Source organism: Peromyscus californicus, unplaced genomic scaffold, assembly GCF_007827085.1.
Source record: "Peromyscus californicus insignis strain IS unplaced genomic scaffold, ASM782708v3 Scaffold_9__1_contigs__length_137607984, whole genome shotgun sequence".
In the NCBI taxonomy this organism is placed as follows: Eukaryota; Metazoa; Chordata; class Mammalia; order Rodentia; family Cricetidae; genus Peromyscus; species Peromyscus californicus.
This window is the reverse complement of record NW_026294617.1, coordinates 32,913,013-32,973,960: the sequence shown is the minus strand read 5'-3', so window position 1 is coordinate 32,973,960 and position 60,948 is coordinate 32,913,013. Positions and strand designations below refer to the sequence as shown.

Here is a 60,948-nt window from a genome sequence, read left to right as displayed (position 1 = left end):
ATATAGATAGATAAAGGTAGGCTGCAGAGTTGCCCCTGCCCCTGATAAAGCAGGGGCTGCGGAAGATAGAAAATAGGAACAAGGAAGTGTCCCACAGCTAGTACTTATGAGCTTCTCTTGAGGAGCCGTAGAGACTGTGGCTTAGGTTAATGACTAACAGAAACCATCCAGTCCCAGCAGTCAGGCCAGCTCAAATTCTCATTTTCTTTTAACCTTAATGTTGGGAAATACATTCATGAGTTTCTGTACGCATCATAGCTAAAACAAATAATGCTTTAGCTATTTAGTTAAAGCTAAAAGTTTTATAATGACTTCATGTAACTAAAAACCAAGAACTGGATGGTTAAGATAATTGGACAGGACTCTAAAAGATGAAAAATTGAACAAGTAACCTGTTTTCCTGGCAATTATAAAAACCACTGCCTATGTAAACGGTTATGCCTAAAAGGCTCCTGTTCTGTGAGAAGTATAAAAGAAGAATGTTTATCTGAATGTTTATCTGTGTGGGTTTCCAAGAAAATGCATAAGGATGTGGTTAAGAACTATAATAGGGCTGACCTGTTCTGGAAAAATGTTTTTACCATGATTACATAGTAACTGTGTAACTTTACACAGTTATGGGAAAAAACCCTCCTCTTTGTCATGAACTTGATGTGGGAAATACAAAAAGAGTGTCTGAAAAATAAAGAGGAAGAAGCTTTTATCCCTCAGAAAAGAAGTCCGTGTGTCATCATCATCCTCATGTCCCCTCCGTGTCCCCCTCCCCAACTCTCTGACCTGCAGGGCACAAAGTGCTCTCTGCCCTCCACCAAGTATAAAATTCTATCCTTCCAGGGATGGCCAGCTCTTGGATTCCTTTGTGCACCGTGGGATATTTGTACACTGTGTGAAAGTGTACTGTTGTGATGGGTGTAACAAAAAGCTGAACTTCCAGTAGCTAGGCAGGAGGTATGGGCGGGACTTCTGGGCAGGAGAGAAAGGAGGAGGAGGTGGAATTCAGGCACCTCAGAGAGACCTGAGACACAGAGGAAGCAAGATGGGTGGTACGTGACAGAACATGGATGAATAGAAATGGGCTAATTTAACTTATAAGAGCTGTTTAAAAACAAGCCTAAGCTAAGGCCAAGCTTTCATAATTAATAAGTCTCCATGTCATTATTTGTGAGCTGGCAGCCCAAAGAAAAATCTGACTACATTCCTTCTTGTCTCTTCTTGCCTGCCTGCTATATGAGGCAGTCCTCAGCCCTTCACACGAACCCATTCTTGCACCCATTATGAAGCCACTTTGTAAGCCTCCACAGACCCTCCACCAGGCTCTGGCTCTACATCTTCTGGACTTAACTCGACCCCTCTCTCTTCAGGTTACAGAAAAGGAGGCATATGTCCTTGGGTTCCTGGGTCACTGACTAGGACCTTCCTTTATGCCCATTGCATATTTATCAAAAACTTAATATACTGTCCAAGGATGGGCACCTTGCCTGTGTGCTGTGGCCACAGCCGAACTTCTTATACTCAAATAAAAAAGGTTAACCTTTTGGTTACCCGCCACTGCCTTCTTTTTTCACCACCTGTCCCATCTCCTAAAGTACAAGGGTCTCCAAACACTACCCCCTTCCAGAGTTCTCTCTCTTCAGGTAGCAATGGTAGAGGATGCTACACTTACCTTTCAGCCATGCCCATGTCTCAACATTTCAAACTGACTCAAGTTGCTGATTTGACTCTCTTCAGGTGTATTTGGATCATGTGTTTCTGCTGGCTTCTGCCACCCGCCACATTTGACTCCAAATTCTAGAATCCACCTCTTCAGTCGCTCCTTCCCTCCACCTGCTTTATCCATCCATCTCTCCTCCCCTGCTCGCTAAGTGTCCTCTCTCCACCTCCTAGAGTCTGCTACACCCTCTGGGGTCCCACCCTGTGGGCACCCCTCTAGTAACTAAGACATTTACTTCTCTCTCTGTTGGAACCCTCCTGTTTCCTTGGCTCCTACACCTAGGGTCTGCCTCCTAAGTCCTGCAACCTCTTTAAGCCCATCTGGGCCTCAGCACTATCTCTCAGCTTCATCCTGGAATTCTCAGATTCTCAGTGCCTTGTAGTTGGTTTTTCTCTCTCTTTGGGGACACACCACCCACCTCCAAAATAAATACACAGAGACTTATTCTTATTTATGAATGTCCAGCCTTAGCTTAGCTTGTTTCTAGCCAACTTTTCTAACTTAAATCATCCCATTTCTCTTAAGTTTTGCCTCTGGGCTTTTTACCTTTCTTTATTCTATATATCTTTCTTTCCTTCTTACTCAGTGGCTGACTGTGTGGCTTCATGGCATTGGGGGTCCTGGCAGGATGGATGGCTCAGTGCCTCAAAATTATCCAGTGCCCAGGCCCAAGCCTGTTCTTGGTTCATGTTTGGTGGCATGTAGGGCTGGTCCCTAGTGTCCTCCTCTCCTTCTCCTTTTCTCGCTCCTCTCTCAAGCCTAGATTTCTCCTATTTATTCTCTCTGCATTCCAGCCTTGCCTATCCCTCTCCTGCCTAGCTATCGGCCATTCAGCTCTTTATATACCAATCAGGTATTTTAGACAGGCAAAGTAACACAGCTTCACAGAGTTAAACAAATGAAACATAAAAGAATGCAATACCTAGTTAAGCAGCAGAGCTGGCTAAGAGGCAGGGGATGCTCTCCAACCCTGAAGCTGCTTTTATATAGTGTCCTGGGGGAGGTGACTACAGATACCAAAATCCAACCCTGTGCAGATTAGCACATATTTGCATAGCAATTGTTTCAGAGCCTAATACTGTTTTTTTTTTTTTTTTTTTTTTGAATGCTGAATGCCATTTATTGAAGGAGGGAAAAGGTCTTAAATACAGGCTTACAGCACAATGGGAGAACCCCGGAGGGCAGAAGTTCGCTACTGATGTTTTAAAATCTTACATCTAAGCTGTTAATGCTAGCTCTCCACCAGTCTTGGAGGAGCTGACTGGAAGGAGGTACTACACAGAGCCCTACATGCCACCAAACATGAACCAAGAACAGGCTTGGGCCTGGGCACTGGATAATTTTGAGGCACTGAGCCATCCATCCTGCCAGGACCCCCAGTGCCATGAAAGTGTGAACCCCAGCCTAGTCACACTGCTGGATGGAGCCACCTTTGGAGCTGAGAGGGGATAGAAGCCCTGTAGAGAGCCACATGTCAAGGAGCAAAATCTGAACCTGCAGAGAGGCCTTGGGCTTCTCAAGAAGTAGGAGGCTCTTCCAGGAGAGGGGCCCTCTGGGCTCCGAACCAGCCTGATGATGACTGAGCCCACAGCAGTGGAGAGACACATTCCCAGGGGAAATCCTGAAAACTACTATAAGCCCAGGCCTATACAAGGAAGAAACCTGGAAAGAAAAGTCACCCAAGACATAGATAATGTCCACTAGGGCATCCTTCAATCTATTTCCTGGAAGGAGCCAGAGAAACTTGGTGAGAGCCTCCTGCTGACCCTGGGGACTTAGGACAGGGACTGTGCCCGCGTGCCCAGGACCCTGAAGTGTATTTTGTCCTCTTGACTGTTCAGAGGTTTCTCTTCTTACAATTAATGTGTTAAGGAATTCTTTCTTAAATCTATGTAGACTTCTTACATTCTGATGGAAAGCGAACATAATTAAAATCTTTCCTCTCCACAAAATAAACAGGAGTATCTACATAAAGTATTAAAAAAATACAAACCGGTACCATCATTCCTGATTGGATAATAAATAAAATGTCTTTGAAGGTGAAAAAAAAAGAATGCAACACATCTGTGCATCATTAAACAAATATTCCACAACATTAATGAATGTAACACATCTTAAATTAATATTCCACAGCAATGGCTTCCTGGGTTTCTCTCTTGCCTCTCAGCTCCCACTTGGAGCTTCTAGGAACACCCTCCAGTGAAGGTTGTTTTATGACCCTTCCTCTCTTCCTCCAAGGACTCAGATTTTATGAGAGCCTCACTCTGTTACTACAGTGTGGCCTCAGTACATTTTGATGGCCTCAGTTGGCAAGCTCAATTTTCAGTGGCAGCTTCTGCCACTGCACAAACAAATGATCTGAAAATCTTTCATATCCAAACTTGTTTTCTCCTCCTCTATTTCTTCCTATCAACACCTGCCCAGGGTAGCCCTTACATATAGATGTTTATTGTCCAAGAGATCCCCCCTCTAACCAACAGAGCCCACTCTAATAGGGTCAGAAAATTGTTCTATGCAAGGCTTTCAAAGGCTGATTCAGGTCCCTGTAACTCCCTTATCCATCTCTCCTTCACCGGGGTTTACCCCCATGACTGTTTTCTCTATTTTTGTATGATAATTCCTGTACTGAAAACAAAAATCATAAAAACAAGGTTTAAAAAACAATTTTAATAGGATATTAAAGCTGCACCTCTATGTACTCATACAAGAATGTACCTCATAGGTACATAGTACATGGTAGCCAAACTTTGTAATGTAAGAGTCACCTAGGTGGTATTGGTTTAAAAAAACATGAAGGAGTAATGGAAAAAAATGAAACTTGGCATTGTGTGACAGAATTGAAGTTCCTAAAGAGAGCCCAGGAGGGCTATTGGTGAAAAATTCAGTAAGTTCTGAGGGTCTAAGAAAGTGTATAAAGGTCTGAGGATACAAAAGCTTAAGAAAGTTCTGAAGGTATAAGAAAGTGTTTCAAAGTAATGGAAAATGTTTCAGATTTCTTTCTCCCTGTATGCTATTATTATATTAAGATTTCAAAGGTTTAGGAAACCCATACTTAATGGTTCAACCAGAATACTCACATGGTGGGCTCTTGAGACTGCTCACAAGCAGGTTACCAAAAGGAGACCCTTGTCCCTATCACACCTAAATCAACTTCTAAAACACCCATCCCCTATGTTTGCTTTCTCTTTGATTGAACTAGAGATTATGGTCGGCATTGGCCAGAGACTTATGGAGGCTGCCCTTATTGGCCCTGGGAGACATAATGCATATTCAAGAAGGTGTTCTACCTTTTATGCAAATGACCAATCTTCTATATTCTGATTAATGATCCATGGCACCCCAGATGGAAGATGAAGATCATTGATAAAGTTTACTATAGAGTTCATTACAGCAGCCCATCGGGCACAATCAAAATACAGAGTGCACACTCCATTTTCTCAACCCTTTGATATAGGCTTGGTAGAAGAAGTGGTCCAAAGCTCCTCAAAGATCCTTACATCCCTAATATCACACATTTTAAATGATACCTATCCTACCTCACTGTCACACAATCTCTTGTTTCATACCTTAACCTCTGTAGGCAGGGTTTTTTGTCAGGACTGTTGGCTTTAGCCTTTTTACTGACCATGACCAATGACAACTTGTAACCAACCCCTCTTAAATAATAACAAACATCCATAACCCATCTTTTGGGAATGTGAGCATTGTTGCCTCTAGACAGCTTCCTGTCATCTGAGGGTGCTGGATCCTTTGGGGGACCCTGAGAAAGTTAGGATAATAGTCAAGTCCTGGCTAAAGTAGTCTGTGAGGCTGGACCATCTCCAGCAGCCTTGAAGCTGTTCTGGACGCAGAACTCTGAGGAAACTGCAACAGGGATACTCTCAGATGTTGGATCACCTGGGTCATTTGTTTTTATTGGTGTCTGGTCCCCTTGCTCTGAAAATACACAAACTTTCAAAGTTAATGTATATGTTTGCATTAATACAAGTATAGACTGTGTGTTGTACACAAGTTAGCCAAAGATGACTTTTGTTTTATGTTTGAATAAGTAAAATATATTTTATGTGTCTTATAGTTCTTGGTTAATTTCTTTATGTCTGTAGCCAGGATTTTCAGGGGGTCTTCCTCAATCAAACCTGATCTTCTTCAACCCTGAATGAATCCACAGTCTTTCATTTTCTGTAGGAACAAAAGCACAAACTCTTCCCCAAATCAACACACCTTTTGACTTCCATTTTGAAGTTATAACACTTTTAAAATATATAGTTTTGTTTAATTTAGCAGTTTCTGCAGCCCGATGTCTCTCAGCAGCTATTGTTTCTTCACCAGCAATCAAAAGATTTAAAGACAACACAGTAATATACAGGATCCAGAATCCCCGTGTATTTTCCATGTTTACGTGGCCTTTTTTCCTTTACATTACTTACTCCCTTTTTAAAGACTTTATTATTTTTAAACTATTTTCTTTCTATGTCTATATCCTTTCTCCTTTCCTTCTCAAGTTTATTTACATTTTTTAAAAAACAAACTGTAACCTGTTTAGAGGTTTGTTTCATCTGAATCTGTCTTTATTGAGCATCTGTAGTGTTCTATGAGTGCATGAGATGCACTTGTATCTTAAACTTGTATGTCAACTGCTGGTGTGGCTCAGCTTAGTGCATGGCACCAGCACATGGCAGCTGGCAGCTGGCTCCATCCTGCAGTCAGTTAATGGGAAATGCGTTTCAGTACTGTGGCTGGCATGAGATTGTAAGACCAGGAGCTACATTAGGCTCCATTTTTGTGTGTTTGGAAGCTTTTATTAAGCTTTTTAAGGTTTTATGTGGCTATACATGGCTGGACTTTGGGTGCCATTTGTAGGTGGGGATTTTTGTCAGGACCAGTGGCTCCCAAATAAACACACAGAGACTTATTATTAATTGTAAATGCTTGGCCAATAGCTTAGGCTTGTTATTAACTAGCTCTTACATCTTAAATGAACCCATATTTCTTATCTATGCTCTACCACATCATGGTACCTTTTTTCAGTACTACATGTTTATCTTGGTTCACTCTGTCTCTCATTGCAACTCCACCCTTCTTTATCCGCAAGTCCTGCCTAACCTCTTCCTGCCTAGCTATTGGCCATTAACTCTTTATTAAACCAATGAGAGAAATATATCTTCACAGTGTACAAAAAGAGTCAAACTCACTTGTGGCCTCACCCATTGTCTTTCTAGACTCTCTCACCTCACCTCTCATTAATTGCTCTAAGCCAAATACCACTACCACCCCTTATTGCTCCCATATCTCTCTTCGGTATCACAGACAGCTCTAGCTCATCAGGGACACTCTTTGTGGGTACACTGGATTCTGCAGACTACAAAAATACCTTAACCCTTAATACTACCACCCAGCCCCTGTGCCCAAACATTCACAATGCCTTCTTTCTCTGAAGCACTCAAGTTTATTATATGCCCTGGTGTTCCTTTTTCCAAAACTAGCAGTGGTACCTGGTGAAGAACCCTTACTGATCCCACCACAGGGTTTATAGAGTCACGGCAAGACAAAGGTGTGGTTCAGGTCATACCCTCTCTAGCAGTCCTGAGTATGAACACTGGTGTTGCCACTGGAGCAGCAGGACTACTTCCCCAGCTATTTACCCTTGGCTTTCCTCTCAGTAAATCCAGATCTCCAATGGGTGACACAGACCATCTTTACTCTCCAGGGCCAAACAGACTCGCTGGCTACTGTAGTCCTACAGAATTAGATTTACTAACAACAGAGAGATGTGGTCTTTGCCCCTTTCTCAGAGGAATGTTGCTTCTATGTCAACCAGTCAGGTAGAGTAAAAGACAAGATCTGACAACTCCAGATCTACAAAAATGTAAGAAACAGCTGGATGCCTCTGGTCAGGGGCTCATTGACAGTCCACTATGGATATGGATACCAATACTTTTCTTAACCCCCTTTCTCCTGTTTCTCTTAATCTTACTAGTCTAAATTTATAAGTCGCCCTATTTTATAAACTTGCCCCGATTTCTTCAACAACAGATTCAAAAGATTTCTAACCAGACTTTTCATTAGCTATTACGGGATTGCCAGCCCCTAACTGCAGAGCCAGAGGCCAGTGACTCCTGATTATACCCTGACAGTGAAGATCAAATTTGCCCAAAGGACTTCTATGCCCCAATTCAACAGGAAGTAGTCTAATGATAACATCACCCCCTTTCCTGCAACCTGATTGTTTATCAATAAACAAAAAGGGGGAAACATAAGCCCCTTGAGCCACACAAGTGGCCAGGCCCCTCCCCTGAGGACCTCCAATTGCCAGGTTCTACCTACGGAACACTAACTGCCCTAACGGCTGGACCTTTCCCCTGCCCTAAAGAGTAAAAAGCTTGCTCTGGACTTGAAATCCCACCAATTCTCACCCTGGAAAGCTTCACCCTGAAAAGATCTCCCCACCCCACAAGAAACTCTATATAAACCCTGCCTTCTGTTCAGCAACTTGCCCAAGCAGAGGCAGCCACCCTCCCGGCTTTTCCCTCCCAATAAATCTCGTGTGATGCTTGTTGTGCGGTGTGACTTTGTGGTATTTCTTGGCTCCCAACTGCTGGGATACCTTTCCATTTGAGCTGTACCGCTTACATTGACACCAACTGTACTTTACATGAACTCAAGAGGCAGTTTAAGTATTATGGATTAAGTTTAGTCACTTTCCTGTCTCTCTTGCTTCTTAGCTTTGTTCAAATTACTCACTACCACTAAGCTATACTATTAGTAGGCAATTTCCTCAAGTTTTTGGCCTTTTCTGGAATGTTCTTAGTCATCTTTTAAGACTTTAACAACTTTTAACAGTCTTCTTGGACCCTCAAAGGTAGTAAGGGTTATCTCCCTGCAATTTGTTCAAGGGTAAGTAAACATCATATTTCTCTCACCCATTCTGTGCCTCCCATTTTGGCTCCTCCAACTGAGCAGACTGACTAGCTATTACTTGAGAAGCTTGTAAAACAAACAGAACCAGCTCCCAGTGATTACTACAAGTATTCTAAAATACGTTATCTAAACTTTTATGTAAACCTTTGCATGCCCAATGCACTCAGCATGCTAGAGGAACATTGAAAAGATAAACTCAATACACTTTCTGCTCCTGGGGCCCAGAGGATAGATGTATATACCTCACAGTAGAATCACACACACAATATATATATATATATATATATATATATATATATATATATATATATATACACACACACACACACACACACACACACACACACACACACACACACAGATTACTCATTCAGTAACTTTCTTAAGGGCCAACACATATAAGACTGATACAATCTTGAATGTGGGCTTGAAAAGGATAAATGATAACTTGGTATTGGTCTGTGCTTGAAGAGACTTGTCTATTCCAAGTGTTGGTCATCATGTGAATTTTCTATAAGATTTTATTTAAGGGCCTGGGCAATCAGTACTCTAAATGGAGTTTCAAATAAATTCAGACAAAAATATTCAATATATTAGTCCTAGAAATTAGAAAAACTAAGCAGCCCATCTACTTAGCATATAATAAAACATGCCAACGACATTTGTCATATCCATAAATTTATTTTAAAAAATGTCAAAAACTAACCATACGGGATTATTCAATATACTTAAAAAGTTTGTTCCCCATGTCAAAGGAAAATACATTTGCAACATCTTCCAGACACCGTCTTTATAAAAGTAGAACTTCTAGATGTTGAGATGTACTACAGTAGAATCTATGGTTTACATTCTCTTTACCCCCCCTACCCCTAATGTGGCAGACGCTGTTCAGGATGATGGTGGGTCACATTCCTCCACCACAGGTCTGTGGTGCACACTGCACTTACTGACAGAGTGAATCTCCTCTATTGCTGCTGCACAGTTATTTCAGATGAGTGTTTGAGTAGAAATACATCCCATGATTGTAAACATTCACCAAGAGCTTCCAGGGTACAAGGAGCAATAGTGGTGGCTGGGGGATCACTTGTGGCCATACTGCTGAGATCAGGAAAAATGCTTTGCAAAATTGTCCTAAGCCTCTCTTACTTGTATATCTGTAAGAAGGTAGTTCTGGGTATATACTTTTGGTTGAAAACACCTGAAAGTCATTCTGAAGACTACAATAAGTTTTTACTTTCCTGGAATATATTGAGTTAAATTCAGCAGTATGTATGATTATTAATAACATATTAAAAGTAACAGTGGGTCTCAAGTTCCCCTTTGTGGATATATATGGAGTATTGCATTCCAGCTGATGCTAATTGGAGCCCACACATGCATCTGTAGAATAGCAAGTGCCCCAGGGCCACATGCAACCCATAAGTCTGAGTGAGGCACAACTATCACTTCTGTCCATGGAGGCAATACGAGCAGATTTAAGGCTGTATTCGGCTATGAAGAGTTCTGTCTCCTCTTTAATAGTCTATGTAGATCACACATGTAATTCAAAACTCTGTAGGATAGGAGGTGAAAAGTCCCCACATATACTTTAAAATACTATTCTCCATACAATTCATTGTCAATATATTTACATATATAGGAGTGGGGATATTGATAACTTACAACCACTTTAAAAATGCAACCTGAACAATTCTAAACTCTGTCCCAGTATCCCTACTGGCCAATTTCATATGTCAGATTGCTCACTGCAGTTCTTGGGCAAATTTCATGTTGTTCCCAAGAAGAATAAACATGTTTAAAATTCACTGCCATCCACTTTGGGATAGACCTGGTTGCAAGGAAAATGGTGTTCCAGGTGTGGAAGGATAGCTAGGGAATCCGTCTGGTTGGGCTGGGTAGCTCTCCAGAGCAGATGCCGAATGGACCTGCAGGAAAAGGCACACATAGTTAGCAGAGCCCCAGTTCATCACGCCTGGACCAGCTCCCACCCACATACAACCAGACAAAAAAGGACGAGTGGACAAAAATACTATTTTAAAAAATGTGGGAATCAGAGCCAGGCGGATCTTTGTGAGTTCGAGGCCAGCCTGGGCTACCAAGTGAGTTCCAGGAAAGGCGCAAAGCTACACAGAGAAACCCTGTCTCGAAAAAAAAAATTAGGAGGTGGGTTTTGATGTTTTGTAGCAATAAGTTGCCTTACTGTTCATTATAGCTTAAGTATAAGACAAACTAAACTGTAATTGTCTTGACGTTTCATTTTATTAAGTCTCCAAATTGAGATTTAAAAACAGAACAAAACCTATAAATGGGAAAAACAATTCATGCATTTGGCTCCCACTATCTTTGTTACTTCTGAAAGGAGGTGAGTAAAACTTGTGAATTTGGGGAAAGCTAACTGTTAGTCACACCAGACTCCTGACAGCCTGTGCACACTGAGCTGTCAAGACGGCTCACCCCTTCCCGTCTTACTCCAGACACTGCATACCTGCTGTAACAGAGCCGACTGCGCGGCTGCGCTGTGCTGCAACTCTTGCAGGGATGACTGCGAAGGAGTCTGGGAAAACCCAGGGATACCTGGGAGGGACAGAAGGCCTGGAAACACAGAGCTACCCGCAGCTTGGAGTCCAGATGACAAACTAAAAACAATCAGTAGAAAAACAGGTCAAACTGCAGACAGAAGAGGGAAAAGCTGCTTCCGTATTTGTTAGGGAGCAGCTTAAAGACGGTAAAAGCAAGTAAACAAATCAGCCGACACCTCTGTGAGCCACTCACGGTCGTAAAACTCACTCAGAGCGGTAACACTTGAAGCAAACCAAGTAACCACTCTACGGGACATGGCTGAGGAGTCATGGAACATTCTGGGCACTGGTCTTCTATCCTCCCACCCATCCGTGACCTGACTCCGTCTGCAACCCAGTCACGTACCCTGCTTGGGCCACCAGGGCGGAGTTGAAGTTGGAACTGAAGGCCGAAGCAAAGCCGGGGAGGACGGGCGCAGGTGATGGGGCCGAGGCGGCCACCGGCAGTGGGGTGACCGCTACTGTGGAGGGCGCCTGCAGCCCCGGGAACGAGGGCAGCGCGGGGGCACCACTTGGGGCACTGGAGACAGGGAAGCCAGGGTAGGAGGGGTTGGAGGCGGGCAGCGGGCCCTGGGTGACGGCGAAGAGGGAGGGCACGGCAGTGGACAGGTTGAGTGGGAAGGCTGCAGGTGAGGCATTGGAGGTGGGCAGCACTGGGCGCATGGTCGCCGAGCTGGGGTGTGCAGCTGCAGATGTGGTGGTGGACGGTCCCGCGAGGGACACAGCGGGATTGAGGGAGGGACTGCCCGGTAGAGGAAAACTGTTGGTCAACGAAGTGAATGGGGGAAGGGCAGTGAACACAGGAGCAATGGGCGTGGAGGACGCGTGTGGAGGAAGGGACATAGAACCAGCCAGGGGGTTGTTCAGGCTGGAGAGCCCGGACAGTGCAGGGTTAAGGCAAGTGGACACACTGATGGGCACTGAGGTCGTGGGGTATCCGCGGCCCAGAGCACCTGACAGGCTCAAGGTACTGCGAGCAGGAGTCCCGGGATGAGCAGGGCCTTTGAAGGCCGAGGGAGGGGGGCTCGTGGGCTCACTTTTGATCATAACGGGCACAGTTGCTGCAGCAGGGGTGGATGAGATGCCACCTGCATGGGGACCGTGCAGAAGCGAGCCTGAGGAGCCACAGCTGACTGGCACTGCTGTGGAGGAGGGGGTAGCCAACGGAGACTGCGCAGGCAGAACTGGGGCTGCAGAAGTGGCGCTGGCCACAGGGGACTGCAGGCCTGGGAACATGGCCATCCCTGGGGTGGAAGACCTCTGTGCGGCAGCAACAGCCGCAGAGGCATAGCACTTGTTAGTGGCTGAGGCAGGAGAATCCGAGTTTTGATTGGGAAGAGAGGATAATGAAGCCAGCCCACTTGTGACCGCGGACGACAAGGCAGAGGAATTGATTAAGTGTGTGTCGTTTGACGTGAGGAAGCCTTTTAAGGCAGACAGAAGAGGGCTGTTTACACCATGTGGACCTGCAGCACTGGCAATCACGGAAGGAGCTGGGGTGGCTATGCCATGGGATGCCGGCGGGAAGGGCAACGGCAGGCCCGCAAAGACCGATGACAGGGAAGCCGTGCTTGGGTTACTGGCTGACCCAGCGGTGGAGCTGGCCGAGGAGTGGCTGGTGAAGGGGCCACAAGTGGAAGCAAATGTCTCACTGGAAGCCAGTGTGACCCTTGGTGTCGAGTTGGCCTGAGGGGTGGGGGTGGGGGTGGCAGAGGGACCTGGCAGTGGCACTAGGCCAGAAAAAATGGAAGGGACAGGAGCAGGTGTAGTGCTGTGGGCGGAGGTAACAGGTGTCACGGGCACCGAGGGAGTCCGGATCACAGTCGGGTTCGGTGTGGATGGCTGAGGCATTGGGAACACCGGAAGGGCAGTGTTGGGAGCACTCATTCCGGCCCCAGTGGCAGCTGCTGACGCGGATGGATGGTTTACTGCCTTGACTGGGGACACAGCGGGGACAGGAGTCGCAGCCGGAGTCGAAGGATTAGAACCATGAGGGGAGAAGAGTTGACTTGCTGGAGTGGGAAATGCTGGGGAGAGAAGAGGCAGGGTTTACGTTGTGCTGGAAGGTCCAGTTTAAGAGAAACAGAACCACATACCAGAGAGACCCAACGGCAGACATGAGTAGTTCTTTTCATGTCTGAACCGCTAGGTGCCCTAGCCTAGCCTCGCTTTGGAGCTCCTGTGATCGGGATGACAGCCATGCCCTGCCTGTGCCAGCCCATCAGCGAGGAAGCCTGGAGGAGCTCGAAATCATTCCTCTTCTACTTTTCTGCTTTATAAAAGTTGGAAGCACTTGGAAGTGATGAGGCACTGGCTTCACCCTGGAACCCTCCTCACTTGTGGAAAGCCCCTTCTCTAGAGGTCTGAACACACGCACGGTCTCCCACCTCAGGACCTGCGGGGCCCACAGTCTGTGTTTGCACACACTGACCAAGGTACAGCAGCCCCATGCCTCACTCGGCCTGTCCTGGGGGCTCCCTCAAGTGTAACGCTGTCTAATTCATCCTCGACCTCAGGCCTCTGTGTTTTAGAAAGTTTGTGTCAGGGATCGATACAGGATCACCTTAGAGGACAGCTCCCAAACCACCGAAGAAACTGTTCTCAATATTATTTTGTGTTGGCTACACCATCCTTATTCGGATAAACCCTATGGATAATTAAAAGAAGGATTTGGGGGTGATTTGTTCAACTCTGTGATGAACAAAGATGAACTCAGGATGAGTTCAACTCTGTGTCCGAGGCAACACAGACCGCTCCTCCCTCCATAGTTTAACACTTTTCAGAGAGTAAGACAGGATCCATGTGGAAAGCAGACTCTTGACCTAAAGATGCTCACATGGTCAGTGTGGCGAGGGCCTGGTGGGGGGAGGCACTCAAAGGGAACACCAGAACCAAGCCACTGCTCACAACTTCAAGTGCAGAGAGGCTGCACAACCCTTGACACGTTTTCAGAAAAGAAACTCCATAAGAAAATTAACAAACAATAGTATGAGAACTACAAATTCAGGGCGACACCATATCCATCTTTCTCATTTAGGGGTATTTTTTTTTTTCCTGGTGTAGGGGCTTAAACTCAAAGCCTTGCACATGCTAAGCACATATACTACCAGATCCATGTTGTAAGCAGTGATTTAATTTCATGAAAATAAGACTTATTTTAGAGTCACCATGAAAATGGATCTGTACTGTACTTTCTGTATGTGTTTTGTAAGAACTAGAATCATCAGGAAAGAAATACGGGCCTAAGTCTGAGTTTGTAAATAACACATCAACAAATACATTGGTCCACAGTGGCCAGCAAGCATATGAAAATTCAGTCTTTTCACTGATATGCTGAGGACCACATACTTAATAACAAAGCTTGAATAAAAAGCAAGCAGGCCTTCCTAGAGTTCTCGGGGCCACTCCCACTGGAATTCTCTTAAACCACAAAGCAAAGGCTCTGTGCCATTAGCATTTCCTGTAGTAAGCTACAGAGCAAAACCTCAATTACATGTCAAATCATACATTCCTGTCATCTAATGTGGCTACTCACCAGCACACACTATCTATCACACCTCATGCTAGGTCACTTATGCCCACAACCCCATTTGTCCTCACATCAATCCTGAGACCAACACTCCCATTTTATATATTGGTAAACTGAGGTTTGGTGTGGCAAAGCCAGCAGCACTTAAAGATCATATAGTTAAGCAGCTTCATTATGGAGAGCATATGTTGGCTCAATCCCCCAACATAGCAAAAACCACAGCACAACAAATAATATCACGAGGCTATCAAGTGATGGGGACCATGGTCTTATAACTATAGAGGTAGTCTTTATTACTATTTAGTACTTTTTATAAGGGGGGATGTTTTTTAAATTATAAAACTAAATGTAAAGGTTTTAAAATTATTTCCAGCCAGGCGGTGGTGGTGCATGCCTTTAATCCCAACACTCAGGAGGCAAAGCCAGTGGACCTGTGAGTTCGAGGCCAGCCTGGTCTACAGAGTGAGATCTAGGACAGGCACCAAAACTATACAGAGAAACCCTGTCTCGAAAAACCAAAAAACAACAACAAAAAAATCCATAAACTAAAATGATTTGTTTACAGAGCTACGTGGCTCCATAGCGACGGTAAGAAATACTGACATCTGTCCTGTTCCCTCTGCACACCCTCCTTTACATAGGAGCTGCTGCATCTTCTGGGCGCCTTCACAGGGAGGGAGTGTCCCCACCGAGACGCCCCACCTTGGCACAGTAATCAGGTTCCAGAGCTGCTCTTCGCCCCGAGAACTCTATTCCTCCCTCTGCAGAAAGCATCTCTTCCTGTGGCCCATCCATGACTGGGGATGAAGCTGCCACCAGGAGGCGCCACCGAGGCCACCTGTGTTCTGTCCCTCAGCTGCTCCAGAGCCCCTTATCATTTTCCACATTAGGACTTACTAGACTTATTATCTGTCACAAAGGGTTATCTTTGTGTGCACATGAAAATCACCTTTCCCATATCAGAATGCTAAGTGAATACGGATGTACATGGCACATGACCTTTACATTTCACAGAGTCTTGCAAACAGGACACAAAGTCATAAAATTAATTTAAATTCAGATAATATGTTCATTTCTTGAACGAAATCTATCATATCAAGTCACTCTTAGCAGGTACGCATTACTCTACACATAGGAGCCTCTCCGGAGACAGTCCACAGAGACAGTCCACAGATGCCACACTCAAGGTCCCAGCGAGGAAAGGCCAACAATCATGGCAGACAGCAATTGTCTTTGGGTCATTTTGGTACTTACTTTGACTCTGTGCAGGTTTTGACTGACTGGAGAGGTCTTCATTGTCTATATAAAAATAAATGATTTCAAGCTTTAATCAGATTATTCCCCATCATAATCACAGATAGATATCAAAAAAGGAAAATTAAGACATAAATAAATAGACACCATTGAGAACACTGAAGGAAAAATAGAGGACACAAGAAAGAATCATATCCATATGAATAAAACAGGTTGTTACTGTAGAGACATTTACAGATAAATTTATGTGCACTAGGTGACTTATTTTAAACAGTCTACTACAACAGGCTTTTACCTGTTCCTACTGGATTCGGAGTGTACGGAGGAGGGGGAGGGACACCTGGAGCTATCACATTGGCTAAGGGCACCAGACCTGCATTGTTGTAAGCACCTAAAACAAAAACAGAATAGAAAAAGACAGAGAACTTAGTATCACTGGCTTCCAGTTAAATCTGCGAATACAGGTGTGCAGTTTATTTTAAATTCTCATGTCACAGAGATGCACCTCACATGGAGACAGATGAAGTGAAGGCTGAGCAAGGGGAAGACAGCCCCAGCTGTACGCCCATTCCAGACAGCCTCTGAAAGATGAGGCGGGCTGAACCTGCCCCACCGAAGTCTAAGTACATATACTTGACCTTTTCTAAATGCATTGATGATAACTCTGAAAACTAGCTACCTAAGGAAAGGGCCTTTAAAGTCATTTATCAAAGTGAAAATCCCTAATAATAAAGTGATTAAAACAATCTGTAATTAACTTAATTAAACAAATTAGGAAAACACCCTAAAAATAAACTATATCACTGGGTGGCGGTGGTGCACACCTTTAATCCCAGCACTCAGGAGGCAGAGCCAGGTGAATCTCTGTGAGCTCGAGGCCAGCCTGGTCTACATATTGAGATCGAGGACAGGCACCAAAACTACACAGAGAAACCCTGTCTCAAAAAACCAAAAAACACCTATATCTTCAGCAGCTGGCCAGCAGCCAAATAAACTCTCAGAACTGAAGTGCTGCCCATTTCTCAAGGCTGTTCAGTCTCATGAACAGCAAGAAGAAACAGTGAAAACCAGAAAGTGCTTACTTGGTGCAATAGTTGCATGTGGCCGGCAAGGAGGTATCGGGTAGGGGACAGGTTTGTGTGGATTGTACGTTGAGGGAGGCTGGAAAGGGAAGCACAGTGGTTAGACATCACCAAGAAACATCTCCTGAAAAAGCAATACATGGTGCCTTTCAAAGCACCTCATCCTAAGAGGCTGAAGATGCCCCAGTTAACAAAGCTTCCAACTAAGGAAGTAGGTTCTTTTTTAATTCCAAAGATACAGCTTGCCAAGCATGCTGTGTTCTGTTTATTTTAGCAATCAATCATCCTTAATCATCTCCAACAAAGGTAGACCTGACTCTGAACAGTAGGTGCCTTTCTGGTTCAGCCTAGGCCAGTCCCAGGAATTCCTATCTTCACTATGAAAACATACAGAATCTTGGGCTGGAGAGATGGCTCAGAGGTTAAGAGCACTGACTGCTCTGCCAGAGGACCTGAGTTCAATTCCCAGCAACCACATAATGGCTCACAACCATCTGTAATGAGATCTGGTGCCCTCTTCTGGCCTGCAGACTTATAGGCAGGTAGAACATTGTATACATTAATAAATAAATAAATCTTTAAAAAAAAAAAGAAAACATACAGAATCTTTAAGGTTTGGTCTCTCCGACACCTAATGACCTCAAGGGCAATGTCCTCTTAACTTCATTGGAATCTTAGCACCAGGACCATCATTAGCACCTGGCCATTTGACAATTACTACACAATGAAACAGGAATTCAAGTTTTTGTCTTCTGAATCCTATAGATTCACAAGTACTTTCTTTTACAGTTGATGGCATTTACAGAATCTCAGGTATTCAAGGCTACACTAAACGCTGTGTTCTACCCAGAGTGAGAGAGCAAGCAGGTGTCACTGGGCAAAGGGAGACACTGGGGAACGGACCCTTTCCCCCTGGCCTCATAAACAGCCTCCGTGGACTCTCCTATCAGGTGAATGGGTGGAGAATGCAAGGCCCCTATGGGGGCCACTAGTAAGTACTTAAGCACCTCCTCCACTCAGGAGATCCCATTCTCCTGCTCCCTTGAAAAGACAAGCCCCGGCTGTCTCACTAACATTAACACTAATTAGCTGACAGAATCCCGTCTAAAATAAACACCACACTCCAAGCTTCATCTGAATAGATGAATGTGGCTAGATTATTTTAACTTTACAATAAAACTTACCCTCCAAAGAGCCTTGAACACTACTAAGTCTTTATACTACAGACCCTAGCTCTGGAATTTCTACTACATTTAAACTTTGTAACACATAAAAAACTTAAACTTTATACAGAAAGCTACACATATAGGAATTAACACTTGTTTCCTCTTTTATTTCAACACGTACTGGTTTGGATGGTCCAAGAATCCGTGCTGCTATTCCTTTGCCTTCATTGGTACATTCTTCACCGTCCTTTTTCAGAGGAGTTCCCTATTTAAAAACAATAAATGTAGCTGAGACCTTAGACAACAACAAACAGCTAGCTGCCTGACCTCTCTTAACTCTTACACACACACACACACACACACACACACACACACACACACACACACACACACACATACACACACACACACACACACCCCAACTTTAATTCCAGTGTCCATGATTCAGAAGCTGAAAGAAAAACCTGGCAATCAAGAAGACCCCATTAGAGACTGCTCTATAGACCAGAACAGAATAAGCTTATCCTGACCTATTCTATATAAGTCTGTCCTCTCAGGCTGTGTCTTTAGGTAGGACACACTGGGATGAAGCCCGGCTTCCAAGATGGCCCCACTACTCCTTGCCTCCCACCATCCATCTCAGAATAATTAGGGCTGACTGTGTCACTAACATGACATTAAAGAATGGCACTGACTCCCAAAGCCAAGTCCTCAGAGGCCTTCCTGCAGCTGCCCTGCCTCCCCTTTCCATGTACTGTAGAAACTGGCTACCATGTCATGAGGGTGCTCAAGTCCTTGCGGTGAGCAATAGAGACTCCTGACAACAAGCAACACTAACTTGCCAGGCATTTAAGTGAGCCTGGAAAGAAAAGAACATTTGTGTATGCCAGTCAAGCATCCGGATGAAACCCGAGCCAGAACTACAGAGCTAAACCACTCCCAGCTTCCTGAATCACGAAAACTACAGGAGTACAATGTGGTGGTTCATGCCTTTAATTCTAACAAATGAGAGGCAGTGGTGGATGATCTCTGTGAATTCCAGGCTAGACTGGTCAGCTAAAGCTACGAAGTGAGACCCTGTCTCAAAAGATCAAACCCAAAACACAAACAAATAAAAACTATTGGAAATAATAAATGTTTACTATTTAATCCATGAGGCTCCGAGGTTGTGACATAATCCATAGAAATGTAACAACTTTTTTTTTTTGGTTTTTTGAGACAGGGTTTCTCTGTGTAGTTTTGTTGCCTGTCCTGGGTCTTGCTCTGTAGACCAGGCTGGCCTCGAACTCAGAGAGAATCGCCTGGCTCTGCCTCTCAAGTGCTGGGATCAAAGGTGTGCGCCACCACCACCACCCCCTCCCCTGGCTTAAAGGTAACAACTTTTGAAAAGGTTATTTTCCAAGGGCTCTGAGGACCACCCTCTGGTATCCAAACAAGCTTCTTACAGGGCTTCATCATGCCGTTTCTGACATGGGTTCTCAGATACACAACTGTCAAAAATGCTGAGAACACTTAGAAAAGAAAAGGCAGTATCATCCTTTGGCGTGTTCTGAAGGTAACAGTCAATTAATGGCATTTACACATGAACTTTCAACTATCAATTAAGTTGAAGACATGAGACTGCCTCCCTTTGTAGAAGCATCATAAGCTGGCATGTTCTCGTATGCAGCACATAAATGTACAATCTGCTACAGGTACCCTTAGTCATAGGAAATTTCATGTAGGTAAAAGCATGCTTACAGGGAAAATCCCATTTATGCGGCTGGGTTTTCCTTTGGGATAAGGGTTTCCTGGGATGGTTCCACATGAAGATATCATGGCGTGAGGTGCTTTGCAGCCAGCTTTGAAAGCCTGTAATGCAAAAAAGAGGATAACAAAAAAGTGATTAACAAAAATCAAACTCATCAAGTCAGGTATTCCAGATAATAGGAAGTCTAGCTAAAGCCATGAATTAAGGAAATAGCATGGCATTCACACATTCACCCATCAATCACCACAGACCTACATGAAGAGTGTGTCCAAAGAGGTCAGAGTTATTACAGTCAAATTATTACCATGGTTACATTACCAGACCACCATCACAAGTGCTGTGAGCAACAGGTTCAAGAGAAGCCTATTATTTAGCAGCAGGGTATGGTGCACACCTTTAATCCCATTACCCAGAAGGCAGAACTAGGCAGATATCTATGCATGTGAGGCTAGCCTGGTCTACATAGTGAGTTCCTGTTCCATTTCTTTGAGACTGCTCTGAAAATGTTTACTGCTTAGCTGAAAAACACACACACAAATAATGCGGGTTGGGTGGTTCTGCTGTTAAAAAGCTCTTGCTGCTCTTGCAGAAGACCTGGTCCCAAGACACCCACACTGGGCAGCTCACATTGTTACTGCCACTCCAGGTGATCTGGCACCCTCTTCTGGCCTTCACAGGCATCCACACGCATATGCACATACCCACATGCCAAAGTAAAAATAAAACAAATCATTTTTAAAAGCTTAAAAAACAACCCTAGCCAGGTGGCAGTGACATACACCTTTAATCCCAGCACTCGGGAGGCAGAGGCAGGCGGATCTCTCTGAGTTCAAGGCCAGCCTGGTCTACAGAGCAAGAGCCAGGACAGGAACCAAAACTACACAGAGGAACCCTGTCTTGAAAAACCAAAAACCAAACAACCCTAAAGAGCCAGACTACTGAAAAGCGAGAATGACTTATCACAGTGTTCAGTTGTGAGACACAGGGGATGGATTTAGGTCTATGGTGTTGACATGGCACCCTCAGCTTCTAAAGTAGCATCTTAGACACACTGAACTGGTGCTCAGGGCTTTTTAAGGCCAAAACACTCCAGTGGATATAGACTGTATTATAGGAATAGCCAACTGCACTTAGATAATATGTGCAGTATACACAAAACAGTCATATTCATATCAAAGTACTTACAGGGATGCTGTTTGTATAATTATTTTTATAAATTCCTAACACACACAATCACATTAATTATATAATCCAGCCTCCAACCTTAAAACACCTCCAACACCTCAACCTTAAAAAAAATTTTTTTTCACCTCAATTTGGTCATAATAAACTACACTGGGCAAATGCCCTTACATATAAATTTGTGGATTTCTACTTATTTCCTTAGGACAAATTCTTAATAGTAGAACTTTTGGACTAAAACATAGGAACAATTTAAATTAATTCATTTACATTAACAGTGTTCCATTATACAGAACACATGGTCCCAGAACACACGACCCCAACATTGTGTCAAGAAATCCAGTGAGAATGCTGTTAAAGCAATGTGGGGTGAGGCTCATCTCCGCAAGGAAACAACTAGGAGGCAGAGCTGCCCAGGCGAACAGCAGGGCCCTCAGAGAGCACGCTGTACCTCCGTCAAGTAGGCTTCGACTTCTGTGGAGTGGCAACATGATCTTAGGAACTTACAAGTGTGAATGGCAAGTCAAGGTTCCAACCCTGTCCCTTTTAGAGATTTTTGTTACTGCTGTGGAGTTCTGTCTTAGTATTCATCTCCTATGAATTTGATTACTATAAGTCTGCTAACAAAACAAATGTGAAGTTATTGCTCCTAAGCATGTGAGGATCAAACGCTTGGCACCAGGGCAGAGCTCCACAGGGGAAAGATGCAGGTGCCCTGCAGGATGAACCACTGTTGGATTTTCACTCCTGCGTGACCTCAGCCCCCAACAGCTTCTTCTACAAAGCCCTATTGTGCGCCCTGGCTGGCAAGAATGTCTCTGTCTAAGCTAGTCCCCAACACTGCCACAGTGAGGCAAGTGCTTCACTACTCACAGACACCCAAATCCAGCACAGCATCTGCACAGCAGTTTTGAGGATTACCTGCTCCAGGACTCTTTTGCACCGTTTCTTCTCTGACATGTTGATCCTGAATAAATCTTCAATGGGACGAGAGTTCTGTGCATCCACAATGTTTCTGTCAAGGAAACACGACTTAGCTTCTGTTTGAGGATCCAGATACACACAAAGGTCAGAAATGTCTTTATGACATGCTTTGTGTTTATGGACATATCAATACATACCAGACTGTAGAATATATTCCCTATGAATATGCAACTTGCCCACCTTTAAACTTTGCTTAAGGATCCCTTTTCTTCTCTTCAATCTCATGCTTACATATGGTTCTCAAAAGTCAAGTGAAGAGCATTCTACAGCCTACATCACTCTATCACTTTTGTAATTGAAGGGTCTGAGGTACAGGTATCCTGCTTAATAAATCTCCTCCACTTTTATCATCTTGCCTTTTGAGTTACTCAGGAGAGGAAGGAGGCAAAGCAAATGCTGAAATGCAGGGTTGTGAAACAGCCCTTAGACTGTGAGCTATGACCACAGATGTGGGAGGCACCTATTCCTCTGTGAGCTAATGACCACATACATAGTCAGTACTATATTTTGGGAGGCCAGCTCCCACCTTTTACAGGGTTCTGATGAGGAGGAGAGAGGCATAAGGAATTAGTAGATACAAAAATAGCAGAGATGAGACAGACAGGAACACAGGATAGCTTCGGGAGGACCTGGATCCAAATCCATCAGCCCCTTCTGGCTCTTCAAAAGGGCTTCATTTTGGAAGTTCACAGTCAGTTTTGATAACATCCTTAAAGTTCCCCTGACTGTTGAAACCAAAGCCTAATTTGTCAGTGGCTCTAGAGTTGTTGTATCCAACTCCCTGGACCTTGGGATTCAGTGAGTGCTGTTGCTAGGGGGCTCTAACACTTGCTGCCAGTGGCTATAACACTCGGTGCTAGCAGGCTGTAACACTCGGAGCAATGTCACTCCGCCAAAGTCTCCTCTCCCACCAAGCCCTTTCAACCATTCCAGAACTGGCAGAAAAGTGCCCAGCAGTAGATGATAGCTTATCAGGGGATGTCCCTTACCTCACTGCAGCTCCTCTGAGTGCCACAATTCAAACAAGCATTGCTGAAACTTCACTCCCAGCTACAGCAGCACTTTATGGCAATCTTTCCCCGAGAACCTTGCCTCATGGCAAGGATGGAATTACCATATTGAGCTGCTGTAAAGCTCTTATAAAAAACTTCCTAGCCAGGCAGTGGTGGCACACGCCTTTAATCCCAGCACTTGGGAGGCAGAGGCAGGCAGATCTCAGCGATTTCAAGGCCAGCCTGGTCTACAAAAGTGAGATCCAGGACAGCCAAGACTGTTACACAGGGAAACTCTGTCTCAAAAAAAAAAACAAAAAACCAACTTCCTGCGCAGCTATTAGGAACCATCTTTCTTAAAGAAACCTGCATTGAAACCGAAGCAGTGTGGCTCCAGGTTCCGTGTCATTCCAGCTTTTCTGGAGAAACGTCAGCAGCTACGGTATTATTAGAGCTGACATTTCTTTGTTCCACACACCTCACCAAACTCAGGCAGTCATCAAACTTCATTTGGTAAATGAGGGTGCAATTTTCCCCCTTAGTTTTTTGAAGCTGCTTTTTAAGATTACCATGAGCTCTTTTAATAATGCCAATGTTTCTCTCTTGTATTTCAAGCACAATCAAGTTTTTAATTTGCTGTTAAGTTTTTTCCTTCTGGTGTTCAAAATACTTTCCCTTGCTTTCTAAATGGTTTCAAAGTGGCTTGTTGACAAATGGCATTAACATTTTAATTGCTTCCGGGCTTTGATCGCCTACTTCTCCTTCCCAAGAGGTAAACTAAACTTTCTAACAGCACTTGGGAAAAAGCAGCATTCAGAGGCTGAAAAAGCAGTGTTTTTGGTCAGTGCAGTACCAGCAGTATTTCCCTTGGGTGTTTTGCTGCTCTGTCTGAGTTTCTCTCTGGGCCTGCTTATACTGCCAGGCTGTTACAAACTACATTTCCAAAGCTGCCTTTCTGAGTCTGGGAGAAATCCCAGCTGAGGGGCATTGCTTCTCCACCTCTCCAGGTCAATGAAAAGAGTACTTAAATAAAAGCTTTTTCAGCGAGTTTTTTTCCACAGATCTTCTTTGTCCTGGCTTCTCCCCTCCCCCAAGATGCAAAGTCCCTTCAGGCCCTACACTAAGAGCACCACGCTCTTCTCCCACAGCTGGGCCCAGCCAAGTGTCTCACAGCAGCTGAGCCTCCTCTGCACCTCTGCACATGCTCTGTCCTTAGCTGCTTTTCTAAGACTGGCTTTAAGGGGAGACAGGACTAGCAGCGCTAACCGTGAGGGTCTGCAATGCTCTAGGGGATTGTGTTCCCTCCAGGTGAGTCTCATTTTTCCCTTACAGAAAGAAGAGAGATCGGAGAGGGAAAGATCTGAAAGCTTCCAGTTTTTAAAAGAGATTACTAACTTTTTCTCAAGACTTCTGTTCCCTTAAATCTGACTTCATGGTCAAGAAGAACTAATCCTAATTAAGTGGTGTTATCCGCAAGCATTTTTATCCAATGGCACTGGAGTGGAGGGTTTTGTCTCACCTGAATTTGCCTCAGGGAAAATTTTTTCCCCTATTGATTAGGACTCAGATATAAGCTGTCCACAGGCCAAAATCTTCCACAGGAATCTTTTTCTGCCCTGTTTTCCTCACAGTACTTTTGTATGGCTCCGATTCTTCCCCAGGAGTCTGTGTTCAGAGTCCCAAAAACACAGCTCCTGTCTTGTTGCTTTTCTTATCCTAAGTTTTTTCCTATACTATATTCCTATAGTTTACCTTACCCTAAGTTTTTCCTTTTAATAGCTAGAAATTAAGAGAGAAAGGAAGAAACCTAGACAAAGAGAGAGATTTGCTGCAGCCCCTTTCTTCCTTCCTTTCTCTCTTTCTTTCTTTCTTTCTTTCTTTCTTTCTTTCTTTCTTTCTTTCTTTCTCTTCCTTCCTTCCTTCCTTTCTCCCCCGCCCCCCCAGAGGGTTTCTCTGTATAGTTTTGGAGCCTGTCCTGGATCTCGCTCTGTAGACCAGGCTGGCCTCGAACTTACAGAGATCCGCCTGGCTCTGCCTTCCGAGTGCTGGGATTAAAGTTGTGTGCCACTGCCGCCTGGCCAGCCTAATTATGTCTATACTGCTTTATATTTACAGTTATAGCTTCGGAAGAATAAAATACCACTGACTTTAACCTACAAAACCAGATAAACCCAACTGCTTCCTTGGGTTTCTTTCCTACTCTCACTTAACTTCCTCTGCACCCAAGTCCCTGGTTCTGACACCATCTGTGGGAGGCCAGTACCCACCTTTTACATGGTTCCTACCAGGAGGAGAGAAGCATAAGGAATTAGTAGATACAAAGTGGAGATGGGACAGACAGAAACACAGAATAGCTTCAGGCGGACCTGGATCAAAATCCACCAGCTCCTTTCTCTTCAAAAGGGCCGAGTAAAAGACCTCCTCCATGCTAGATCAAGGCATACTGCACAGTCCAAGTGCAGACCCTTTCAAACACCTAGAAACCATGCACATGATCAATCCATCCCCTTATGCAGCCCTGCTGGAAAAGCAAGCTCAGATCTCACTAGGAAACCTCTGTGGACTTCCACACCATGTAAAGATACTAGAATCCAGTACCGTGCTTTCACAGAATGTGAGCATTTTTGTTTGTTTGGAGATGGGTTCTTACTGTCTTACTCAGGGTCCTCTGCTTCAGCTTCTTAAGTTCTGAGGTGACAGATGTGTGCTATCACACCCAGCTGTTCTCATAGATTATTTCATTAGAGTTCTGCTTCCTTACATGATCAACTCATTAACACAGGTAATTTTTCATAGACTATTCCATCAGCATTCTGCTGCCTCTTTTAACTGTCACATTAACCCAGATCAATGACTTTAAAAGGCAGGTAAGCTTTAAGCTTCCAGATTTGAACAGGCAGTAAAAGGAGTGAGTACTCACGAGGCCAAGAGCTCCAGAGCAGCCAGTTTGTCTTTACTGAAGGTGAAACAGCTGAGGATGCTGACCACTTCCGCTGGGTGGACAGCCACCATTTTCTATCACAAAAAATAACGTGTTTCAACATGAGACTTCTGTGCCAGACCTTACCTGCTTTGAGGAACTATAGTTAAATTGTTAGTATAATCATTTCGGGACACAGCCTACATCTTAGCTGAGAGGACACAAGCAAACAGTAAGCTCCAGCAACCTAGAAATACTGAATTAAACTTGGACTCTTTAGTATAATCATTTCAGAAGCAGGTCTAAGTTCTACATGCGTGTTTTCCTACGTGCTCACCTGTGTAAGTGGCTACAAGTGTAAGTCCCTCTGAACGGCCATCTACAGAGCTGCCATTTACACAGGGGACTCAACTCATGGTGCAAGGCACAGGAGTCACAGTCGGGGCAAGGACTGAGCTTCAGCTTTCCTTATGACAGGGCTGCCTTTAGTCTAAAGTGATGCACGATGGGAGATGCTGCAGAGTCAAAATCCTAAGGGTCTAGATCCCAGGAGCCTGCTCTGCAATGAGCACATTCCCTCCATCTGCCAGTTAGGACTGGTACAGAATTTAACAGCAGCACAATGCAATTTCACACCCTGGAAGGCTGTAACTTTTAACACAGTTATCGGAGTATCACAGTACAATGGAATGTAGGTTAGCTCCTCCAATACAAACCACAACTTGATCTGGATTATGCAAAGATGGGGGAAGGAAACGTTGTCACTTTGCACAGGGGAGAGAAGGGAGTCACTCACATGCTGTAGTGCTTTCATGGCCTTCAGCTGCGGCTCTGCCCAGGAGAAGTACCTTAGGAGGTCAACCACCTGCAAGCAAAGAGTCACTTCACTCAGCTCTGATGACAGTGTCTGCACACATCTCTTGAACACAGCTGTCAACATTTGGAATTCCCGTCACCATGTGTGGGAGATGAGCATGGCACTAGAGTCTAACAGTGTGACAAAGTATAACCATTTCAGTAAAACCTAAAACTTCTGTTTCATAGCAGCACAGTTCTCATATCATGTGCTTAAGAGTCACATGATGCCAACAGCTTCCACAATGGATAATGTGGATAAAGAATGTTCACATCACCATAGAGCCTTCTACTGGACAGCACTGGTCTAGGAAGAAAGAAAAACATTCAGGACTGGAGAACAGGAAGGTGGGAGGAGACACTGCCAGCCGCCGCCATGACAAGCAGCACATGAAGATGCCGGTAAGCCACGAGCCACATGGCAAGGTATAGATTTATAGAAATGGATTAATTTAAGATATAAGAACAGTTAGCAAGAAGCCTGCCACTGCCATACAGTCTGTAAGCAATATAAGTCTCTGTGTGTTTACTTGGTTGGGTCTGAGCTGCTGTGGGACTGGTGGGTTAGAGAGATTTGTCCTGACTGTGGGCCAGGCAGGACCAGAAAAACTCTAGCTACAGACTGGCAAGATGACTCAGTGGGTAAAGGTAATGACCATAAAGACTGATGACCCGAGTTGGATGCTTGGGACCCATGTGTTAGAGACAAAGACACCCACCAGCTGTTCTCACATTACCATACGAATACAGCAGCATTCCCTGTCCATTCCCCTAAATGTTTTTTCCCTCCCTTCCTTCCTTTCTTCTTCTCTGCCTTTCTCTCCCTCCCTCCCTCTCTCTTTTTCTTTTTCAAAGAACGAGACATGCCATCTAGAGCTGGCCTGGTGGTACGCGACTGTTAACACCAGCTAGGCAGGAGGCTGAGGCAAGAGAATCGTAAGTTCAAGGTCAGTCTCAGCAACTAAGCAAGTCTCCATCTCAAAATAAAAAGTTTAAAAAAAAAAAGAGGGCTGGGATGTAGCTCAGCAGAGGGGCACTTGCCCAGCATGTGCAAGGCCCTGGGGTTTAATCTTTAGTACCACAAAAGAGATAAATTACTTATAAAATAAAGAAATCCAGGAAATGGTGTATACTGAAAGGACAGGAAAAGTTAGATGGAGATGGAATGTCAGCTTGGTGATGTGAAAACACTACAATTAGAAAAGTACACAGCAAGGGGTGGCAGCTCGGATCATTCACGAGGCTGTGTGGTGACTGAATGAAGGTCTGCAGGTCTACTTCTGCCCTTGGATTTGAATCCTTAGAGCACACGACAGTCAGTCACAGCTCTAACTCAGTACTGCACTGTGAGAGTCAGGGAGACAGCATCTCGGGGCCCTACCACCACCCACAAACAGAGTCCTTGAAGCAGGCGTGAAGATTGCATGATGCCAGTCAGGAGAGAGCAGAGCACTCAGAGTCCCTCACCACTGTCTTGAAGGAGACCTCCAAAGAAGAGCACGGAGGGGTCAGTCTGTTGGCTGTGCAGCCAACAGTTCAGCATTTATTCTTGTCTTCATTGGCCATACAGTGAATTTCAGAACTGTTATAAATACTATACAAATTTAGTAAAATGTACAAATCCATAAACTCAAAAACTGTTACTAAAGACTAGGATTTATGTGTATGAACGAGTGTTCTGCCTGCATGTACGGCTGTGCGCGCACCGCACGTGAGCCCGTTGCTCCAGGAGTTCAGAAGGCATCAGAGGCCTTGGAACTGGAGTTTTGGATTGTTGTGAGCCAGCATGTGGGTGCTAAGAGACAAATGTGTGTCTTCTGCAAGAGCAGAAAGTATTCTTAACCACCCAGCCATCTTGAGCCCCAAGTTCATAAACTTTTGATATTTTTTTCCCAGATTAGCTGACAGTTTAAGTTCTTTTAAAAAAGATACTGTGTTTTTCAATAGCCTTATAGTAGGAACCGTGATATAAGTGCATAGCCCAGAAGGCAGTCAAATCAAAGCAATCCTTAATGGACCCAGTAGGTAAACAGACACTAACCAGAAGACTAGTCTAAAAAGGCTTTGAAAATGACAAATACCTGTTCGCTGGAGAAGTACCCATGAACATACTCAATTGCTTTCAATTTATATTCTGTCAAAACCGCCTAGAAAGGGAGGAAAAAGGAATTAATATACATCAGCAGCATGTTAATATGCAGTTACCCAAATTACATTACCCCCCCCCCCCACACACACACACACACACAACCTGATAGAGACTGGTCTCATTCGGCTCCGTCTGGAAACAGCAGCAACTAAGACAGTAAGAAATCCTACCTTTTAGACCATCTGGGTCTCCAGGAACACTTACACAAAGGGATTAACATTGTAACAGAGTCAACACTAGTAGAAATTAAGTGTCAAATTCCTGAACGTCTAATCAGTTTCAATTTGATACAAATTGCCATGCCTTTTCCTTTTTCTTCCTAGAGAGGTCTCACTATGTAGCCCAGGCTGGCCTGGAACCAGCACTGTGGCCCTCAACAAGTACTTTAGAGCTTGCTTCCTCATTCATAAAGGGGAACCCAATCAAAATCCTTATAATCAGAGAGCTGACCCACAGCAGGTGTTGGATAAATGGCTTCTTTCCTCTCTGGGACCTTTGACTTAACACACCAGTCAGGGCTAACGGAAGTCAGGTAGACTCCTCTCAGAGATGGAAAGATCAAGCAAACGACCAGGGCTTGGAAGGCACTTGTCATAAACTACTGACTAGCCATTTTCTCCTCACTACAAAACAGCTACAACATTTGTATTTTCCATATATATCATTCTACTAGGAGCAAATGCAATGACCAGGCAAAACATTCAGGGTGCTCAACAGCTTAACTTTTACATGGCACTCTGGATAACGCACTCTGAGGTGTGTGATCATCATCGTTACAGAGACAGTCGAAAGCAAGGTTCAGGACCAAAGCCTGGCTTGAGCGGATGACACACCAGTCAAGTCTCAAACCTTCCCTCGATGCTGGCGAGGGCCAGCTGTGGCCCACACACAGAAGATGGAGCTCAGGGTTACAGTGGTTAATACCAAACTCCAGAGGGAGCATTGGCTACCTAAGGCGGCTTGGCTTGCCAGCTGTAGATTTGGGAGTACAACACCTAACTCCACAGATTAGGAAGCCGAAGTCAAACAGGAAGTGCTTACAAATTAATAGCTCTTATTATCCTATTATTATTTTTTTGGAGAAAAAAGATGCCTGTCCTATTTTTCCCCAAGGGTCTTCTTAGAAGTCTCTACTTTAAATGACAGTGTCAGCCAGTATTATCTTGGATGTCCAAAAGAGGTGACCTGATTAAAAGTGACATTTACAAAGTCTAAGCGCAATTTCTAACAATTCTAGCACCACCCCCTCTCTAGAAATGCCTCTGTTTTATTCCACTATAGTAGACTAAGAGCGCCAATGTGCTTCTTCACCTGGCAAAGCCAACCAGCAGCACGCTTTGATTGAAGACTGGAAATGTGGACTTAAAAGGCTGGCTCAGATGAGCAGACTTTCATCTCCAGAACCTTTCCAAGTCCCTCTTTCATATTTATTACCAGACATTTTTACAAAGCTGAGAAGGCAGAGGATACACACACAGATGTTTGCATTGCTCCAAAGCAGAAGTCTGAGTTCAGGTCTACTTTAACTTAAAATTGATTTTCTCACAGAGCGGTTAAAAATCAGCACAGGAACAGAGTGTGGCAAATTCTAAGTACAAGATAAAGTGACATTTGTTTCAAATTTTAATTAGACAAAGGGAATCTGCAACAGCAGAAATCTACCTGAAGAGAAAAAAAACCCAGTACCATCAAATATGAGAGATTAATCCGTTAATTTGAAAAAAGCGAGGTCTTGCAAAGAGCAAAAGAGAACCATAGGCCTGGCGGCAATTTTTGCAGTGAGTCTTACAAGCTGAAAATAAGGATAGCAGTGTATGAAAATAAATCTTCTGGTGCCAGTTAGGGGCACTTGTTTGAGATGCCAACTAGATGCAGGACAGCCCAGTGCGAGCTGTGTGGTGGTGGCTCACGGTCACAGCACTACCTTTTCTGTCTAATAGGTCACCTCTTATATTTGCACTTTTAGACTCAACACTTCATTCTAAAAGGTTTGCTGTCTGGTTCCTCCCAGAAAACAGGAAATATAAAACTATCTCAAAAAGCAGAAGGAAAAGGAAAGCCAAGGCACACATTTTTGCCCAGCTTGAGATTCGAAAAGAAACTTTCTAGGTATTACTTACTACTTCCAATATGGAGTCATTCCTGTTACTGAAACATGGAAACACTGAATCTAATGTCATTCAAAAAAAAAAACCAAAAGGCAGAGTTATGAAGGATTTACAGTTGGCTCCGGAACCGTGGGCAGTCCAAACGTAATTCCCGTACCACAATGATTTCTCAAGGTTATCAGTCAGGTGGCTTATCTTCTATTTGAGCCGTGCAATCTGCCAAGATGCAAGCTCTTACACTACACAGGAAAGTTGGCGATGCGATGCACCTTTGGCGATGCGATGACTTATTTTGCACCATCTACACGCAACATCTCAAAGAAAAGTAAGCCACTTCAATTATCTCAGAAGATTTTTAGGGATCAAGGTCAATTACCTTTCGAATTTCATCCAGCACCGTTTCAAAGGACTTTTTGTCCATCTTGAGTCCTATTCTGACGCGGCTTCTCACAGTTCTACTTGCAATTACGAAACGCTCATCCCAGGTCCGCCCCGCGGATAATACACCAGGAGGAAAAAAAGGAGGCGACGAGGTAGAGAGTATTGTAAACTGCCCCCGAAACAAAGCAAAAATCCCCAAACGGAAACTTAGAAAAAGTTTTTATTTAAAAACAGACTTCAGTAGGTTCTTCGCACAAAGCGTGAGCAGCTCGGAGCAGAAGAGGGCTGGGGCGTTTGCAGAAACCAGGGCTCCGGAGGGGGCCGAAGGCCGGGCGCTCCGAGGGGAGGCCGCTGAGCCACGCACCGCTCACCGATGCGATCCCGGACACTTGGCTCCCGAAGGTGCTCAGCCCCGACACTCTGCCCGACCCCGGGGTCCCGCAGCTCCGGCGGCCGGTGGCCCTGCAGGTTCTTTGTTACCCGTTTCCGTAGCTTCCGGGAGCGGGCCGGCGGTCGGGGCGCACTAGGAGCCGGGCGAACGGGGACGCAGCCTCGTGTAGGGAGACCCTCGAAGACCGCAGCGCGCACACGGCCAGACGCCCTCCAGGAGTACCCCTAAACGCCCCCACCACCTCCAGGGGACCTTTGAGAAACGCGTCGCGTCGATAAAACGCAACTGCGCACCCGCCCGTATGAGTCGCTATTGCCCAAAAGACAGTAGTTGGGGGGGGGGGGGGGGTGAATGGGTAGGGTCCTAGTGTGGGAACATAGGCATCCATGATAGATGCCTGAATGCTTTTCAAAAAGATGTGACTGAAGTCCTTTTCAGAGCGTCAGAGCCATTGTTTTGGTATTATAGTCCTCTTAGTCTTGAGTTTTGTGGTGCTATGTCTTGATTATGGGATGTGAATTTACAAGAGTGGACGGCAAACGGATCAGGAAGATCTGCGGGCGCCGCCATGCCAGTGGTTGCAAGAAGCCCGGGGCCAGGAGCGCCTCCGAGCGGGAAAGGATGGTCACTGGGTCACCCTCTGGGCACCTGACTTGGGGGCGGGAGCGGGGAAAGGAGGAGCAAGAGACCCGGAATTTAAGAGTTTTCTGGTCTAGTTTTCCGGTGCTTTAGGCTTTTACCGCCCAGGACGCGGTTTCGGTGTCTGCCAATCTTCACCCCCAGGACCCTCAGGATGGCGAGAGTCTGGGTCTGCGTGGGAGGCGCCGTCTTTCTTTCCTGTCTGGTTTTGCATTGGCGCTTCAGTGGCTCTCTGGTGAATAGCGGGGACGGGGCTGTCACGGGGCTGTCGGGTGTGGGTGACGCCGAGCGGTGCGGCCCCAGAGGCACCAAACTGCTCCTGGGGCTCAGCAGCTGATCACTCGTCTTCTCTTTTTAGTATTAAAAAGTGTGTGTGTCGGGGCTGGGGAGGTGGCGCGGAGGTTGAGAGCTTTTGCAGAGGAGTAGGGTTCGATTCCCAGCACCAACTTGACGATTCACTCCCCCACTGTAACTCCAGTTCCAGGGGACCTGATGCCCTTTCTGGCCTTTGTGGGCACATGGTGCACATAAACTCTCTCAGGATCACACACATACGTCTAAATAAAAATAAACATATCCCTTAAAAGATATATATATATATATTCTGGATTTTCTTCCCCAGGTCTTTCAGTACTCTCGAGTCATTTGCAGACTTTTGTTGTGGTTGTTTTGATCTTTAGACACAAAACCCTGTTTCTTTAGAGTTATTCTGACTACCTTCTGGTTGTCAAGGTGAGCTGTAAAGATAAATAAATGGTACACACATATATACTTTTTTTTAAACCCGGAAGGCAAACTGAATCTGAGGTTTATTTTACTTTATTTTATTTGAGGTTCCAAGGACATTTGCTTTTTACATACCCTGGAGAAAGGAGGATGTTCTTTTCCGGCTGGATTTGGATTGGCCCAAGTATTCAGAATATTTCACTGGTTCGACATTTTCTGTTGCAGTTGACCCCCTTAACGGGTTAGTTTACGTAGCTCAAGTAAGTAGAATCAGTATTTATTATATGTGAGCCCGTGAGTTCCAGAGATCAGGGTATGAATGTGGAGATCTGAGGACAACTTTTGGGATTTGGTTTCCTTCTATGAAAGGTTTCAGGGATGGAACTCAGGTTGTCCGGCTTACTTAGCAAATATTTCTATCTGCTCAGCCATCTCCCCAACTAGAGATTTTTTTTTTTAAATATGCGCATTTATTTGTTTACAACAAAAAAGAAAGAAAGAAGAACAGTTAACCTGAGCATGACAAAAAGGAAAAAAAACAGTAAGGGAAGAAGTGACTTACCACCCGAGATAGCCAATTGCATTTATGTTATTTATTACATTTATATTATACTAATTATGCAACTTAATTTTGAGTTGGCTTCAAGTACACATTTTAGATTTGTATGTGATAGATGCTGTTGTTAAGTTTCGAAGTTTGCTTTTTACACTTTATGAAGTTTCTCAATTATCCTTTCATTTTGACTTCTCTCTGACAAAAGTTAAGATTAGCACTCCTGTGAAGAGATTCTAAGCAGTTATTTTTGTATGCCTTCAGAGAGGGGATAACATCCCCAAGGTGTTAGTGTTCACAGAGGACGGATATTTCCTCCGAGCCTGGAATTATACAGTTGACACACCCCATGGTATGTTTGTCTCCAGCACACCATATGAACAGTCCGTCTGGATCACGGACGTAGGAAGTGGTATGTGTAGTATTGTCTATTAAATTGCCTTGAAAGATGGAATTCAGATCTTTGCCCGTGTCCTTGCTTGTGCATTTTAAGGCTAGCATTGCTAAATCTAATCATAATTTCTTTAATATTCCACAAAATCATGTGTTTCTACAAATCTATATCACAGTCCTGTTGAATCAAGAAATTCAATGATGCTGTAATCATGATCTTTAACTTGTCAAGGGGACGTGTGTGTGTGTGTGTGTGTGTGTGTGTGTGTGTGTGGTCAGAGTGTCATTCCTCAGGGCTATCAGCCTTGTCTTTGACACAGGATCTTTCACTGGCCTGGAATTCACAAACAGGCTAAGTTAACTGGCCAATAAGCCCCAGCGATCTTCCTTTCTCCCAGTCTTAATGCTGGGATTACAGTGCACACAAACATACTCAGTGAGTTTTTGTTGTTGTTGTGGTGGTGGTGTTAAGATTTATTTATTTATTATGTATACACTATTCTGCTTGCATATATGTCTGCAGGCCAGAAGAGGGCACCAGATCTCATTACAGATGGTTGTGAGCCACCATGTGGTTGCTGGGAATTGAACTCAGGACCTCAGGAAGAGCAGCCAGTGCTCTTAACCTCTGAGCCATCTCTCCAGCCCACTCACTGGGTTTTTTGTTTGTTTGCTTTGTTTTGTTCTTTTTCTTACATGGGTTCTAGGTATGGAACCCAGGTCCTTGTGCTTGAGTGACAGGCATTTTCCTGACCGACTGAACTATCTCACCACCCCCACCCCCACATTTTTCCCCTCCCCCCAGTTCAGGATCTTTCTCCTTTGAACCTTCAGTTGCTCTTCTCAGACTAAGTCTCTACCTCCTCTGTAAAGTCAGATCAGATGTCAGTATTTTAAAGCTGAGCAGTGGACCCTTAACTCCGTTTATACCAGTTGTCTTTTGAAAGAGTGAATGAGGTGACAAGAAGCTGCAGTTTGCTGCCCAGAGAGAAAAGGTTTGCAGAAACTGGTGCTAACAGTTTGAAAATGCTGTTGACTTAAGCATATCTGAAACCTTCCTACCGTCAGATGTTTTTAGTAGACAGTGTTGAAAAACAAAGTAGGCGTTACAGCTGCCGGGGAACTTATCAGAGACAGCACACCACCTGTGCTGCTGGTGTGTCCTAAGCAACAGCAGAGGCTGCTTCTGATGCCTTGCCAGTGCAGCAGGAGTGGGATCATCAGGGAGGGTGTTGCTAGTGTCCCTTGGTCTGGTCATGTCCCTGGCTAGAAGGACATCCTGCTTCCCCAGTGCCTGATAATTCACATACCATTGTTTAGAACCAGTGAGGCCTGGGTTTTGATGAGTACAATTGTTGTCACACTTGTTCACAGGATGCAAAAGATTTCTGGGCTTTGGGTAGTGAGCATGTGATCCACTTCATTCAGTCTTTAAATGTTGGTTAAACATCTCAAGACTGGCAGTTGAGGCGTGTTAAGGCTGCCCACTTCTCTGAGTCTACTCAGGAAAGCATAACTTTTCATCTTTTTTCCTATTATCTCTTTTCTCCTCCTTTCAGATGCTTGCCAAAGCTTAGCCATGCTTCTCTGAACATCCCATTCCACCATGAGGCTGCTCACAAGCTGCATGGCTTCCTCAGTTCCTCTTTTCCATCTTCCTCTCCCAGGCAGCTGTTGAGATCTACAGCTTGGCTCCCCTGGAGTTTTTCTTTTTAAGTCCTAGTTAAACTGGCCTTGAACTTCAAAGTAGATCTAGGAGCTGGAGAGATGCTCAGTGGTTTAGGACATTTATTCTTCCCAGTTCCCAGCACCCACATGACAGCGTACAACCATCTGTAACTCCAGTTACGGGGGAGCCCACATCTTCTTCTGGCCTCTGTGGGTACTGCACACATACATACATGCAGGCAAACACTCATATACAGAAAATAAGGTAAAATAAAATAGCTATATAAAAACTCTTGAAAGTATATCTGAGTTTACACAACACTGTAATGGGGTTTGACTGTTTTCTCTCTCCTCTTCTCTGTCCCTGGAATTCACTTGAAAGACCTTTACTTTTAATTTATTCTGTTCACATCATCCTTTAAAAAGAAGAAAAAAAAAAACTTCCCTGGTTCCCAGAAATAATTGCAGCACAGATGATCTCATTCCTTCCATTGTATCTTGTTTTCTGCCCTCATATCCGAGAAACTATTTTTATGCTCTTCCCATTTTTCAAATGAATTGATTCCTTCAAATGAAGATTTGGCTGCAAGTCAACCACTTAAAAAAATTATAAGTACTCTATCTCCCTTTCCAAGTCTTTAGAAACTTTGAAGTGTGCTTTCTCCAATGTATTGTGTTCTCTGTGTCTAAAAACTTCGACTCCAGCATTCAGGTCCAGGGCAGTAGTCAGGTGGCTCCCCGGGTAGACTTGTAGTGCTGATCAACTCACTTGATTTCTGGTAAGCCTGGTGCATCAAGTCAGCCTTTGGATGCCTGGCAGCTACTTGGGCCTTCTGTGCCTTGAACCTGGCCTCGGCTGAACTGCTTCATGATTTCCCTTATTTACTCTTAATTCACTTTATTCTTTGACTTATAAGGTCATTTTAGCACCAAGATTATTTTTCTCTCAAGAAGTGATCAGTGTTGAATTTGTTTCTGCTGGGAGAACATATCATTTGTGGGGGAAAAAAAAATCTGTTATTTATAGAGAATTTTTTTGTTGACTTAGAAAAATTTAAAATCTGTACATGGATGATTGAAATAACAGCTTTGAATGTAAGTTGCTTGTCTTTTAGTTCCTTCTTGATTTATTTTACAAGCAGTGTGTTTTAAAAGAGAAAAATATACAGTTATCCCAAGCTTTCTGTGTAAATGAGCCAGCGTTTTTGTGTATTCCTTTGTGTTTGGAGTCCTGATTTTGGAGTGATTACATATTAATTCATCACCAGGTTTGAGCATACCTTATGCAGGGCTGCTTGCTGTCTCCTGTCTTAGTTATATGTGTGAGAGTCTGTGGCTTCTGTTGCTGTCCGAGCCTAGTGAAAGATTTGCCTTTAGCTTTTAGAAGCTGTGACTGCTGAGCAATGCTGGTAACACATGCTTGTCTATCTCCGCAGGATCCTATGGTCATACTGTTAAAAAGTACAACCCCCTGGGTGATCTTGTTCAAGTCTTGGGTACCCCAGGCAAGAAAGGCACTGGCTTGAACCCACTGCAGTTTGATAACCCTGCAGAATTATATGTAGATGACGTGGGAGAGATTTACATTGTGGATGGAGATGGGGGACTGAATAACAGACTAGTCAAATTGTCCCAAGGTAAATGCTCTAACTTGCTATGGTCATAAGAACATTATTTTATAAACTGGATTGGATTTGTTTGCTGCTTGGCCTAATCTAGTCATATTGCACATGAAGCTGTGTGTAAAGGGCTAAATACACGGAAACCAGTCGGTGGGCTTGCCAACAGCACATGACTCTGCTCATGGGCCTCATGTTCACCGGGGCCAGGAGATGCCTCACAGGGACTGGAGATGGTGTGAAACTTGAAAGGACTTCTGAGACTTTCCTGTCCTGTATATACTGGGGAAGCCGGGAAACTGGGTCCCGGCAGGCCTCGTGCAGCTGTGACAATGTAACTCTGCCCTCTTCATGTCATTTCCTCCGTGTGTCTTTGACTCTCGTACCTCCCTCCTACAAGGATTCGGGGGCTCCTGTGAATCCAGGATGATCTCAAGATCTCTAGTTTAATTTTCTCTTTAAAATCCTGCACGCACAGGCTACATTCCCAGGTGCGATGTGTTGGGAGTGGACTGGTCTTTTTAGAGAAAGAATACAATCTGCTAGACTTAGTGCCTCTTCTTCCAGAGACTGGAGGAGACTGTAAAACTGTAACAGTGTGTGTGCTGGTACACACCTGTGATTCCTGCAATCCAGGAGGAGGATTACTAAGAGTTTGGGGCCAGCCTGAACTGCATAGCTCAAGGCCAATCAGGACTGCATAATGTGATTCTCTGTCTCAGGAAAAGAAAAACAAATTTGAGTAAAAAAATGAACTTTTTGTAAAAAGGGAACTAGTTTGAAGTAAACGGTGCAGGGACTCTGAACAGTGCTTTAGAGGTTGTCAGAACAGCGCAGGCAGAGCTAATTAAAGCAGTAGATTGTTCGAAGGAACACATGAACTAGACAGACATAGATAAAGCCAGGAAAAAATACTCAAGTCCTCAGTGTGTAATACTTTCGTTTTTGTTTTGTTTTTTGATTTTTTTGCAGTTTGTAAGACAAAATTAACATGCAAATGCATAAAGCATTCTATATGTTTCACTGTTCATATATATTTCCCATTTATAGATTTCATGATTCTCTGGCTGCATGGAGAGAGTGGAACAGGACCTGCCAAGTTCAACATACCTCACAGTGTTACACTTGACTCACTTGGTCGGGTAAAAACAGTCTCCTTGTGTTTGGAGCAGCACGCATGTGGGTGGGTGGGCGTGTCTTGGTGTAAGTGTGTGGGTGGGTGGGTGGCATGTCTTGGTGTAAGTGTCTGGGTGTGTGGCATGTCATGGTGTAAGTGTCTGGGTGTGTGGCATGTCTTGGTGTAAGTGTAAGTATCTGGGTGTGTGGCATGTCTTGGTGTAAGTGTCTGGGTGAGTGGCATGTCTTGGTGTAAGCGTCTGGGTGTGTGGCATGTCCTGGTGTGTCTGGCTGTGTGGCATGTCTTGGTGTAAGTATCTGGCTGTGTGGCATGTCTTGGTGTAAGTGTCTGGCTGTGTGGCATGTCTTGGTGTAAGCGTCTGGCTGTGTGGCATGTCTTGGGATAAGTGTCTGGGTGTGTGGACTTGGGTATTAGTAGGGGCTCTTCTTTCGTTTCTGTTGCTGTGATAAACAAACAAACAAACCTGATGGAAAGCCAGGTAGAGAGAAGGAGAAGTCAAGGCAGGAACTTCAGACATCTTTGCTGTCAAGTCAGCAGAGAGGAATGAATGTATAGGTACATGTACACGTGCTGGCTTGCTCAGACTTACACATTATTATACAACTTAGCACCACCCCCGTTAGGGGATGATGCCACCCACGGTAAGCTGATTGTTCTCATGTCAATTAAAGCAACCAAGACGTTCCCACAGGTCAGCCTGCTGTAGATAGTGCTTGTTGGGTGCTCTGTCCCGAGGCCATCCTAGGTTATGTCAAGTTGACAGTTGAAGCTAACCACAGTAGGCACGTCTAGGAAATTTCTCCAGAGTGGCTGTGTACACTTACCCTTAAAATGTTTGGGCCCTATTCTGAGGAAGTTCTCCAAAGACTTAGAAATCAGCAAAATAGATGTCTATAGTCTTTAAATGACAAAAGAACAGGTAATGAATCCAAAACCCAAAAAGAGATTTTGTCTTCTGCTAGGAAAACCGAACTGTAAGTGTTGAAATGTCTCTAGTTCACAAGGGGAGATAAGCTGCCCTGGAAATGGGGCAGATGAGTGCCGAAGCTACTCCTGAGAGTTTGGGAAGAGCCCTCTCCAACCCCTGCTCTTCCTGCTTCCTTCCTGGCAACAGCAAGCCTCCACCAGGGAACAGAACTGTCTCCCTGCCTCCAGCCCCAGCTACTGCCCCCTCAGGCTTTTCCTCGCCCTTTAAGCAGAAATGCTGCTTCCTGGGATCTTGGGGTTCCCTTCCAGCAGGGAAGTCTCCATCAGCCGGGTTTAAATGCGCTCCCTGTTTCCTTTGGTAGCTGTGCTGTGCATTGCCGCCACCGCTGTTCTATTGACCACAGCTGCTCCTCTGGAGATTGTGGCTTCCTGTGGGCATGTGCTGAGTGCAGTTTGCTTCATCTCCACAACTAGTTCTGGGGCACCTGTGTTAAGTAGTAAACATTTTGATGTGCAGGGTCTGGGCCAGCCGCCTTCCTTGATGCTAGTCCTACTTATTATTTTGCTTTAAAAAGAATTCCACTTTGCAGTTCATGAGAGATCTAGATGCAGTCAAATTCACCATGGTGAGGACAGTTCCTAGGGGCCAGCAAGATCGTTTGGAGGAACAGCTGGAGATTGCCGAGTGGTGGAAGATGACATCCCATTCTCTACATACTTGGGATCTTGCTTGTCCATTGCTGCTGCTGTGGGGATAGGACCTTCCACATGCCAGGAGAGCATCGCCCTGAGCTGCTCCCTAAGCCTGTATCTGACGTTGTGTAGCAGTGTGGTGGTGGTCTGCGCATTGTCTGTGACTCATTTCATCCCCACCATAGTTACGGACTTCCTGTTTCCTAGAGAGGCTTTCTCTACATCACATGTTGAGTACTGAGAAAGAAAGGAAACAATCTGGAATATCCTTTAGTCATGAGACGTGACTATTTCTTCCTTGGTCATCTGTCTGAGGCAGTAATGCCCGATCCCTGAGCAAACCCATCTCAGATCAGGAGGAAGCTGGAGACGTCCACTTGTTTGGGCACCAGCCTCTCACGTCCTTGTCTGTGTCTGTTTGGAAAAGCAGTCAGTGGCTATCCACACACACCCGTGAAGATAAAGTCAGGGTCTCTCTCGGCTACCCAGACCTAAGAAATCCAAGAGAGCTTCAAGGGCTGTGGTCTGTGCTCTAAGGTGAACCTAGAATGGTATAATTGATGGATGCCTATGAATGCTATTGGGAATAATCCAAGCCCCCCGGTTTATTACAGGAGTGTCTTAGTAACTCATTACAGTCTATAAAAACCGGAACTAAACCCATTATGCTTTATGTATTTTTAGCATACCCAAGCTTCTTCCTCTTCAGTGAGTCTGTACTTTGGACCCATCTCAGTAGTAACAGATAGAGGTTTAGAGATGGGAGAGACGGCCTGAGCCTCCTGGTGGCAAGGCTGCTTCTCTCTGCCTTGTGGCCTGGCTTAGGCGGCTGCTCAGGGGTGCAGTGTTGGTGAGTGGTGGAGGCAGCGTGAGTGACTTTGATGTGCGCAGTGGCGGAGGACTCAGGACTTCATTTGCTCGCACGGTTAATGGGGTTGATGGCCCTGTGCGTGCTGGGCAGAGGCAGGTGCACTGTAGACTGTAGCGTGTGCACTTGTTCGTGCATTTCAGACAGAGTGGAGTGGAGGGAGGCCATCTTCTTTAGGGTCCTCTAAACACGGACTGAGACAACCATGCGGAGCTAAGAAAACAGTCCCGTTTCTTCTCCTGTGGGTCTCTTCCAGCTGACGTGATTTTGGTTTCTCAGGTGTGGGTTGCCGACCGAGGAAATAAAAGGCTCCAAGTGTTTGATAAAGACACCGGAGAGTGGTTAGGAGCATGGGACAGCTGTTTCACAGAGGAGGGACCTTCGGCTGTTAGGTAATCATTGCTGTTTATTTTAAATGCTTGTTTCAGCTGCTTGTGGGCTCCACTTCTGAAGAGCAGCTGGAAGTTTCCAGTGCTCATTGTCAATTTTAAGGAGGGGGAAATGGGAGGAAACAAGTGTCCAAAGACTAGTCTGTAATTTTCTAATCCTTTGCAAGATTTCCAGTCACAGAAGGAGGGTCAAAACTTGAGTCCACACGGTTGGACCTCCCGAACTTCTAATTCTCTATTCATTATGTTGTGCTTATTTTAATGTAGGCATATCGTTAGCTTCATCTGCTGTCACAGACTTTACACCAGTTTGAATCCTTCAGGCAGCGATGGCCATTGCTGAGCATTGCAGAGGACACACGCATTGAAAGAATGCTCATTATTACTGACTTCTCCTTCTTCCTAGGTTTACCCCGGGTGGGCAGTACTTGATTGTGGCCCAGCTGAACCTCAGTAGGCTGTCAGTTTTGGCGGCACCGCCATCCGGAAGCATCGGAGAGTGTTCTGTGGTCAGCACCATCCAGCTGGCAGATCAGGTTCTGCCACATCTTCTAGAAGTTGACAGGAAGACCGGCGCAGTCTATGTGGCGGAAATTGGGGCAAAACAAGTCCAAAAATACGTCCCGTGGCACAGCCATACCCCTGCCTTTGGAGCTTAGTGCCTCCTTCCCGAAGGAGCTTCAAGTAGCAGTTGAGAGCCGCAGAGTCACTGTGTTGAAAATCATCAAGGCACAGGGTCATTTTTACCTCTTCTACCAGAGAAGTGTGTTGGTATGTCATTAAGGTCATGTTTTTCTTGTGGTTCTTGGGACTTAGTTTTACAACTAAGTGTGTAAGAGGTTGTTTTTTTCCTTTTTGATGGTCCTAGGTGTTGAACTCATGGCCTCATGCATGCCATGCTGAGCTGCATCTTCACATAAGCAGCTTTTAAAGAAAGAAGTGCAGTTCTAAAATGGGGTCATGACGGGATTCTGTGATTGTAACCACGTTACTTGTGTGGATTGATGAACTCTCTCTGGGCTCCTAGGGTAACCTTTTGATTTCCTATGAAGAACTGGAAACTACTCGTTTGTTTAACTTTTGTAAAATGGACTGTGAGAGATTGTGGTTGGGTGGGCTGCTGAGTAATCTGAGGTGTGCAGAGTGCCATGCCCGGTCTGGAGGTCTGAAGTGAAGCAGCAGCATAATCTGCCTTGTGGTCCAGCAGAGAGACAAGTGGGCATGAAAACAGACAGGAGGAACCATGCGGGGTGGATTCATGCAGACTGCAGGCAGTGGCAGCGTGGCCTGAGATTGGCCACGAGATGAATGAGATAGAGGCAACATTACCATCTAGGTGGAGAAGGCCTAAGACTTACAGACTTCCCATGAATTCTGAGGAAAAAAACCAAGGTTTTGGTCTCTTTTAGCTACAAAATGCTTAATGTCACCCTTTACAAGTAAGATTACAACAGCCAGCATCTAAGCACTTTACTAAAATGAAGATTTACCAATGGTATTTTGAGAGTGAGTGCTAGCAATAAGTCTCCTCCTCAGTATTGCCCATTCCATTTTTTAGATTAAACTCACTTGCTAGTAGTGTTAATCTACCTCCAAGACATTTAGGGGAGTTAGAGCCATTCACACAGAAGTGTGTCAAACGCTTTGAGGGATCACAATGAATCTCCCTGCCTCTCCTGCTCTCGTCCTACCTGAATACTGGTCTTCACATGCAGGTTCTGTGCTTTTCAGTTTGTTCTGGTTTATTCTAGGTTTTGATGGACCCTTTCCCTCTCAAGGTCTTTCGCTCACCCATCCCCTTTGCTCCATCTCCATCCCCTGCTGTCCCAGAGTTACATGGGACAGCACCAGGGAAGCCTAAGCTAACTCTACTCCCCACCCTCTACCGCTCAAGGGGCTTGGGCCTGTTTAGGTGCGTGGGTCACATACAGTGCGGGAGGAAAGTGAGCTTCCTGTTGAAATGTGCTGCATCCCAAGGCTCTTACATGTGTCCCCGCCACTCATCAGACTACGATTCAGTAGTCACCTTAGTCTTCTTTTAGTAACAAGGGAACATCATTCTTTCCTCATTCACTGTTGCAGTGTGGATTGGATACGTAGCAGGCACGGATACCTGGATCCCGGAGTGCATTACAGGATGTTCTGAGATGGCCTTCCAACTGTCTTTGTCATTACATCACATGCCAAGTTTGCCTGACTGTGTTCAGTGCGTCTACAGAATGAGTCTTCATAGGGTTTATGCATTTGCTAATATGACCAATTGATTTGGATGAAAAAAAGAAGCGTGAAGCTTGTTTTGTTGGTGAGCCAGAAAAAAAATGCAGCTGCCCCTTTGAGGGAGAGTCGGCTAGCTGAGCTGCCTTTGTTATTTCTACAGTATTTTCCTTAGCCTGTTTCTATAAGCAATGATTTTTATTGAGGTTTTTCTACATAGACACATCGTGTTTTGATTGAATCCATCCTTCATTCTCTCCCTTTCAGTTCCTTCTCACCCTCCATCACATTTCCTCCCAACTTCCTGTGCATATGTTCATTCCGAATGAACTTGGTGCTACCTGGTCGTGCGTGGGTATAGGACAGTCTACTGAAGCAGGGGTAGTCCTTTAGGAAACACGCCCATCAAAAGATTCTCCCTCTACCAGCAGCCATTAATTCCCAGTAGCTAGCTTCTCAGCTTGGAGTAGGCTCCATGAGCCCCTCCCCACTCTGTGCTGGGATTTTGACAGGTGTGGTCTTGTGCGTGCCGTCATGCTGTTGAGAGTGCTGTGTGCAGCAGCTTTCGTGTCCAGCACACGATGCTTCGCTGCAGAAATCTACCACTGCTGCCTTCTGTAGTGATCCCTGAGGGTTCTGGGTGTTGGAGGTGATGTAGATGTCCCGATTACACAGTCTCTTCTTATTCTCTGTGTTTGGACCAGTGGCGTAAACAGAACCTCTAGAACTATGAATGCTAGCCATAGAGATGAAGTTTCCAGGCCAGTACCAGCTTGATTTCTTCTTCACCCATTCTTATAAAACTTGCTGAAAATAATGTTCCTGTTTGTCTAAAAAGACATGCTTATTTGATCAGTGTACTTGCAATCAAAGTATTTTACTCCTTGCTTTTGGATCAATTAGTTAATAAATAAGAATTGTATTTTCTATTGGAACATTAAAGTTTTGCAAAGAAAAAATTATAGAACTTGGTTACTTATTTGAAGATTGGTTCTTTTTTTTTTTTTAATAATAGAAGAATTTCAGTGACCATAAGATCCCAGGTTGGTGAGTCTGGGCATCATGGTATACATCTATAACTCAGCATGATGGAGGCTACAGCAAGATCTTGGGTTACAGACCAACCCAGCTATCGACTAAAATTTGCTGCATAAACCCAGGACTAAAGACATTGCAGGAGCTAAGAGAATTCTTTGTCTCTGTTCTCATAAAGCATGCATTGATGAGGTGTTTCAGCTAGCGTGACCTGGGCTTACAGGGATGTGTGTGTTCATGCCCTGCTTCTATGTGGGTGGGAATTTGAACCCAGGTCCTCATGTTTACCCAGAAAGTGCTCTAACCCATAGAGCCACCTCCTCAGTGTTACACAGTTGACACATTGTTAAAGATATATTTTTATTAATTCATGTGTGTATCCATCTCTGTGTGTATATGTGCACATGAGTGCAGATATCTATGGAGACCAAAGGCATCTGATCTCCCTGGAACTGGAGTAGAGGCAGTTGTGAAACCAAACTCAATCCTCTGCAAGAGCAGAAAGCTCTCTTAACTTCAGAGCCTTCTCAGTCCCGGGAGTCTGTATTTTGGTGTAGATATGAAATTTCTGGATGCCTCTGCTCCCTAGGTTTATTCTTGACATGGAGAGGAGGAGGAAGTGGTTTTTACTAGAAAACCAAAGGCTGTGATTATTTTTCCTTCCACTCTAATAAGAATGAATGAATCTTTAAAATGGAGTGCTTGACAGAGAAAACCTGGTTACAATCTGAGCCAAAAACCACCGTGCATGTAGCGGTCATTAACTGCGTCCTGTACCATGGCTGGAAGGCTGGGGCGACAGAAGAGGCTTGCTTTGCTTCTGGTTTTTAGAGGTTTTGGAGTGATTGGGTAGCTAGTGGAACTGAGAACTCTTTAAAATTTTAATTCTTAGACTCACTAAATTCAATCAGAATCATTAAAAAAAAAAAAAAGCCCTGAACTTACGTGGGTGGATTGTTTTATTTTCAACTACATACTCTCAGCAATAATCAAATAAAAATTTTGCAGTCAGAATTTATCAGCTTTATTCATTTTACAAATATCTGTTATAATGTGAAGGTTTTGGGACTAGTGTCCACGAGAGCAGCCAGCAAAAGGTGCCTAGGAACACAGATTTTGTATGCTCACCTTGAGGAAATGCCTCAATGTGCTTGCTTGCTCTCTCTCCCTCTCTCCCTCCTCGTTGGCACCTGTGTGTTACAGCCTCCACCCAGAAGAGGGCAGTAGAGCTCTGTGTATGATAGGCATGTCTTGAAATAGCTGGGGGCAATACAATGCCAGGCTTCCTTGCGCTCTTGATTTTTTTTAAATTGGAGCTACAGTATCAAACACACTGTTTTCCCTTTGTTTCTATAGCACGCTTATATCCTGAGGAAGCTGGTAGCTTAATTGGTTTTTCTACAATTAAAAGGGAAAAAGTTTTAATTTGGTAATTAAAATAAAATAAAAGTAGTAAATAACATAACATTAGTAATTCAGACTAACAGCCAGAAGTGAATTATCCATCTTCCAGGTAGAGCTATAGTTGGAGAGTGAGCTTAGTACATAGGGGATTCACGGGGTGAATATGCTGAATTCTTGCTGATTGGGTCTGTAATTGTTGGTTATTTTACAAACGAGAAAAGTGAATTGCTTATTTAAAAGGCCAAATTCATTTCTCTACCTGGTCCTTAGCCATCATATGAGCTTATGGCATGAACTAATTACCCAGTTGCCTCATAACATGTAGCTCTTCCTTCCACATGCAAGAGTTGAGTGGAAGTTGACCAGTGTTTAGTCATGGTCACTATTACTGTGATGAACACCATGCCCCAAAACAGCTTGGGAAGGAAAGGGTTTAATTGACTTATACTTCCGTATCATTGAAGGAAGTCAGGACAGGAACTCAAGCAGGGCAGGAGCATGGAGGCAGGAGCTGATGCAGAGGCCATGGAGGAGTGCTGCTTCCTGGCTTGCTCATAATGGCTTATTCAGCCTGCTTTCTTATAGAACCCAGGATAACCAGCCCAGGGACTGCACCACACACAATCGACTAGGCCCTCCCCCATCAATCACTAACTATGAAAATGCCCTACAAACAGGTTTACCTACAGCACAATCTTATAGAGGCAATTTCTCAATTGAGGTTCCCTCCTCCCAGATGTCTATAGCTCATGTCAAGTTGACATAAATGCTAGTCAGCAAAATTGACCCTTTGTCAGCTTGGCACACAAATGCATTGCTCTTAAGCCATAACCTTTCCTTTTTTGTTCACCCACAATACTGCACATTAATATCACAATATAAAAAAAGTTACAAACTTATAAATCTCACAGTCTTTACAAACACTTTAAAAGTTGTCTCTTTAAAGAAATCTAAAGTTTCTTTATAAAAACTCAGAATCTCTCAACCATGGGCTCTTGTGAAATCAAAATAAGCTTAATTATTTCTTATGCCAAGAGGGAAGAACCAGGGCACAGTCACACATCAAAGCAGAACCAAACTCCAAAGTGTAAAAACTCAGTGTTTCGTGTCTGGATTCATTCACAGTCTTCTGGACTCCTTCGAAGGGCCCAGGTCACTTCTCCATTTCCACCCTCCACAGCACACACAGCTTGTCTCCTCAGCTCTGGCTGGCTCCACTCCACAGCTGCTGCTGTCCTTGGTGGTCGTCCCATGGTACTGCCATCTCCAAAATGCTGGGGCCTCTTGCTGCAGCTGGGCTGCACTTTCACCAGTAGCCTCTCCTGGGTTCTCTTCGGGGACTCCAGCCCTGCCCCACACTGTGAAGCCGCAGCTGTTCTCCATGACCCTTCATACCTTTAAAACCAGTACTACGGGGAAGACTTATACTAAATATACTACCAAGTTTGGCTGCTAGCAAAAGGTGCCTCTGGAACACAGATTTTGTGTGCTCACCGTGAGGAAATGCAGTGCTGTGGTCTCTCTCTCTCTCTCTCTCTCTCTCTCTCTCTCTCTCTCTCTCTCCCTCTCTCCTAATAGAAGGAAGCATTTAATTGGGCTTACAGTTCAAGAGGGTTAGAGTCCATTATGGTCAAGTGAAGGTACAGGTTCAGGAACATCTGGGAGCTCACATCTTTGACTGCAAGCAGGAGGCCGAGAGGGCACACTGAGAATGGCAGGCGACTTTCAAAACCCTCACAGCCTGTCCCCAGTGACACGCTTTCTCCAACAAGGCCAAACCTCCTGCTCAAACACTTCCAGCCACTGGGGACCTAGTATTCAAACATGAGCCCATGGGTGCCATTCCCACCAAACCACTACACACACTTCCTGTTATTCACTCATTTCAAGATGAATGTCTAGGCTGCTTCCATATAGGGTTGTTGAAAATGGAACAATGTACATAAGAGTGTAACTGTCCCTAAACCATACTGGCTTAAATTTCTTTGGGCATATAGCCAGAAGTGGGGTTTCTGAATCATATGGTAATTCTATTTTTAGTTTTCGGGGTAACTTCCATACATAGTATTTCATATAATGGTTGTTATAATAACTTAAATTCCTTCTTGCATGTATGACCTGTGGTTTTATTTTCTCCACATCCTTTCCTCTTTTTTTTCCAGCATAACAAGGCATAATGATTTACTGATAACTCTTTTTTGTTAGAAGAAGGGACGCTTTAAAAAAAAAAATGGTAAGCTATTTTGTATCAAATACGTAAAGCCACAACGAAGCCATGTGCTATCAAGTATTATGCACTACACAAAATTGTATGTGTGACTGGCACATGGGAGGTTTGTTTTAACCCAGCCTCACTGCAGACAGACATGCCATCCACTGAACTGCAGCATCCCTGGGGGTAGGATGTTTTCTGCTCCACTATGAGTCTCTGGGACCGCTGCTGTACGTGCAGTCCATGTTTGTCGGCCATGCCGTTAAGTTCATGCATGCTTTAGAAGTGCAAAGCTCTGTCTGGTATGCAGTAGATGCTTTAATATGTAAACGCTTGATCATAATTTCCTCTTGAAGGCCTAACACACTTTGCTGCTCTGTGAAGGTGAGCCCTCACCCCTGAGGTGCAGATATTGTCAGAGCCACTGCACTGATGGCTGAAGTAATACTAGCCTTTTGCCATCCTGGGACCATCTCTGGGCCAGTCACGTGTTTCCAGTCTGCTTTCAACCTTTTCCTCATTTCTGGCGTCTGCATTACCTACCCCCCTTTTATTGAGAGTAGTTTTTCCCCTCCTCATATAATATATCCTGATTATAGTTTCCCCTCCCTCTACTCCTCCCAGTCCCTCCCCAGTTCCACCCCTATCCTTTCTGTCTCTCGTTAGAAAACAAATAGGCTTCTAGGGATAATAATAAAATAAAACAAAACTAATACATTGGAAAAAGACAAAAGAAATAATCAGAAGGAAAAGAGACCAAGAAAAGGCACATGAAACAAATATAGATAGATGTAGAGACCCACTCATTCCCACACTCAGGAATCCCATAAAAACACTAAACTGGAAGTCATAATATATACTCAGAGCACAATCTTTCTGCCTGCTCTCCTGTGGGGCTTCCTGAACCTGAGAACAGGGATTTGATGAAGACATCCCATTTAGGGCTGAGGGTTCCGAGGTCTCTCGCTCTCTGCATAAGGCCTGGCTGTGGGTCTCTGTATTTGTTTATATCCTCTGTAGGAGGAAGCAAGGCATTGCTCTATGAGTATAGCAGAATGTAATTGGGAGTCATTTTATTGCAATTTTAAAACAAACAACAATATTGTCTTGTTGTTGTTTGTTTTTGCTCTTTTTGCTACCCAGCTCCCAAATAAATCACACACGGAGGCTTATTTTTAATTATGAGTGCCCAGCCTTAGCTTGACTTATTTCTAGCCAGCTTTTCTTAACATAAATTATCCTGCCTCTAGGCTTTTCTCATTCTCTTACTTCTGCAAATCTTACGCTGTGGCTTGCTGTCTAGCTGGGTGGCTGGCCCCTGGAGTCCTCCTCCTTCTCTGGCTACTTCCTTCTTCCTCCCAGATTTCTCCTATTTATCCTCTCTGCCTGGCAGCCCCACCTAGTTCTCTCTCCTGCCTCGCTATTATCCATTCAGTTCTTTATTAGACCATCAGGTGTTTCAGACAAGCAAAGTAACACAGCTTCACAGAGTTAAACAAATTCAATATGAACAAAAGTAACACACCTTAATATTCTACAACACTGTCTCATTTCATATATGTTTATATTTTAAGAAGCTTCTACTGTATTAGGTTTTCATACTATCCCTCAAGTGGCTCTCAATTTCAGTTGTCCCTCTCCTCAAATTTCTTGCTTCATCTCCCTCTCCTGTACCCATTTGATCCTTCCATTCTAACCCTACCCTCTCATCTGTCCATAACTATCAAGCCCCACCCTCTCATCCATCCATAACTATCAAGCCCCACCCTCTCATCCATCCATAACTGTCAAGCCCCACCTCTCATCCATCCATAACTATCAAGCCCCACCCTCTCATCCATCTATAACTATCAAGTCCCACCCTCTCCATCCATAACTATCATACTCCACCTTCTCATTCATTCATAATTATCAATTATTTCCCTTTCCTAATGAGATCTGTCTATCACCCTAGTCCCTTACTCTATATCTCTATGGTTCTACAGGTTATAGACTTTACAGCTATTATCCACATAGAAGTTAATAAAACCATATTTGTCTTTTTGTGTCTGGGTTACCTCTCTCAGGAAGATTATTTTCTAGTTCCATCCATTTACCTGTGTATTTTATTGTTTCATTCTTTTTAATCAGCTGAGTAATATTTCATTGTATAACTACCACATTTTCTTTACCCGTTCTTCTGTTGAGGGACATCTAGCTTGTTTTCAATTTCTGGCTGTTATGAATAGAGCAGCAATGAATGTGGTTGAGCAAGTGTCTCTGTGGTAGGATGGAGCATCCTTTGGGTATATGCCCAAGAGTGATATAGCTGGATCTTGAGTAGATCAATTCCCATCTTCCTGAAGAACCACCACACTGATTTCCTTTGTGGCTATACAAGTTTACAGTCCCACCAGCAATGGACAAGTGTTCCCCTTACTCTATGTCCTCACCAGATGCTGGCCTCTTCTTAATCACAGCTGATTCTTCAGCTCCCGAGGACCAGTATTGATTGTCCTAGCAAAGCAAAGGTTTCACTTCAGTGATGCTGGTGTTTTGTCATGGTTGTCAGGAATCATGATTGGTTCCTCAGACCCAGTTCACCAGAACCACGGATCCTTATTCAAAACAGCCTTCCCTTAGCCCTATCATCACACTTGTAAACAGTGATAGCACTCTTCTTTAACCCGTGGTTGATAAAGAACTAGCATGTGTTAGGTGAGCCAAGTCTTTAAAAGGACAGGTTCATTTGCATGTGTCATGGCAGGTTGATGTCACATGCCTGCTCCTCAATGTTTTGCCTGTTTTTCTACTTTATTCCCAGGACAGAAAATGTTCTTAACTGGAGTTAGTTACTATAGTTTGGGCCACAAAAAGAAAATTTCTACATGGTGTTTTCGTACAGATGATCACAGCCACCAAAGCTTAATGCTTTGTAACATCTTTCATCACAGCCAAGGAGGAGTTAAATGTTGGATACTTATTATACTTAAATGAAATGTCTGTTTTAAGTCAACTCATGGGACTTATGAACGAATGATAAGATTAAAAAATATTTAAAAGAAAGGAATAGAGCATGTTTTAATCTATATTCATTTTCAATAAAAATACTTCTTTACAGGGGAGTACACACTGGTGGAGTGAGGTGGGTCTGTGGAAGGCCAGGTAGTATATAGTATATATGGCACTGGCAATATGGGGAGGGGGGGGTCTTCAACTTGATTTTGATTTTAATGGAAATGCCAGTAGTTCGTCAACTAATGATGTTTGCTTTAAATTTAGGCAATTGCATTTAAACCATTCTTTGAATTTCCTGTAATTTTATTACGATTGCTTTCACAAATGCCTTTGGCACAGATGTAGACCATGTGTTGATGTTAGGAGTGTTGAGACAGCACCCTGTTTGGAGCTTTTCTCTTTGAAACAAAGATGGCAGCAGAGTTCTGTTCCTCTGCTCTCCAAAAGGAATTTGGGTTTCCTGCCTATAAAATATTTAGAATTCATTAAGATGGAGTGAGTCATGTCAGAAATCGTATTGGAAGATAAAAGAATATTTTCTTGTAACCCAGATTAAGCCTGTAGCAGTGAGTAGCTTTGACATAGAAGGAGATGCAAATATATAATCATCACCCAATGAAAGTGGATCTAGTTTCTAGAAAGTGGAAGCATTTGTTTATTTTGCACACATTCTTACAGGTGAAGCGAAGAAGCACATGTTCAAGCTTTAATACACCAGGAAGGGCGGTGTGTTTTTTGTGATGAAGAGTCAAGAATGAACTCGAAGGGGGGGGGGGGGTCTTTAAATGAGGTGGAAAAAGAAGAACAAGTGCTCACATTTGGGGTGTGTGATGGTTGATATTGATTATAAGCTCGACAGGATTTAGGGTCACCCAGGAGACAAGCCTCTGGGTAGGGCTGTGACGGTGTTTCTGGATTGGGGTAACCAAGATGGGACAGTCCACCTTAAATGTGGACACCGCCATCTCATGGGTTGGGGTCCTGGACGTTACACACATCACTAAGTGGATGCCTAGTCTTTGGCACTACCCAATAAAAGCAACGATACCAATGTCCCGAGTCTCTGTCCTCCAATGTGGTGGCCCCCAGCTTGTGTGTTTAGTGAACACCTGTTCTCCAGCCTGTATGCTGGGGAGACTGGACTTTCTGCCATATTTTTATTTCAGTTATGCGTGGCTGCTGTACCAGACCACATAGCAAGTGGTTCTTGGTTTGTCATAAGAACATAATTTGGCTGTCCTCAGTTTCTTGGTAGTGTAAGAGTCATCTAGGTCTGGTTTAAAAGGCACGAAGGGCTCATGGAGAATAGCTGAGGCTGGCTTCACACTGCGTGGCTGGGCTGGAGTTCCCAAGAGAGCCCAGGAGAGGCTATTGGTGACAGTGCAGCTCAGTCACAGCAAGGGACACCAGCATGTTGGAGTTGCCAGTACCCTGGCACAGCCACCAAGGCCAGCAGCAGCAGTGGAGTGGACCACCGGAACGCAGAAGGCAAGCTGTGTGGGCTGCAGAGGCCAGAGCCGGAGAAGTGGCCCAGCCCCTTGGAGGAGCCCAGAAGATCGTGAGTGGATCCTGGACATTGGACACCGAGTCATTTATACAGTTGGAGTTTGGTTTTGCTTTGATTTGATTGTGAGTGTGCCTTGACTCTTCCCTTTTGAAATAAAGTTTAAATTTTTAACATTTTTTTAAATTTTGTTTTATATGAACCCACTGTTGAGAGATTTCGGATTTTAAGAGACTCTGGATTTTTTTTTTTTTTAAAGAGACTGAACTTTTCAAGTGTTTGCTATAAGACCAGGACTTTTTAAGTTTGAAAATCTGCAGATGCTACCAGGGCCACTGTGGTGAGGTGTTTTTGTTTGTTTGTTTGTTTGTTTTTGATGTGGATATTAATGTGTGAAATTGGGGTTGAACAAGAAAGGAACAAAGAAAGAAAAAACACTGATGTGTTTGTGTGTCCACTCGACAAGGGGTCAGTTGTGCTGGCTAGTTTCATGTCACTTCTGGCACAAGCTAGAGTCATTTAGGAGGAGGAAACCTTAATTGAAGAAATGTCTTTGGTCTGGACAGATGGCTCAGCCATCCAAGGCTGGTCTCACAACGGAAAGACAAGAGACAATGCTGTAGGCAAGCCTGTAGGGTATTTCCTTACTTAGTGATTGATGGGGAAGGGCCCAGCCCGGTGTGGGTGGTGTCATCACTGGCTGGTGATTCTATAAGAAAGCAGGCTGAGCAAGCCATGGCAGGCAAGCCAGGAAGCAGCCCCCTCCACGGTCTCTGCATCAGCTCCTGCCTCCAGGTTCCTGCCCTGTTTGAGTTCCTGCCCTGACTTCTTCAGTGGTGGTCTATGTTGTGGAAGTGTGAGCCAAATAAACTCTTTCCTCCCCAAGTTACTTTTAATCATGGTGTTTCATCATAGCAATAATAACACTGACTAGGACAGTCAGAGTGAATGAGCTACAGAGATGTACGTAGCTGAATGAAGTGGCTTCTGGGTGGGTTATTTGGCACATCCTTCACAAAGTATCTACCTGTGGGCTCTGGTGATTGTCCTTTCGGCATGATTAATATTGGAGTCCTTACTACTGAGAGTCGTTATGCGACTAGTTACTGCCTGAGTGTGTTCTTCACATGGGATTGTAAAACCATGTTATCAGGTATAGAGAAGAGAACTTTTGTTCAAGTCAGATGGATGGACAGAGAGAGAGAGAGAGAGAGAGAGAGAGAGAGAGAGAGAGAGAGAGAGAGAGAGAGAGAGAGAGAGAGAGAGAGAATGAGAGATTTGCACATGACTGTGCCAAGCACTGAGGAATTATTTTTTACACTCCCCTATTTTTAGTAGTGAATTATTAAACTTGCTATTTCAACTGTCTTTAAGTGCACATTTCAATGGTGTTAGATGTGTTCACAATGCTTTATTCCAGAGCTTTAGGGTCTTCTTGAAGAACCAAAACCAGTCATCACACAAGCCCCCCCTCCTCTATCCCTCCAGCTCCAGGCAACTAGCATTCTCCTAGCAATCTCCAGGATTTCAACTCCTCTGCCCCTCTCTGCCCTTCTCCCCTCCTCTCTCCTCCTCCCTCCTCCCCGAGTCTCACTCTCTCTCCTGCCCCACCTGTTTGACGAGCACTTTGCTTGATGTCGCCAAGCTTCATCTGTGTTACATATGCTAGGATTTCCTTATGTTTCGAGACTGAATTGTGTGTGTACAACACATTTAAAATTTTTTCGGTGGGCAGTTGGCCCACTTCTCAGCTGTTATAAATATGGATAGAATGGACATGGACATACAAATACCTGTCTTGGGATCCAACCTTCAGTTCTTGAGAAGATATGACCGAAGCGGGATTCCTGATCATATGGAGAGTCCACTTCTCAGTTTCTGATGACGTTCCACTTTGCTTTTCCCTGCAGCTGTGTTAGGCACAAGCCCCCAGTGGTGCACAGATGTTCTCCACATCCTTAGCCACACCTGTGCCTTCTTGGTTTCTTTGGATGGTGGTCATCCTGACTGGCATACCTTTGAGTGTTAATTAGAACTTTGGAGCTTGTACTAACTGGACCTCTCCATGGTGACATGCCCTAGAAGTACCAGCTGACCTTTGCTGAACACAGCTCCGGGCAAGCTCTTCTCTAAGCACTCAGCATTGGCTCTGGGAGCCCTCACCAGGGCCTTTGAGGTCAATAGGAATATCTAGATGAGAGAGCTGTCACAGCTACTGCGAGCAGCTACGAAGCTTCAGGGGTGGGATTCAACCTCAGGGACTGAGCTCATCTGCCTGTCTCAGAAGCACGCACATGTGCGCAGCTTGCAAGTGTGCTGAGGAATAAATAGTGAAGCCTGTGGTGTCTGTCAGCTAGAAAGATCTAGAATTTACAGTTAAAGGCAGCAATGGAGAATTGTGGGGTTGGGGGCTGGAGGGATGACTCAGGAGTTAAGAGCACTGGCTGCTCTTCCAGAGGACCTTCATTCAATTCCCAGCACCCACATGGTGGCTCACAACTGTCTGTCACTTCAGTTCCAGGAGGTTCGGTGTCTATTCTGGCCTCCGTGGACACTGCACACATGGTGTCATAGACACACACACACACAGTCAAACTACCTGCACACACAGTAAAAATAAGTAAATCTTTAAAAATAATGGTTTGTTCTGCAGAGATCATTTTGTGGTTACTAAAACTGATGATCATGAAGCCAGCATGGAAGATGATTAAGATAAAAACAAGAAGTGGGAAAGGAATACAGGGCTATGATATTCATTGTAGTTGTGATTAGAGATACATAGCTTGTACAATATTTTCTCTTCACTCTGTTTCAGTCTAAGCATCTTTTTCTACTTCTGCCTTTTGGCTTGCCTCGGGCTCTGGTCTAGTTCTTGCTTTCTGCCAGTGTTCATCTGCCCTAGTGTCCAAAGAAATCAGTTGTCATCCCAGTGCTAATAAACTCATTAACATCTGTGATCCAGATTGCTCTTTTGTGCTCTAGATATGGATAGACAATTACCTCCTTGACATTTCTACTTGGTCATTGGATGGTTATTTCAAGTGTAACGTGTCCAGGAAAGATTTGACTCCTTTCTCACCATCTCGAAGAGATTAGAAACCTTGCTCTATTTTCAGACCTTCTAGCTGATCCTCTGTCTCCTTGAAAGATCCTTATACCAGGCTTCTGCTCAGATTCTGCTCAAATATGACCTCTTTAATAAAGGAGGTTCATTTAATGTTGTGGTTTGAATCATGACTGTCTTCCGAAAGCTCAGGTGTTAAATGTCTAGTGACACTCTTGGTTTAGTGTGAAGTTAGGACACCAGGGGCATGTCCTTAACGACGTTACTATGACGGGACATGCCACTTCAAGTTCCACTCTCTGACCTAAGGGGGGCAGCTCCCAATGCCATTCATAATCACTGTGGTGCAGTGTGTTGCCACAGGCCCAGAGCAGTGGGACCAGGGGCTGAAACCTCTGTAAGAAGTGTGTCACGAGCTTATACTGTATGATGTGCCAGAAACATAGATGAACCTTGCGTCTTTCCACGGGGTTGAAATTTATTGAATAACAACGAATCTACAGTGTTTCGAGGATTCGATGACAGCAGTTTGTCCTATAATCCTGGGCACCTCTCTAACCTGGCTGAAGAGAGTGCAGGTGCTTTTATTCTGATCTTAATTACTAATATTAACTCTTACCACACAGAACATAGCAAATACGTCTATAACTCCATCTGCATAATATATATATAGTTCACAGAATGAATACTAGTTAAGGAGACTGCGGCTGAGTTGGAAGGGTTTCAGAAGTGAGCTGAGAGAGTCTGTATTGCTAAGATAAGGGACCAGATCACTGGTCTACTGCAAGAGCTGCTAAAGTCAGGGTTGAGCGCAAAGCTAGAGTTGAGCTGCTAGATGAAAGGCTTAATGGTCCAGAATAGAATCAGGTAAGGAGTGGGAAACAGTGGGTCAGGTCCAGTGAACAGGTGGACAGACGGTCAGCTGAAAAGGCCCCATCAACAGCAGGGGGCTGAGTCAAGCTGAAACTCCATCATTTCAGGGGATCCAGGTGAGGGAGTTTCACCCTTTCCTTGTTCTGGTAAGTCCAATACGTTTTGAGGCCCGGATTCTCTGATGTAATTTTAATATGCTCGTGTGCCCCACAGCCTCAGCTCACTCCGATAAACTTGCAGGTGGCTCCCTTTCTATCCGTTCTCTAATCCTAGCCTGGCCTCAGTACACACATTATGCTGAGCACAAGAAGATGGAAGGAAGAGTAAATACGATTCTATTTATTTGAAATTCTAGAAAGGGAAAAACCATAATAAGAAAAAGATCAATGTTTTTCTGAAGCCATAATTACTGCTAGATATTGACAGGACAATAAATTTTTCACGTAATAAAAAAAACCCTTCATTTTAGTGATGGAGACATAAACACATATGTATTATGGGCATATATATATATATATATATATATATATATACACACACACGTCAAAATTTGTCAAACTAAATTTGAAATGCATATTTTATTAAAAATTAAATCTCAACTTTTTTTGTTAAAAAGATAAACAATATTGGAGAATGGGAGCAACAAAATAGAGGATTAGAAAAAGAAGAAGAAACAAAATACTAATGGACCGTGAGGTGGACAAATGGCAGAAAATGCCTGCTCCCCAACCTCGGCCTGTAAGGGCCAGCGAAGGGGGCTGCCCCCACAGAGGAGAGCCAATGAGTTCATGGCCACCGTGCCAGCCCTCTCCAGTCATGATGTTCAGGTCAGAGAAAACAGAAGTTCAGAGAAAACGGGAGTGCTGAGGATGAAGGATTGTAGAATGCACATGGCCCAGTGTAGGGGAGAGCGATGTGGATGTGGCTAAGCAGTTTAAACAGGATCACTGATGGGGAGAGATGGAGCTGAAGTGCTAAACCTCGGGAGAGGCCAGGCCTACAGGAAAGATGGTGAAAGTCACAGGAGGCTGAGTTGAGATAAGAACATTTAGTTCCCATCGTCAGTTGATATATTAGCCAATTAGAATAGTAATGACAGCTAAGGCTGAAAATATAAACCTCTTTACCAGGTATGGATTTATAGAAGTTCCTCCTCTTTCTGTGGGGAATAATCTCCACAGATAACATCCTTGTCATTAGTAGCTTTGGTACTCAAATACTTAGCATCGTCCTTTACTTACAATTCCTATGGACAGGTTTTTAAAAAGATTGTCTTATGCCCAGCCTTTCAGTTTGTGGTGGACCTTATAGTCTGTGATGTAACTCTGAGAAGGAGGTAGTTTTCTGTAGATAAAAATATGGACTAGAATGTCTTTAGTCTCTGACCTTTAATGGGGCTGGTGATGGATAATTCTACATGAGAAGAGGACAAGTGGTCTCTTGGTTCCTCAAGAAAGTGACTAGAGTTCATATTTAAGGTTGACCTTAAATTCATTTGAAACAACGCACAGAAAGATTCTTGCCTTCCCTATTCAGGTATCTCAGACATAACTATAGAGGCAACAGCTTATAATCAACAGCAAAAATGAATGTCGCCTTTCCTATTTAGAAGAATATACGTGGCAAATTTCAAACAGACTCGATATTGTCTTCATTATGAGTTTCTTTTATGAAGATTTGATATTTAAAAATAATGCCTATGTGGCTGGAGAGATGGGTCAGGGGTAAAGAGCACCAATTGCTCCTGTAGAGGACCCAGACTTTGTACCTGGCACCACATGGCAATTCACAACTAGTAACTTTAGTTCCATGGGATACAACACCCTCTTTTTGCTTCCACAGGTTTCTGCATGCACAGGGTGCACATAAATTCATGCATACACACATACAAATAAAAAGTTTTAAAGAGCCAGGCGGTGGTGGCGCACGCCTTTAATCCCAGCACTCGGGAGGCAGAGGCAGGTGGATCTCTGTGAGTTCGAGGCCAGCCTGGACTACCAAGTGATTTCCAGGAAAGGCGCAAAGCTACACAGAGAAACCCTGTCTTGAAAAAACCAAAAAAAAAAAAAAGTCTTAAAGATAAATAATAATACATATTATTTATCTTAATTGCCGCATTCTTAACATCCTATTAAATTTTGTGCCTCTCTCTTCACCCAAATGTTAGCTTTGGGAAGAAGGCTGAGAGAGTATTTTAAGCCTGAGAAATAGTCCTGGGGCAGGAAGCTTCACTGAAAAATACTGTGCCAGGCTCCCTCTCATGCATTATTTCATTTACTCCTGACAGCCTCCCGCAAGGCTGCTATTGCCATTATCATTAACATAAGGAAACTGAGTGCCAACACTTTTTGCAAGGGTAGAGAGTGACCAAGCTGGGCTTCAGCGAGGGTCTCCCTTCTCTGGAGTCTCGCTGTCCTTCCCAGCTTAGAAGCAGGGTTAATATCATCTCAGGCTACAGACTCTGCTCATGAAAACAGGAACCACAGAGGGAAATTTGACTGACTGACTCTCAAAGCTGCCTGAAGTTTAAACCACAGCTGTTCTTTAGCTGATGTTCTTGGATACGTTATGTCCTGCGTCACTCATGTCTGGTGTTCCTCAAGGAGCGCAGACTGTAGGAGTATTGATGGACTGCACCCTTTCTGGATGTAACACGTGCTGCTGTGCTTGACTGGCAGACTGTTCGCCGTACCACAGCACACATGGAAGAGAAGATCAGTTATCAAGTGGATTCAGGCATGCTTTCTACCTGTGCTGCAATTCCAGTCCACTGTTCCTGGGAATTCAATTCTGTGTGCAGTGGAAGGAGGGTAGTTTCTGAGTTTTAAATGCAATTAATTGCTGTATGGGATTTTTAATCATTCAATTTATAGTGTTCATTTTATTTTTAAAAATAAGTTTATTAAAGATTTATTTTTATTTAAGTGTATGTGAGAGTGCATATATGCATGTGAACTACATTCATGCCTTGTCCTCATGGAGGTCAGAAGACGACAATGTATCGCCTGGAACTGGACTTACAGATGGCTGTGAGCTGCCATGTGGGTGCTGGGAACCGAACCCAGGTCCTCTGCAAGAGTACTAAGTTCTCTTAGGTATTGAGCCATCTCTCCAACCCCAAATAAGCTTATTTTTAAAAAAAGATAGCATAAAACTTTGCCTTATTGGAGTCACTGTGATCCATCAATGAAGACCATTCATTGTGATTTCTATGTTCATATCAAGAACCTAGTTCTGTGGAAATTCTTCACTATTGTCAACTGTAATTAAGGCATTGGTCTAATAAATGATTAAATGGATCAATAAATGACTGCACATAAGCCTGGATCCAAAGGTTATCTGTTCATTCTCTTCTGTTGTAGATACTCTTGATGACTATGACAGCTTAGGCCCCTCTCCATACACAGAGGACTACTAAAGATACATTAGTATAGTTTCGCTTGTTCATACTATCTTGCAACAATAGCCATTTATTATCTAAGATATTACTTTTTGGCTTCCAGAAACTCATATCCTGTGAATAATTTACGGTCTAGGCTTAACCATTATCATTCTGATACAATGAATCAAATGGCTCTTTAATTTGCAGCATGCTTCCATTATATTTATTTCATCTTTGTATATTTAACACCAAGCAGGATGTGTATGGCATAAAATAAATGGATTAATATGACACTTGGTTCTTGATGGCAATCTCTAGGTGGTTTGTTTGGTTTTCGTCTCTGGAAAAATCCAATCCTGTGACCTCTAGCTCCTTCAGAGCATCATCAAATGTACATTCCCTTTAGCAAATGATCCATTGTTCTAGTTTCATTTCTGTTGTGATGAAGCACCTGGGCCAAAAGCAACATGGGGAGGAAAAGATTTATTTGGCTTACACTTCCGGGTCACAGTCCGTCATCAAGGGGACTCCAGGCAGGCACTTGAAGTGCAAAGCCTTCTTAGTGTTCCATAGTATTTTCTCCGACTAGGGAACTCACTTCCCAGCCACAGCAGTCAGGGCAGAAACCATGGAGGGTGCTGTTTGTTGGCTGGCAAGCAGGCTTGTTATGCTCAGCTAGCTTTCTTACATAGTTCAGGA

General features: G+C 44.2%; 2 protein-coding genes across 2 annotated transcripts; one reads left to right on the top strand and one right to left on the bottom strand.

Annotated features, from left to right (window-relative positions):
• Positions 1–9,404: 9,404 nt before the first annotated feature.
• Positions 9,405–32,256, bottom strand: Proser1 (proline and serine rich 1). Its single transcript, XM_052731094.1, has 13 exons — positions 31,556–32,256; positions 29,004–29,069; positions 26,864–26,932; positions 26,068–26,162; positions 22,093–22,186; positions 19,980–20,090; positions 18,421–18,504; positions 17,074–17,152; positions 16,287–16,382; positions 15,992–16,036; positions 11,555–13,235; positions 11,115–11,265; positions 9,405–10,554 (listed from the first exon to the last, which is right to left on the bottom strand). The coding sequence occupies exons 1-13, from the start codon at positions 31,598–31,600 to the stop codon at positions 10,432–10,434; spliced, it is 2,739 nt and encodes a 912-aa protein (XP_052587054.1). The 5' UTR covers positions 31,601–32,256; the 3' UTR covers positions 9,405–10,431.
• A 281-nt stretch (positions 32,257–32,537) lies between these two features.
• Positions 32,538–53,104, top strand: Nhlrc3 (NHL repeat containing 3). The gene is made up of 7 exons (XM_052730662.1): positions 32,538–32,825; positions 33,424–33,576; positions 34,134–34,281; positions 37,367–37,567; positions 38,600–38,691; positions 41,455–41,567; positions 41,971–53,104. Exons 1-7 carry the CDS (start codon positions 32,745–32,747, stop codon positions 42,221–42,223), a joined length of 1,041 nt encoding a protein of 346 aa, XP_052586622.1. The 5' UTR covers positions 32,538–32,744; the 3' UTR covers positions 42,224–53,104.
• Positions 53,105–60,948: the final 7,844 nt, after the last annotated feature.

Coding starts and splice junctions, on each gene's coding strand:
- Proser1 (XM_052731094.1), bottom strand. CDS start 31,600: ATGGACAAAAAGTCCTTTGAAACGGTGCTGGATGAAATTCGAAAG. Junction 17,153..18,420: donor TTCTTGGACCATCCAAACCA/GTACGTGTTGAA, acceptor TTCCCTTTCCAG/CCTCCCTCAACGTACAATCC. Junction 11,266..11,554: donor GCCCTGGTGGCCCAAGCAGG/GTACGTGACTGG, acceptor GATTGTTTTTAG/TTTGTCATCTGGACTCCAAG.
- Nhlrc3 (XM_052730662.1), top strand. CDS start 32,745: ATGGCGAGAGTCTGGGTCTGCGTGGGAGGCGCCGTCTTTCTTTCCTGT. Junction 34,282..37,366: donor GATCACGGACGTAGGAAGTG/GTATGTGTAGTA, acceptor CTATCTCCGCAG/GATCCTATGGTCATACTGTT. Junction 37,568..38,599: donor ACTAGTCAAATTGTCCCAAG/GTAAATGCTCTA, acceptor TCCCATTTATAG/ATTTCATGATTCTCTGGCTG.